The sequence below is a fragment of the Pelodiscus sinensis genome, chromosome 2 (genome assembly GCF_049634645.1).
Source record: "Pelodiscus sinensis isolate JC-2024 chromosome 2, ASM4963464v1, whole genome shotgun sequence".
Taxonomy (NCBI): Eukaryota; Metazoa; Chordata; order Testudines; family Trionychidae; genus Pelodiscus; species Pelodiscus sinensis.
The window spans coordinates 221,466,013-221,538,101 of NC_134712.1; positions in this window are offsets into that span (position 1 = coordinate 221,466,013).

Below are 72,089 nucleotides of genomic sequence, written 5' to 3' on the forward strand. Positions count from 1 at the left end.
CCAACCCTCACAGGGCTGTGTAAGGATGAGACTGTTAAATCCCCTGGGGACAAGGCTTACCCCTACCACCACCACCCCACACTGCCCTTTCCCTAGGGTCCCAATTTCCAGTACTTCCCCCCCCGCCCCGGGACTGCAGCCCAAGAGCACCATACCTTCATGATGAGGGCCCTAATGTTCAACTCCTCCACTCTGAACTGGTTTCCCACAGATCAGTAACTTCCCTGCGTGGAAAGCTTCCAGACAGCGATGCTGACCCTCTTCTCCAGGGGCACGGCGGGTCACATCTGGGTGACCTATCATCTGAAGGCAGGGATGAGCCACACACACAACTCCAAGAATGTCTCCTTCCTCAAGCAGAAGTTCTTGAGCCACTGCTGGCTGTCCCACCACTCCATCACTAGCCAGTCCCACCAGTCAGAACTGGTGCCCAGCCTCCAGAGCCTTCTCTCTACTGTGGGGTATGGATGTATGCAGAGGTTTTCAACGATTAGCTTGGGTTCAAACTCATTAGGAGCCATGAGGGCAGCCTGCAGAAACTGCAGCATGGCAGTCTGGGGGTGTCCTGTGCCCAGAAGCAGCTCCAGCTCCATAGTAGGGAATGCTGTGGTGTTCTGAAGCAGGGCAATCAAATCACACAGTGGAAATGCTTTGCTATTCCTCAGAGAGGTTGTCAAGCAAGCAGAAGAACCTGAGAAATGGCTGTCCAGGGGGGTCACTTTAAGCGCACATCTCAGAGACAGCTCCAGGAAGCAACTGCTGACCTGATGCCCTGCCTGAATTGGTTTCAGGTGGCCTTAAATGCAAGATAGTGTCCAATCAGTGTGGATGCTATCTTTTGAAATAACAAATTGCTATTTCGTTGCGCTTTTTGTGTGTGGACGCTCTATTTCAAAATAAGCTTTTCCGGACAATATCTTCCGGAAAAGCTTATTTTGAAAGAAGCTTGCAGTGTATACGTACCCTTAGTTTCTCTTCCCTAAAGCTGTATGGTAACTTGCAGTCTAGGATACTCCAGGAAGCAATGGAGGGAGTTTTTTTCCTATAGTGTAAATCACTAAGCTGGGATAGTAATAGAGAGGTAGCCGTGTTAGTCTGATCTTGGTAAAACAAAAGGAAAAAATATGTACTGTGAAGGGGTCTCACTCACCACCACAATGCCACCAGCCATCTGTCCTGGGAATTAGCTGCTTCTGGCTGGCTGGGTGCCTTCCCTCAGGTGGTGTCTCCCCTCTTCCTTCCAGGCCACTGCGTCCTCTTCAGGACACTGCCCTCCGGCAGTGCCCACATCAGTCTCTGAGCTCCCCTTCCGAGGGACGGGGTGGGGAGAGTTGTTGTTTCTTCAGCAGGTCTTGCTTCAGGCCTGGCAGTCTTGGGGCTTGCTTGGCCAGAGTTCCCCTGGCCCGGCCCCGGCTCTAGGGAGCCTCCTACTCCCCCAGCAGCCAGGCTTCCAGGGAATGTCTACACTTCCACCCTAGTTTGAACTAGGGTGGTAATGTAGGCAACCGGAGTTGCAAATGAAGCCCGGGATTTGAATTTCCCCTAGCGGACATTTAAAAATGGCGGCGCCCGGAAAGATGCAAATGAAGCCCGGGAAATTCAAATCCCGGGCTTCATTTGCAACTCCGGTTGCCTACATTACAACCCTAGTTCGAACTAGGGGGGTAGTGTAGACATACCCTCACTGCTCTTGCCCTCCGAGCAGCAGCCCATCCTCTTATATAGCTCCCAGCTGGGCCCTATTCGGCTAACTCGGCCTCAGCTGGGCTAAACTCCCAGGCCCTATTCGGCTGGGGTTTGCCTTTAAAGGGCTAGTGCAGGGCAAGCGCCCTGTCACAAGCACTTTAAAGACTAACAAGATCGTTTATTAGGCAATGAGCTTTCATGAGCCAGACCCACTTCTTCAGATCATATTCTGAATATGATCTGAAGAAGTGGGTCTGTCCCACAAAAGCTTATCGTCTAATAAACGATCTTGTTAGTCTTTAAAGTGCTACATATTTTTTCCTTTTGTTTTACTAAGCTGGGATACTCAGTCTAGCACTTTATACCAGTGCTGAAAGCGACATATATTTACCTTTCAAAAATGTTTTTTCAAAGAACAAAAATGAAACGGTAAAGGTAAAAAAGTAATCCACTCCACTGCACACAGCATCCCTCTATTTTCAATTAGGGCCAAGTATTTCTGTTTTCTGGTCCTTTGCCTATACAAGTTTTTAAACACCTGGGTCAACATAATAAGGTCACTGAAAGTCCCACTTCGACAGATGACAATGAGGTAACTTCCTCCCTCCTGAAAAAAAAAACCTACTAAAAGTTAAAAGGACCTAAAGGACCTGCTGCCTCTGGGAAAAGGTGGTATTGTGATGCATCAGGGGAAAAAGATGTTGCCTGTTCAATCACTTCAGTTATCTGGTTCAGTACAGTTTTGTGAATTTGTGACCTTTTCTATGCTTGAAGTCAGGCCATCTGCATTCTGCTTCTCTGCATCTGGAATCTGTCAGGCTGAGCTTTTTCACTGATCTGGAATCTGGCCTTGCTCATTTTCCTGCTGCTCAGATTTTGCATGCGCTTACCTGCATGAATTTATTGCATAAAGTTGGAACATCATTCATTTTATAGTAGCTTCAATTTACCTTTACTTTTGCTGGTATTTGCTTAATTCTGGGCATGTGCATTTATTTGCCTAGTGTCTTTTCTACCAATGTGCTTTCACATTAATTGTTCGTTGCTACCAGTATCTGCCTGTCCAAACTGCTCTTTGCTCATATTTATAATGTGAGCAAAACTGCATTGATGAACAAGGTATGGAGCACAAATATCTGTTTGATATAATGTAAGAAGTTGGTTCTTCAAGATGTAATGTGGCTACTAATCAAAACTGAATAATGCAACTTGGCGAACATAAAATACCTCTAAAATACCGGGGCAATGACGAGACTATTAGTTGAATAGCTATGAGGGAATCTGCAATGCAAAGCTAGAAAGAGTGAATTAGGGAAAAAAGAGCTACATTTTGTTGAGACTGGTCTCACTGCCAAGCCTTAGGCATGCATTCTCTAAGAATGTTAACCTATGTAAAAGCCATTGTGTATGTTTCCAGTCCATGGGATTTTGGTAAGATATTGTGTTAGGTTGTAACACTCAGGAATCACTGTGATTCATGGTTTTGATCATTGCTTATGAAAATTACAAATATCATGTTGCATTATTAGAGTTGTACTATCGAAGTGTAGTGCCATTGTGCATCGCAGGGTCAAGATCCTTTGCTCAATGCCTTTAATTTTAGTTGTTTGGCTGAAGTGACAGATGTTACAGCATTAGGTGAAGCTCTGTGACTCTATGCATGAAACTAAAGAGGACCTGAAGTAAATGACAGCAAAAATTCTCCTTAATTAGATATTACATAATTTTGCAAGCTCTTCTCCTCACGTAGGGATCGCAGAAGAATCACTGTTTATTTACTTTAAGAACAAATCGTCTTACAGAGCAATGTATTAATAGGATTACCATATTTCCCTATGCCGAATACAGGACACCAAGCGGGGGGGCTGCCCACACTTGGGGCTTTAGCCTTAAGGGGAGGGACTGCCGACACTCTATGTGTATCAGTCCCAAGTGGGGGGGCTGCTGGCGCTTGGAGCTTCAGCCCACAGCTGGGCGGGAGTAAGCTACTAGCACTCGGGGCTTCAGCTGCTGGAGCCCTGAGTTCCAGTGGCTCTTCTCTGCCTCCCTCCTCCCCCACAGGGAAAATATGGAATAATGTGCCCGTTAAAAAAAAAGTCGGGACACTGGGAGGAGGACTTGAATAAGAGACTGTAAAAACGGGATATATGGTCACCATATGGATTAACTATGGAGATTAACAGAAAGCTTCTCAAAGACACAAAGAGCAGTTAAAGGGAATAGGAGTTGGACTCCTAGCTTTCCCATATGCTTATGAAAAGATCTTCCCCTAATAAGATGCTTTGAGGGGCTCATTAAAATCAGGGATACTGTTATGGAAAATATCTTAACTGGCCTTAATTTCAACTTTGCTGCACAACTGAGGAAAGACTGGAGGGCTGTTTTTTCAATTTTGGATCACTTTAGATATCAAAACTGAAGATATATGAAATGTTTTACCTCTACTTCACCAACTGTCCTCCTATCACATACTAAATATCCCATTAGAGATGGCCACCCTCTTTTCCTATAGAAGCAACAGTGAGACCCATTTCGTTTTCCTCATCCAGTTGTTTCACTGCCTTGATTATTGACTTTGATGGAAAAATGTTATGACTTGCTCTGTCTCTGCAGCTTATAGTCACTACGATCCCTTCCTACTGACTATTCTTTAGCAATGGCACCTTCATAGAGCTAGTTGGGTTCTGCACCATCCCATTGTCTGTTTGTTTTTACCATTGGTGATAAGAGTAACATAACATTCCACAAAGAGTTGGCAGTGCCACCCTCTTTGTAGAGCTGGCTATGAAATTTCACGTTCACAGAGCTTTCCTGGAAGCCCCTGAATATGGCCATATGTCAGTGAGGCACAAAGGTGTGTTCAAGTAGAGCTTGCAGTTTGTAATGTTGTTACTGTTTAGGACACTACAAATGGAACAGAAACAAATGCTATGGAGGGAGATAATTTTATTGGCAGCTTCAGATTCTCCTGCTATGTTAGTTTCAGGAAAACGTGCCACAGCCTTTATCAGCTTCTCACTAGAAATGGAAACAGAATAGTGCAGAGCATTTAAAGGATCTCACTGTAATGACAAGCAGATTTGCTTCAGTGACTAGCACAGTTACAGTCTTCCTAGAGTCACCAAGAGGCTGGAGTTATGCATCCAAATCCATACAGTCCGCATTGACATACCACCACAAAGTAAGGGAAAACACAATGAGTGGGGAAAGATAGCATGTCAGTAATACAAGTATAGTCAGTAAGGAATTCTGAGTGTTCCACCCCTTTTAATCTCCGGTTCTCACTCAATCTCCTAAATTTCTCACAGACCATCTCCTATGTATTTGAGAGAATTTGTCTGTCTGTTCAAGAATTTATCCTAAACAATAAGAGCTAGGATCACCAAATTTAGCATACAGTTTCCTCTTATCATAACTTAAAGCTAGGTAAAGGTTTGTTGGTTTTGCCAGGAAAATAGGATGTGCCTGTAATGGAATTGCTTCTCATAAAACCATACAGAAAAGAGACAGAATCACCAGACAGGTGAAAGGGGCTGGCTGGAGACACTCCTTTGACCCCTGTTATCCGAGACTGCCCCAGCTCTGAGCCTCCCACCCTCCAGTCACCCTTTAAGGAGGGTGGGTGGGAGAGGCTGAAGTTCCCTTAATTCATACAAGATATTGCTGGATATTCCCCTTCAACAGGGAATAAGGGGAAAGTGCATAGTTTGCTGCACTCCTCACTCTGGCTGGGGAGAGCAGGGGGCAGATGAACCTACAACTGCCGAAGCTAGGGGACATGCTGTGCCCAATGCAGCTCTCCCAGCTCTCCCTCCCCCAGCTGTGCCCAATGCAGTTGCCGTGGTCATGGAGAGGTGCTTCTCACCTGGCCCCAAACTGCTGCAGTGAGAGAAAGCTAGGTAGTTCTTTCTCCCCAGACCAGCCTCCATACTGAACCCTCACCCCCAGCTCCACCCAGACCAATGATTTAAATGTGCATTTTCATTTTATTTTCAAAAAAATTGATTTAAGGACCTGAGCAACACCAGATAAATCTTCTAGTTTGAAGGAGAGGGTAGAGTGGTTCCATTTGCTGTCTGCTTCTGCAGATACTGCCCCTGCAGCTCCCATTGGCTGCAATTCCCAGCCAATGGCATTTGGGGTGGGGCTGGACAGGGAGACCTCCTGCCATCCCCAGGGGCTGCAGAGACATGCTGGCCACTTCCAAGAGTGACATGTAAACAGGACAGGCAGTGAAGTGAGCCTGTCTTAGCCAAGCTGCACCCACATTTTTAGCAACCTAACATCACTGTCTTCAATAGCCTCTGGGGGTACGTCTATACAGCAACATTATTTCAAAATAACTTAGTCCTACACAGCAGGCAGTTATCAAAATACTGTCAAGCTTGAGGACTTCTTACTCTGAGTCCTGTAACCCTCATTGTATGAGGAATAAGGGAAGTCAGAGGAAGAGTGCTCTATTTCAAAATAAGTGCTGTGTAGACACTCCCAATTTTGAAATAAGCTATTTCAAAATAAATCATGCCATTGACGTAACTCATTTGCATAGCTTATTTCTATTTAAGCCTTGCTGTGTAGACGCACTCTGGGAAATTGAACCCCATTCCAGGAGTGTCCTGGCAAAACTAGGAAGTTGGCAACCCTATGAACCACCAAAAAAGAAAATCAGCCTCTTGCTGGTGGCATCTGAGTCAGATGATTAAGAAGAACATGCATCAATCCACGCTGCTTTGGATTTTTATCAAGAAGAACCTATCATCTGCATGGACACATGTCCTCTGGAATGGTGGTTGACACATGAGGGAATATATGAATCGTTAGTGCATCTGGCATGTAAATATCTTGCAATGCCAGTTACAATTTTCCCATCTGAACATCTGCTCTCACTTTTGGATGACTTTGTACACAAGAAGTGGGCAGCGTTATCTCCTGACTCCTGAAAATGTAAACCAACTTGTTTAAGGAAGTGGCTGAACAAGAAGTAGGCATGAGTGGACAAATAGTCTCTAAAATTTTACATTGGTTTGGTTTTGAATGTAGTTTTTTTGTACATAATTATACATTTGCAAGTTCAACTTGCATGATAAAGAGATTTCACTTCAGTACTTGTGTTTGATGAACTGAAAATACTATTTATTTTTATAGTGCACATATTTGGAATAAGAATATAAAGTGAGCACTATGCACTTTGTGTTTTGTGTTGCAACTAAAATAATTATATTTGAAAATATAGAAAACATCTGAAATATTGAAATATTGTTTAATATGATTTTTAAATTACCTGACAGTCCTAATTAACACAGTTTATTCAGCTGATTTTTTCACTTTTTATTCATTTTATATTAAATTTTTAAACATTTTTTTAAGAAATAAATGTTTTCTTTTTCAAGGATGGTGAGGAACTACTTAGAGTGCTACTTCAGGAGACAACTAGAAATAATATACTGAAATTAAGGAAAGAGAAATGACTGAAGGCCAGAAAAATACATTTCTGGAAGTAAGATCTATGAGCCTGTGAAATAATCTCCAAGGGTATGTCTACACTACAGCAATAATTCGAACTAACTTAATTCAAATTAGTTAATTCGAACTAAGCTAATTCGAACTAGTGCATCTAGACCTAAAAAGTAGTTCGAATTAGTGTTTTGCTAATTCGAACTAGCATGTCCACATTGAGTGGACCCTGAACCGAAGTTAAGGCTGGCCGGAAGCAGTGCCGGCAGGGCATCAGGTTAGGACTTAGAGCGTAGAGCTGCTGTCTTAGGCTAGCCGAGGGCTGTGCTTAAAGGGACCCGACCCCCACCACGGACAGACAGTTCTCAGGGTTCCCAGCTCGCTTGTCTACCGCAATGAGAGACAGCAAAGCAGTCCTGTTTTGGAGTGCTCTGAGTGCCCACACTTTGCACATCACAGCACTCGGCCATCAGCCCAGCTGCACTTGCCGCAGGCTGCCATCCGAGGAGGTCAATCGGGGGGGCTGCAGGAGAGCTTCCACCCCGAGGAGCCCGCAGAGCCACCCCAGTCCTCCCCATCCGGGGCTCGTACCCCATTCCTCCCTCACCTCCTTCCACTTACCCCTCCCTAGCCCCCCTTCCTGATGTAAAAAATAAAGGACACGTGTGTTCAAAAATAGAAACTCTCTTTATTTAACAAAACTGGGGGGGGGGTTAACCTCTGGGGAGACTGGGAAAAGGAGGTGGGAAAGGGGAAGAGAGAGGGTGGGAGAGGGGAGGGGGAAACCTGGGAGGAGGGAGCTGGAAGGGGGAAGCCAGGGGAAGAAAGAGGAGGGGAAGTATAAAACTACGGTACGCCCACATCTTCAGTACTGTGTAAAGATGTGATCTCCTCACCCCAGAAAAGATATTTTAGCCTTGAAAAGGGTTCCAAAAAGGGCAACTAAGATGCTCAGGGGTTTGAAACAGGTCCCATATGAAGAGAGGCTAAAGAGACTGGGACTTTTCAGCTTAGAAAAGAGGAGACTGAGGGGGGATATGATAGAGGTCTATAAAAGCATGAGTGGTGTGGAGAGGGTGCATAAATAAAAGTTCTTCATTAGTTCCCATAATAGAAGGACTAGAGGACACCAACTGAAATAAATGGGTAGCAGGCTTCAAACTAAGAAAATAAAGTTATTCTTCACAAAGCAAATAGTCAACCTCTGGAACTCCTTGCCAAAGGAGGCTGTGAAGGCTAGAACTATAACAGAGTTTAAAGAGAAGTTAGATAAAGTCATGGAGGTTGGGTCCACAGAGTGCTATTAGCCAGGGGGTAGGAACGGTGTCCCTGGCCTCTGTTTGTGGAAGGCTGGAGATGGATGGCACGAGACAAATGGCTTGGTCATTGTCTTCGGTCCATCCCCTCCAGGGTACCTAGTGTGGGCCGCAGTCAGAAGACAGGCTACTGGGCTAGATGGACCTTTGGTCTGACCCAGTATAGCTGTTCTTATGTTCTAAGCTCAGGGTCGGGGGTCTCACTGGACCACCTTGATTTTTCATGCAAACCTGCTCCTGGGTTTGCATGTGGCCTTTGGTGGCCAGGCTGGCAGCTATCCTGCCCTAGACGGCCACTTTCCTGTGCCTAGTGTGGAGGTCGTGGACATAGGAGGCCTCCCCCCAAACCTGGATGAGGTCCACGATCTCCACACTAGACCAGGTGGGCGCCCGCCTCTTATGGCCCTGGGCAGGCTCCTGGGAGCCGCCAGCCTGGTCCCGGGAAGAGGCGGAGGGCTCAATGACAGCAGGTGGCTGGCTCGTGCCTTGCCAGGTGCAGGGTCTGTTGGCTGGGTGCTGGCAGGCTTGCACCTGGCACGGGCACCGTAGCTTCAGGGTCAGGGCAGAAGAGTTTCCCTGGCTTGGCCCAGAGTGGCCACCAGGGTAACCTGGGATGGGCTAGCCTCCCACTAGTTCGAATTAAGTGGCTACACAGCCATTAATTCGAACTACTTAATTCGAACTAGGCGTTAGTCCTCATAGAATAGCCGTTAGTTCGAATTAAGCGCTCCGCTAGTTTGAATTAAGTTCGAACTAGCGGTTTGCATGTGTAGCGCCTATTAAAGTTAATTCGAACTAACGGCTATTAGTTCGAATTAACTTTGTAGTGTAGACATACCCCAAGGGAAGTGGTGGAAGCTTGGCAACTTTTAAAATCAAACTAGATAAAAAACTTCCTAATGTGGGATACAAAGTCCTGCTTTGCCAAGGAGATGGACTGAATCATTTAATAGGTCTTCAGACTCTTTTCAATGATGCTCCTATGAAAGTAAAACTGAAACACAGAGAAACACAACAGTAAATATTAGTCTAAAAATAACAAATGAATATTACCAAACAAACTAGGTTTATGTAAGCAACGTGAAGGAATTTTAAAATTAGCCCAGTGTTAAAAATATAGTTAGAATCAGAACTGTGATTTTGAAACCATTGTCAGTGGATAATATTTACATCTCCTTTAAAAGCGGAGTGTTGAGTTCTGGTCAGTATAATAGTCACATAAAACAATTCTCTTTGCAAAAGTTCAAAAGAGAAGCAGGTCCTATTGATTCAAGGAGAAAAAGTAGTAGAAGCAGAGACTGTAAAATCTGAATTTATAGCCCATAAAGAGACAGTTCTGGGGTTTTCTAATTTAGGTACATAAAATCTTGAATAGTACAGTTAATGCCAAATGCACTTTTTTGGGGGAGACAGATAAGAGGACAAGGGACATAACTGCAAAGTAAAGACAAAGTTGAAACAGATGTCTTTTGTCCCATTTTCTTCACAAAGAATTATAAGTGTGTGTGTAATGGTTTACCGAGAAAAGATGCCGAAGCATAAACACTAGGGGGATCATTCAAGAATCAATTACCACAAATGGCATCCTACAGGGTTTAAAGTATTAAAAGAAAATGAACCTTAATAGGCTGAATAGACTTCACTTATTCCCTGGAATTTGTGATGGTCATAAACTTTAAAACAAATACAGTAGCTGAAAGATAAGCTATAAGCAGTCGACTTGATAATGTTTTCATAAATATATATAATTGTGGTCTTCACTTCTGCTGCACAATGGCAGCACAAATGAGCACATATAAACACATCAGGGACATTTCAGCAGTTTAGGAAAAATTAACAAAAGTAATCCCTAAAATTTGGTACAGCTGCTACTAATAGAAGAGCTACTTTCAGTCTGAAACATCTGGGGATTATGAGAAAAATAAACTTAAATCAGTAATACATGTTTGCACTCTGGATGAAAGACACATGTGGCTTGAGTAATAGGAATTCAAAATATGAAAACTTAGTCCCTCACCCAGTCCCCTGATGGTAGGTCATGGGGCTGGTAGGCAGCCCCTTTATGGGAACTAGTAGACACTATAGGCTGTAATATCATCCACTTTTCCTCTACACTCCTGCAGGGTTTCCATTCTAACAATCTGCTACAGCTCTTTCTGGATTCTGTGAGGCTATGTCTAGACTGCAGGCTTCTTTCGAAAGAGGCTCTTTCGAAAGCATCTTTCGAAAGAGCCTCTTTCGAAAGATCGCGTCTAGACTGCAGGCGGATCTTTCGAAAGAGAAATCCGCTTTTTCGAAAGAGAGCACCCAGCGAGTCTGGATGTTCTCTTTCGAAGACGGCCTCTTTACATTGAAGAACACCTTCTTTCGAAAGAGGAACTTTCGAAGGAAGGCGTTCTTCCTCGTGAAACGAGGTTTACCGCCATCGAAAGAAAAGCCGCGTTCTTTCGAAATAATTTCGAAAGAACGCGGCTTGAGTCTGGACGCAGGGGAAGTTTTTTCGGGAAAAGGCTACTTTTCCCGAAAAAACCCCTGAGTCTGGACACGGCCTGAGAGAACAGAGAGTACTTCCTCCCATTCCCAGATGCTGAAAGCAAGAAAGCAAGCAAGCAAGAAAAACAAACAAACAAACGGGTATTGCTCATATGGTCAATCTTGTATAATATCCTGTCTGAAAGCAGCCAGCAAACGATGAAAAAGGTGGAAAAATCCTTATAATTAGATAGATATATAGATATAGATATACACAGGTTGGACCTCCCTAGTTCAACATCCTCATCAGGGCTTCCAGCCCCAGCTGGGCTATCAGCCTTGCTACCAATGCAACAGGGCTCCTGGCTCCACCAGGACTCCCAGCCTCTTGCCCTCCTGTCACTGATCTCCCGACCACTGGAGCTCTCTGCTGTAGGATCATCCATGATCCTGCTGAACCTTGGATGTTGCCAGACCAAAGGTTATATGTCTACACTACCATGTTATTTTGAAATAAGTGATCTCAAAATAATAACTCTCAAAATAACTATGTTGAATTAAGCTTATTCCTCTTCACAAGCAGGAGTTGTTATTTCAAAACTAGCCAATTAGCCCATCATAAAACGGGATTTTCAGGTCTCTCCTCCATGTCTTATTCCCTTTCTATCTTGGTCTTCTCTCCTGAGCCTCCGGTCTCTTGCTCCGTCTCTTTCTCTCTCCCCCTCCTACTGCCTCCCCCACCCCACAGCTCTCCTCCGTCTCCTGCCTCTCTCTCTGTCTCTTCTCCTCCCCCTCCTGCCTCTCACTCTCTCTTTCTATTCTCCTCCTCCTCCTGCATGGGGAGCGTGGAGCCCAAACGGCAGTTTGCACCACTTGCGGCTGCCTATGAGCTCCAGCTGCCCCCCTGCACCGTTTCCCTTCACCCCAGCACTGATCCTAAAGCCTCCCAGTTGTCCGCCACCTTCCCCTCCCCCTCATTCCTCCGGCCTTCCCCCCTGCCGGGGTCTGTTCATGGCCAGTAGCGGGGCCTGGAAGCCACTGTCACGCCACACGTCACTGCCCTGCCCCCCCTTCGCCTCCCACTGTGGTGCTCAGCTGACTTCTGTGCCACACATCCAGGCCGCTGCTGGGGAGCAAGCGGAGCAAGCAGCCATTTGGGCTCCCCCGCAGCAGCCCGGGTGAGCGGCGCAGAAGTCAGCCAAGAGCCACGGTGGTAGATGAAGGGCGGCGGGGCCGTGACATTCACAGCCAGGGGGCAGGGCCTGGAGCCACTGTCATGCCGCACGCCACCAGCCCGCCCCCTTTTGCCTCCCGTCGTGGCACCCGGCTGACTTCTGCGCCATTCAGCCAGGCCCCCGCAGGGGAGGAAGTGGTGCAAGCAGCCATTTGGGTCCTGCGCTCCCCATGCAGCACAGGGGAGGCAACAGCACCACCCAGAGGGAACAGCCAGCGTTACAGAGTCACAGATATTGGGCTACTATATATATATGACAACAAGCCCATTATTTCGAAATAACAGGCTTAGTAGTGTGGACATTCACCTTGTTAATTTGAAATAAGAGGAGTTATTTAAAAATAACTCCCCATTGTAGACATGCCCAGAGAGTCCTGGTTTAGAGAGTTTCAACCTGTTATGATTTACATTTAGGAGAGATCCTTCCTAGCGCCAGGCTGATAGTGATTTACTGTCCCTCCCACTCCTCATGGATGCTGAGACAGAACAGTGGCAATGGACACTACTATTTTGTGATGTAGGGAACTGATGCGCTGGAACTGGAGTGTTAAAGAAGTTAAAACAAGTATATAGGGTTTGATGTTTAATATGTACTTTATTTCCTGCAAGTCTTCAAACTTACATTTTCTGTGAACAGCCATTAAAAATCAGAAAAGACAACATATGAGGAGTCTTATAATTTCATGATCTAGACACAGGATGATCTGGACACAATACAGCAACCATGGCTGAAATATTGGGGATGTTGGAGTTAGGTAAGGATATGTCTCCTCCTAGTTTCCCACATCTCTCCTTGACTTCACCATGGTCTCAGCCGCATTGCAGATCCTTCTTATCTGCCCTGGGTACTACACAGCAACACTTTAATATTTATATCAAGTATTTACACACTTAATATACAATGAAAATTTGTTGATGACATTTTCTATATAATTCAATTAGTATCAGTTCCCATATATACACTTATCGCACAGCTGTTAGAAAGGAAGTGTTCTCTTGATGCTATTGCCATAAGGCACATTAATATAGTGAGATAAACTAAAGAGCCTGCTAAATTTACACAGAATCCCAACTCTTCCAAGCCGCTGGCACTATATTATACTCAGAGGAAAATCTTTGTCAGCACTTTATTTTATGACAGTACATAGAGACTGAGTATCTTCTAATAAAGTAAGGTTATTATATGTCTCCTCTGCAAGAAGCACAGTTCTTTGTGTTACTGCTGAAAATTAAAATGTCAGTATTAATTTATATACTTCTCTTTCTATAACTCAGACTGGACCTAAATACCAACAGTCAGTCTTCTCAGTTTTCTTTCTTTAAACACAATTTATTAAAATCACAGTAAAACTGAGCATTTTTCATATCTTTACATCATTAATCATTTAAAGCTTGCTGGATTTGTTGTTCCTTCAGCATGACAGAAGAAAAGAGCCTCCCCATTTTGTTTTAATCTCTAGCAATTTACATTATGGTAGTATCCTTTGGGACTCCTCCAATTTGTATATGTCGGCAGTCTCTTTTACAAAACCCCATTTTGATTCCTCAAAATTGCATTCTGCAGTGGCCTGATGCTGCATTCAAGATTTCAGGCAGCAACTTGTTTCCCAAACTATCTTTGTGTCTGTCAGTTTGTAGTTTACAAGCAGGCAAAATAAATCATAGGGATTGCTTCTGGCCTTACACCAGTCTAATTTTCTAGTCCTGTATTGGTATTTGCTAGCTGATATTCCTGAACCTAAGAGAGTCCCTTTCAAATCAACAGAATTCTGCAGGTATTCAGAACAGGGTCATAGCCACATGTGGGCCTGAGCGGACGGGGGCCACCCACTTGGCTTCCAGGCCCACCCCTGCCAGGCCACCCAGTATTCCAGCTGGGGATTGGGATCAGGGTGCAGGGGCTTATCTTGCTCCACTCTGGTATTCCAGCTGGGGAGCGGAGCAGGGGCACCAGGGTTTACCCCGCTCCTCCCAAAGGTCCAGCCCAAGAATGGGAGTAGGGTACCAGGGCTTAACTCTCTCTGGCTGGTGCTGCAGCCAAGGAGTAGGGCTGGGGCATCAGGGCCAGGGCCTATCCTGGTCTGCCCTATCTGCAGCCAGGGAGCAGGGTTGGGGCACTGGGACTTAACCAGTGTCTGCCATTGTGAAAGAAGAATCAATCAGGCTCAGAAAAGCCAGCAATTTAATATAGTTCTTATATTTGTTAAACTTAATTTTTAAATCTTAAAATGTTCTTTTCTAAAAGTTGCAGAAGCTCATCCCCAAATCACTCTCCCTCCAAAACCTCTTTTGCTGCTGTGATGTTCTTGATGGGGTTCCCCCCCCCCCCCCCCCGCTCAAGTCTAGCCTACCAGGCATACAGAGTGCATGAAAGATTACTATGTGGAAAATAATCTGCATATATATACTACAAATGAAGTAAAACTTAAGTAGCAGTGACCATTGTTAGCTGCAGATTTACCTGGTCCATACATAAATGCAGCTATTACTGTATGGTGTTGTACTTCAACTGCAGCATATTGAGTATAAATATATGAGTCTTTCAAGGACTTTATTTTTCTGGCATACGGAGTAGCATACAGCGAGCTTAGGTTGCAGAACAAGCTGTAGGATATTATTCTGCATCATTTGAGGAATAATTTAAGACTATGTAGTTAAAGACCATATTGCCATACATTTGGTTTTCTGTGTGAGGCTAAGTAGTGCTGCTAGCATTGTTGTCCCTAAGCAGAGAATCAGCTAAGAGATACAGCAAGAAGCATGCACTGTACCCTGGTGTGACAATAGTCACTCTGGGGGAGCACCCTGAGAATGCTCATTTGGGGTAAACTGCAAAGAATGGGGCTGATGAGCCTCAAAATTGGTGGTTATTCTAATATTTAGATATACCAAGATGGCAATAAAGCAGCTTTTACAATAGCCTACTAGTTATCCAGAAACCAAAACCACAGTGCCCTTAAAGCAATCAAGCCTTGAGTTCCTGCCCAAAACAGACAAGTCAAATATGGTAAGGCTTACTCAAAATCTCATTCACCATATATACATTTCCATCAGTCCCAAGAGATTGACACATTACCCACCAGGTGAATGAATATTTTGGATGTTACCTGAATACACACTTCTCATCAATTCTTGTTAACTGAACAAAGATTTATTAACAAAAAGAGAGTTATTGTGGAAAAGATCATCATACATACAGGTATGAACAAAGTTCTTAGATCAGTTCCATAGCAGAGATGATGAGCCACTGAGGGTATGTCAACTTTGGGATACCAGAGGTATTTCGAAATAGCTACCCCACATCTACACAAGCTGCCTGTTACTTCAAAATATTTTTCAAAATAATGGGCATACTATTTCTCCATCGCAGTAAACCTCAGTTCACAAAGGAATAATGTATGGCTCGAAATAACATATTATTTTGAAATTTGGTGCTGTTTGGAAGTGCCAAATTTCAAAATAAGCTATTTTGAAATAGTTTTTAAATAAGACATGCAATTTGCATAGTGCAAATTGCGTATCTTATTTTGAGTTTAGGGTGCTGGGTAGATGCACCCTGAGTTGCAAAAAGTTATTTTAGAATCAGTTCCATAGGTTACAATCCAATAGGCCATCTGTGTGCTGAGTGTATATAAACTGTTTCCATGAGAAATAGCAGGATAATCTACACTAGCGCTGAAAACCTTAGTCTTGCTACTCAATTTTCCCTGACCATGTTTAAGCAGATCTGAGATAAAAGGATCAGGACCCTAGATTCTTTTATAGATCTCTGGTAAGCTCTTGAAATCCTCTTGACAGCTTGAAAACATAGCAGGCATTCCTTGAATGAAGAATAGGTAATGCACATCATTGCTCTGCAGTAAAAATCTCTATTTCTTATGTATGCACAGGTAAACTAGTAGTATTAATTAATATAAGGTGATTTTCAGAAGGCATTTGACAGTACAGATCAGAAAGTGACTTGGGTGGTACTGGAGTCATGCGGAGTGGATAGCAGACTGATACGGTTGTTGAAGGATATCAACAATAATGCGGAGGCAGTGGTGAGAACGTATGGAGAGTTGGGAAGTTGGTTTAGAACAAGGAGATCTGATATCGCCAAGTATATTCATCACGCATCTGGAGAGAGCGATGGACAAGATCAAGGAAGAGGTAGAAGGGATATCGGTGCACGGGATGAGAATTAACAACCTGAAGTTCATGGATGATATAGTTATCATTGAGGAAGATGAAGAGAAGCTAGCAAGAATGGTAAAGGTGCTAAATGAGGAAGGGAAGTAGTATGGACTGATTATGAATATTGATAAAATGAAGACAATGGTATTTGGAGATAAGGAAATAGGAAGGAAGATCAGTGTAAACGGGATCAAACTAGAGAACACAGAGAAGTTCACATATTTGGGGAGCAACATGATGTATGATTTAGACTATAAGAAGGAAATAGCAACTAGAATGGTGAAAGCAAGATTGAGTTTGAAGGCAATGAATAAGATCTGGAAAAGTAAAGTGATTAGCTTAGGATTAGCTTTAGCAGCATGTTGTATGGATGTGAGACATGGGTGATAACAAAAGATTTGAAGAGAAGGCTATTGGCTTTCGAGAAGAGTTGTTATAGAAAGATCCTGAGAATAGGATGGACGCAGAAAGTCACCAACAAGGCATTATATAGGAAGATACAGCTGAAAGAGAACTTACTGCAGAAGGTTATACAATGGAAGTTATAGCTATCTGGGCATATCTGCAGAATGTACGAGAAGCGAAAAGTTAAGACCCCGGTATTCAGCATAGTGGATAGTCTGAATAGGAGAAGCAGACCCACAGAGAATGGGTAAATGATATAGTAGTTTAGTGTGGAGCTAGTCTACAGAAACTAAGCCACTCCGCACTGAACAGGAAAAGATGGAAGGAAATAGTGAGGGAAGCATCAGACACCAATGGGCTTTGAGCCCATGGTGGTTGATGATGATCATGATTATCCATTCAAAATTTCAAGGCATTCCATTATGGTGCAAACAATTGAAACTGAAGGCAATGTAGATAATACTATTTTCTGCAATATCTTACATCTTTGATCTGAAGATTAACTAAATCATCAGGAATCATAATATAATGTAATTAAGACACGGAAGACAATTATATCTAACAAGATATAGGTAAACACATACAAATACAATTAGTATTTATCTCTAATTCTCTAACAATATAGATTTGCATTTCAAAGGTCGAGTCTATTTAGCATAACTTCGTTAGCTATTTATAAGAAATGCCCCTATTTACCATTTATATACTTTTCTGTCTTTAAAGGCTGAATTGTGTGATTTAGTCTGCTCATAGCTTAACAAATTCTGGCTCAGTGTCACACCTAATAAAGTGTCCAGAAGTCCCTATGTTTGCCCCAGTGCTTTCTGAAGCTTCTGGAGTCACTGAGGGAGGGGTACACTTTGTACTACCTGCTCTGTGGAGCTCTGCTTTAGGCCCCAAACTGAATACAGAATACAAACTCCTGTAACTGGGCTCAGTCTGAAAGGTATGGTGGACCCTCAATTTCCACTAGCATCTGAAATCAAGGACACCCTGTACCTTGTAGAATCAAGCCCTACATTCATAAAACCCAATTCATAGTACTACATACAATAGACACTAACAAAGTTAACTAACAGGAAAGAAATCTGCAAAATAATAAAATAATAAATTCCCTCTTTGCCATAATGAATAGCAGTTTCTTCCAAATGTCTAATCATAACTGCCAAGAACAATATGATGACATTCAACCATGTGCTGAATAAATAAATACAGTATCATGCACAATTTCCAGTTACAGATCAGATGAGAAACATCATTCACTGATTGTTCCCTCTGTCCTCAATTTCTCATTTCAAATCCACCAACATATTTGGGTTGTAAAATATTTTTTTCTTTTCTTTTTTTAAAGCAAACAAACTAATATGACCCAAGCTTTAAAAAAGCGGGAGGGGGGGGGGGGGATGAATTCAGCATGAATACATTTCAGACCAGGAAATGAATGTAAGTTTCTTTTCCTCTTGTGTATGGTATTTCAAAAATGGGAAAACTAAAGCTAACATCTTCCATGCAACAGTCTGTAAACTGTACTAATCTAATTAATGTTTATTGGAATTGCTTTTACTTCAAAGTTAAATAGGTGATAGGTGGCAGTGCAAAAATCTAAGACAGATACAGGGTATTTAATAAGCATCTTACAAGTCTTACAAGCAAGGTCCATAGAAGTATTGGACATGTATATGGATAAGAAAAATATCTCCAGTTATATTAATTCTAACAAAAATTGAAATTGATAGAAAATCTGAGGCGTCATGGTTTAAAACCATTCTCTAACTCTAAGGCTACTTCTAGACTGAGGTGCTATTTTGGGATACTACAAGTATCCCAAAATAGCTATTCCACGTCTTTTGAGCATGCCCATTATTTCAAAATAGATTTCAAAATAACAGGCGCACTATTCCAGCATTCCTGTAAAACTTGTTCCATGAGGATTAAGGGACATAACCTCTCAGATGCTATTATTTAGCAATAGCCAATAACAGCCTATTTTTATTAATAACACCAAATTTCAAAATTAACTCCAAATAAGCTACACAATTTGTGTAGCTCAAATTGAGTATCTTATTTCAAGCTAAGGGCCCTTAAGGCTCATCTAAACTATGCTAAAGTGTTGAAAGGGGATATGCAAATTCTGTAGGAATGCATATCTTCTTCTGATCTCACTTTCGAAAGCTCCGCTTTCAAAAGTGAAAGTAGTCAAGATGTATTTTTTGGCAAACCCCCCCTTTTTTTTGAAAAGCCGCATAAACCTCATTTTTTTGCTTTTGAAAGTGAGATCGGAAGAAAATATGCAAATTCCCATGTAATTTGCATATCCCCTTTCGATATATTAGTGTAGACTAGATGAGCCCTTAGGGATTAGGATGAGACCTTGGTGAGGGGAAAATTAAATAAACAGATGATGGAGGCAGGACATGAGACCTGCCTAAATTAAACAAAGAAGCAGCATGACCACTAAACTAGGGAAGAGATGAAGTTGCTTGACGGAAGGCTAGATGCTTGCAAAAGGGAATTCTTGTAAATTCTCAGCCTGGAGCTAACAGGCACTGACACATCACTATGAGCTCACTTTACATGCCAGCACCAGACTAAAGTGCACCAACTTTACCAAAGCATGTGACTCAGAGAACCAGGCAGAGGAAAAGATGGGTCAGTGAAGGAAAAATAGAGCTCAAGAACAGGTATGTGGAGCTGGAGAATGAAGAAGGGGTACAGCAGGTAGATAATGAAGATGGAAGGGTAAGGAAGAAGAGAAGAGTGGCTAGTCCCATAGATAAAGGGGAAGACTTAATGGAGACAACACCAATAATGAGCATTAGGAGGATACAGGATGGGTTAAAGAGGATTACAAGGGAAAATAGGAATGGCAAGGACTTGCAGCCAGAGGAAACTAGAGATAGACTAGACAATTTCACTGTCACTAGGAAAAGGCAGGTCTATGTGATTGGGGACTCCTTACTGAGAAGAATAGATAGGCCTGTAACCAGAGCTGATCCAGAGAATAGAAGGGTGTGCTGTCTGCCAGGTGCTAAGATACGAGATGTGGAACTGAGGTTGAAGAGGATTATTAAGGGAGCAGGAAGGAATCCATCATTCTTCATGTAGGAACAAATGATACGGCTAGATTCTCGCTGGAACGAATTAAGGGAGACTATGCTAGGCTGGGGAGGATGCTCAAGGAAATTGAGGCTCAGGTGATTTTTAGTGGGATTCTGCCTATTCCTAGAGAAGGGCAACTAAGATGTGACAGGATTATGATGATCAATAGATGGCTTAGGCAGTGGTGCTATAAGGAAGGCTTTGGGATGTATGGTCACTGGGAGGCATTTATGGACAGAGGACTGTTCTCTAGGGATGGACTTCACCTAAGTAGGGAGGGAAATAGACTTCTAGGATGGAGGCTGGCTCAATTGATTAAGAGAGCTTTAAACTAGGAATTTGGGGGAGATGGTTGGAAGATGCCCAGGTAATCTCTATGCCAGATTTTAACACTGAGAGGGAGGAAAACGAAGTAAGAAAGGATATAGCTGGGGGTAGGAGAATGAACATGAGGAAGGGTGGGGTGGATACTAGTCTAATAGGTCATATTGGAGGTATAACGTCCGTACCAAATTGGGTAAAGAATGTGAATGAGGCCAAAAAGCAAAAATTAAGATGTTTGTACATCAATGCGAGGAGCCTAGGTAACAAAAAGGAGGAACTAGAGCTATTGGTCCAGGAAGTGAAACCAGATATTATAGGAATAACAGAAACATGGTGGAATACTAGGCATGACTGGAGTACAGGTATTGAAGGGTATGTGCTGTTTAGGAAAGACAGAAATAAGGGTAAAGGTGATGGAGTCGCATTGTATATCAAAGATGAGGTAGATTGTAAAGAAATAAAAAGTGATAGAATGGAGAAGACAGAGTCTGTTTGGGCAAAAATCACTCTGGGAAAGAAAACTATCAGATCCTCCCCTGGGATAGTGCTTGGGGTGTGTTATAGACCACCAGGATCCAATTTGGATATGGATAGAGACCTCTTTAATGTTTTTAATGAAGTAAATACTCATGGAAACTGCGTAATCATGGGAGATTTCAACTTTCCAGATATAGACTGGAGAACAAGTGCTAGTAATAATAATAGGGCTCAGATTTTCCTAGATGTGATAGCTGATGAATTCCTTCATCAAGTAGTTGCTGAACCAACAAGGGGGGATGCTATTTTAGATTTGGTTCTGGTGAGTAGCGAGGACCTCATAGATGAAATGGTTGTAGGAGACAACCTTGGCTCGAGTGATCATGAGCTAATTCAGTTCAAATTAAATGGAAGGACAAACAAAAATAAATCTGAGACTAGGGTTTTTGATTTCAAAAGGACTAACTTTAATAAATTAAGGAAATTAGTTAGGGAAGTTGATTGGACTAAAGAAATTATGGACCTTAAAGTGGAGGAGGCCTGGAATTATTTTAAGTTAAAGTTGCAGAAGCTGTCAGAAGCCTGTATCCCTAGAAAAGGGAAAAAATTTATAGGCAGGTGTGTTAGACCAAGCTGGATGAGCAAGCATCTCAGGCTATGTCTAGACTGCAAGCCTCTTTCGAAAAAGAGCGTCTAGACTGCAAGCAGTACTTTCGAAAAAGCAAGCCGCTTTTTCGAAAGAAAGCAGCGAGTGAGTCTGGATGCTCTCTTTCTAAAAAGCCCTGTTGGCATTCAAGAACGCCTTTTTTTGAAAGAGCACTTTCAAAAAAAGACGTTCTTCCTTGTGAATGAGGTTTACCGCATCGAAAGAAAAGCCGCGTTCTTTCGATTTAATTTTGAAAGAACGCGGCTGCAGTCTAGACGCAGGTGAAGTTTTTTCGAAAAAAGGCTACTTTTTTCGAAAAACCCCCTGAGTCTGGACACAGCCTCAGAGAGGTGATTAAGAAAAAGTAGAAAGCATATAAGGAGTGGAAAATGGGAGGGATCAGTAAAGAAAGTTACCTTATTGAGGTTAGAGCATGTAGGGACAAAGTGAGAAAGGCTAAAAGTCAGGTAGAGTTGGATCTTGCAAAGGGAATTAAAACCAATAGTAAAAGGTTTTATAGCCATATAAATAGGAAAAAAACAAAAAAAGAAGAAGTAGGACCGCTAATTACTAAGGATGGAGTGGAGGTTAAGGATAATCTAGGAATGTCCCAATATTTGAACAAATACTTTGCTTCAGTCTTTAATAAGGCTAATGAAGAGCTTAGGGATAATGGTAACTTAACAAATGAGACTAACGATATGGAGGTAGATATTACCATATCCGAGGTAAAAGCCAAACTTGAACAGCTTAATGGGAGTAAATTGGGGGGCCCAGATAATCTTCATCCAAGAATATTAAAGGAACTGGCACATGAACTTGCAAGTCCATTAGCAAAAATTTTTAATAAATCTTTAAACTCAGGGGTTGTACCATTTGACTAGAGAATTGCTAATATAGTTCCGATTTTTAAGAAAGGGAAAAAAAGCAACCCGGGTAACTATAGGCCTGTTAGTTTGACATCTGTAGTATGTAAGATCCTGGAAAAAATGTTGAAGGAGAAAGTAGTTAGAGACATTGAGGCTAATGGCAATTGGGACAAATTACAACATGGTTTTACAAAAGGTAGATCGTGCCAAACCAACCTGATCTCCTTTTTTGAGAAAGTAACAGATTTTTTAGATAAAGGAAATGCAATGGATCTAATCTACCTCGACTTTAGTAAAGCATTTGATACAGTACCACAGGGGGAATTATTGGTCAAATTGGAAATGATTGGGATTAATATGAAAGTTGAAAAGTGGATAAGCAACTGGTTAGAGGGGAGACTACAGCGGGTCATACTGAAAGGTAAACTGTCAGGTTGGAGGAAGGTTACTAGCAGAGTTCCTCAGGGATCAGTTTTGGGGCCAATTTTATTTAATCTTTTTATTGCTGATCTTGGCGCCAAAAGTGGAAGTGTCCTAATAAAATTTGCGGATGACACAAAGTTGGGAGCTATTGCAAATTCAGAAAAGGATCGGGATATCATACAGGAAGATCTGGATGATCTTGTAAATTGGAGTGATAGCAATAGGATGAAATTTAATAGTGAGAAGTGTAAAGTTATGCATTTAGGGATTAATAACAAGAATTTAAGTTATAAGCTGGGGACACATCAGTTGGCAGTAACGGAGGAGGAGAAGGACCTCGGAGTCCTGGTTGATTATAGAATGACTATGAGCCGCCATTGTGACATGGCCGTGAAAAAGGCTAATATGATCTTGGGATGTATTAGGAGAGGTATTTCCAGTAGGGATAAGGAGGTATTAGTGCCATTATACAAGGCATTGGTGAGACCCCATTTGGAATACTGTGTGCAGTTCTGGTCTCCCATGTTTAAGAAGGATGAATTCAAACTGGAACAGATACAAAGAAGAGCCACTAGGATGATCCGAGGAATGGAAAACCTGTCTTATGAAAGGAGACTCAAGGAGCTTGGCTTGTTTACCTTAACCAAAAGAAGGCTGAGGGGGGACATGATTGCACTTTTTAAATATATTAGATGGATAAATACCAGGGAGGGAGAGGAATTATTTAAGCTTAATACCAATGTGGACACAAGAACAAATGGATATAAGCTGGCTAGTAGGAAGTTTAGACTTGAGATTAGACGAAGGTTTCTAGCCATTAGAGGAGTGAGGTTCTGGAACGGCCTTCCAAGGGAAGTAGTGGGGGCAAAAGATCTATCTGGCTTCAAGATTGAACTAGATGGGTTTATGAAGTGGATGGTTTGATGAGATAACATGATCTTGGTAACTAATTGACCATTCATTATCAGTGGGAAATAGGTCAATGGAGGGATGATAGGAATTACTAGAGAACTTTCTGGGTGTCTGGCTGATGAGTCTTGCCCACATGCTCAGGGTTTAGCTGATCACCATATTTGGGTTCGGGAAGGAATTTTCCTCCAGGGTAGATTGGCAGAGACCCTGGAGGTTTTTCGCCCTCCTCTGTAGCATGGGGTACAGATCACAGCTAGAGGATTCTCTGCATCTTCGGGTCTTCAAAGTATTTGAAGGCTTCAATATCTGAGATATAGGTGAGAGGATTATTCTGGGAGGGGTGGGTGAGATTCTGTGGCCTGCACTGTGCAGGGGGTCAGACTAGATGATCATAATGGTCCCTTCTGACCTTAAAGTCTATGAGTCTATGAGTCTAATTGATTGGCCTGACCCAAAGTGGGGAGGGGGTTGCATTTGTATGGGATAGAGAATCTAAATGTGTGTAGTCAGATGTGGGAGGGGGGAGAGGAAGGAGAGTTATTTTGCTGTATGCTGTGTCAGGGCAGGGAGTCTGTGTATCCCCCACTAAAGAGCCTAACCTGCGTCTGTTCTTGGCTTTGCTTGTCTGCATCAGGCTAAAAAAAAAACGGTTCTAACATTAAGTGTGATTCTTGTTCCAGGCATTTTCTCTCCGCCTCTCCCCACGACCCTTAGGAGAAAGGGTTGCTATTTGCATAGAAGCAGGCCTACCAATAGAGGCAGGCCCACCAACAGAGGGGGTTTGGAGGAGGTCAAAGAGGACATTTGCCACAGGGCCTGGCGATCCAAAAAGGCACAGAGCTCCTGGGCCACTGGCTGCCACTATCACAGGAGCAGTAGTAGCTGGAGCCCCAGGCCCTTTAAATTGCTCCCTAAGCACCGCACCACACTGCATGCTCTAGGCAACTCTGAGGGTTGGCAGAGAGGGGGGCCATGTGCATCGTGCTCTGGGAAGTGCAAAGGCTTGCTGCCCCTGCCCCTTCTGGGAGTATGGAACCAGCCCTTCCCCAACCTTGCCCAGGGTCCTGGTAAGTCTGTGGGATCCCCTGCACAGAGGTGAGTGGATAGAACCTGAAACTGCTGCCTGACAGATGTTGCTTCTTCAGGAGAGGCTGGTAGAAGAGTACTTCCTTGCACCCACAAAGGCAGAATGCTTGCACTCTCTCTGCTTGAGCAGACTTTCCAGCATGTAACGTGTGGCATGCCCCAGATGAAACAGTGGATAGAATGGCAGAAGGAGCGACTCCTGCAGCTAAGTGTGCCGCACATTTCACAAGATCAGCTGAAGTGGCAGCAGTTATTAATAGTGATCAACAGCAGTGCCTGCACGTGGGTTTCCCCTCCAGAATCCCATGCTAAGGAACATGCACTGCATTATACTCTGCGTTCGTGATGTTTACTCCATTGTTGTCACAAACCCACGAGTGAGGGGGCTTAGGCACTCTTCTGTGATGTCACCAAATTGGTCCAAAATGTTCTCAGGGAGGTGTGCCATATGTTGTCATGTGGGAGGTTTTATATGTTGCCAGTGCTGCTGCTAGTCTTTATGCAGTTGTTCACCTTGTGTGAAGAGGTCCCACTTACTGCAGATGTGGCTGCATGTGGGAATTAGCTATGGCCATCTGGCACTTTTTATTTCAGTATTTCATGCTGAGACCCCTCCCTTTGTCTCTCTTCCCATGCTCCTTCTTCATGACTCAGCCCTTGGGCCAAGTCACTGTATAGTACTTCCCTTCCAGGTTAATAATGTCCCATAGGACTAGCTGTCTGGATGCTACCTCAAACAGTCCTCTGTTTCAGATCTCCAGGTATTGTGCCACTTTCCCAGTGGCTGGCAGGGAGACACAGGGCTGTAGCCATGGAATATAATATTCTTGCGTGTACCCACAACTTGACAATACGCTAGTCAGCCATTTTGTGTGTTTCACCACCATCAGCTAAAACCCAATCATCATACAGTAAGGAATAGTTTTAGGACTCTGAAAGGCAAGGCTATGCAACAGCACATTAGCAATTTTTCTATCAAAATAAAAAGATTAAAGCTAAAAATTAAATTAAAATGTAATCCACCCATCTTGGCTTTACATAGTCTAATACATAAGTATTATGTTAAAAGTACTTTATTAATAAAAATAGGCTGTTATTGGCTATTGCTAAATAATAGCCCGAGAGGTTTATGTACTTTATTTTTTAAATTATAGAAAGTATAATTAAAATCTAATATATAAAGGAGAATGTTTGTGCTCTAATAACTTGGACGCTATAAGAGCTACCCCAACCAAACTTTGCATGGGATAACCTTTCCTCCAGGAGAAGGTTTTAAGATACTTTTAGACCTGATTGCGCCCAAGCTCAAGCTGTAAAAATAAAAAAGTAACACGTCACACTGCACTGCAGGGGCCACCCCACCCACCTTAGGTCCTGTGCCCACTTCCTGCAGCCCCCAGCGCCATCCGGGACTCACCCTCTCTCACCCATGAGGTTACATAAGCGACCCTCTTTTCACCCCTCCTCCCCCCACGCCAGCATGCAGTGCCACAACCCCCATGTGCACAATGGCTCAGGCACCTGCCCTGCCCCCCACGGCACCTGCAGCCCCAGGGGCGAGCTGGGGCCCCCCTCCCGCATGTAACCTCCCCTCCACCCAGGGTCACACCCCCACCCCAGGAATGATGCGGACCTATATTTTAATCCCTATAGAAATCAGTGCAACTTTTTAAACATTCAAAAAAATATAATGGACTACTTTTTTTCTACATTTTGTTCCTCCGGTTTCCTGAGCAACACTAGGTAACTCCAGCTAGTAGGCTTTAAAGTATTCTAAAGGAAGATTTTTTGGGGGGGAAATCTAATACCTAATTTCCCTAGCAACTAAACAAAAAAAAGGGGGAGAGGGATAGAAGCTCTCTCATTAATTCCTCAAAACTTTGATAAATATAAAAATTTAAAATACTCTAAATCTATTGCTATCACATATGTACATAAATATGGATTCTTAAAATTTAATGAAGTAGTGTTAGGTTTAAACTCTTGTTTATAGCAATATTTATCAGGCAAAGGAGCTGGGCTTCCATTAATTTATTCCTAACACTGCTTTTTTAAAAAAAAATCCACTATTTTAGGTTCTGAAAAGCCTGGGTAACAGTTTTGATGAGCAAGTCCTGAGTTGTAGTGTGAAGGAGACAATTGGTATAGATATTGTGCTCTGCTCTTTAAGGCTACGTCTACACTACATTGCTCTTCCAGAAAGAGCTATGCAAATTGCAAACCACAAGTTGCGTAGCTTTCTCTACTTCTTTTTTCAGAAGAGGCTTTTCCAACATTTGGCCCTTCTACACTGAGCCAAATGTCGGGAGGAAAAACCCCTTTCAGAACATCCCTTCTTCCTCATAAAACGAGGTTTACAGGGATGCTGAAAATTTTGGAAGAGAAGACGTAGCTACTGGATGTGGCAGAGTTTTGTAGTGTAGACATAGCCTAAGAAGGGAGGGCAGAGCAGAGTAGCAACCTGGAATTTTCCTATGTCATTGTCTGCAAGTCAAGTTATGGATATATTTCATGACTAGGTCTCAGGTCCAGCCTAATGGCCTGGTCAAGGAATTATGTCAGAAGAAAACAGCACATCTGAAAAAGAGTAGTTGGAAATAACAAACAGTTTGAGTGATTTCATACAAGAGCATGGTACTAGTGTCTGGAAGCTTTAACAGCCCAGGAATATTCCTGAAAAATTATAAGCAAACAGTAACAATAAAATTAAATGAAAAATAAATTTAAAGACAAAATTTTAGGAACCCTAAAACTCTAAAAATTTTAAAATTTAAATTTAAAATGGTTACCCTAATGTTTAAATCAAACACCCTCATGGCTCAAAATGTGACAATGTAAAAGCAAAAAATGTCACTAATTAAAACAACAGCTAATAAAGAGTTGTATTCAGGCAGCTGTCCCACTTTGGTCAGAAGGGGTTAAAGCCTACGCAAAGTCCTAGCCAATCAGAGGGACTTATAGGGAGCCAATCAGATGACAGCTTTCTGGAGTGGACCTGTTAATAGGAGCTGCTCAGCATAGCAGAGAAATGTTGGATCCTCACCTGTACTACAGGTTGAACCTCTCTAATCCAGAACTCTCTGGTCCAGAAACATCTGTGATCCAGCATGATTTTAGTTAGCCAGATGTCCACTTTTCAAGGGTATGGCCGGTTTCCCATGGGCCCATGAAGTTTGTTGACAGCCACCAGTCCTAGCTCAGTGTTCTGTGCTGTTATTTAGCTCTAATTTATCCCCTAAATGCTCTCCAACAGCCCAGTAAATAGTGTTTGTAGAAGTCCTGTAGCCCGGAAAATCTCTGGTTCGGAACTGGTCAGGTCCCAAGGGTACTGGACTAGAGAGGTTCAACCTGCACTGGTTCCTGGAGAAAAACCATGCTGGATAAATCAGTGCTGGGCAGGCTCAGGGGAGATACAGAGAGAGGCTCTGACCTAACATCTTCTAGGCGGTAGGCCTTGATACAGGGCCTAAAGAGGTGCAAAGGGGTCACAAGGAAGTGGCACAGGGAAAAAGACAGTAGATGGGAGTGAAGGAGGACATGACAAGGCTGCCTCCAGAGTAGTGGACAGGCCTGGGTCCCCCTCCCCTCCTTTCTCCTTTGCATTGCATGAATCCACCATTGGAGCATGGCCTATACATATGCAGCTTGCCCCTGAGGTGAGGGGCTAGATATTGGCTTCAGCTGGCCACAGTGGCCAGTGCAAGACTGAGGTCTACTGAAACCCCTGGAAGGGAGTGAGAAATCTGAGTAGTGGGCAGTATCCTCCTAGCAGGTAGTATCCTGAAAAGGATGCTGCTGTCCTTGGAGTAACATGGGTTTAGAGCTAGAGCACGGAGAGAACACAGAGCAACAATGGGTGAGTCACCGACCACAAGGGGACACTCTACTGAGGATTTAGCTAATTCCCAGAGTGATTAGCAGGAGGTGCTGCAGTGCAGACTCCCAACCCCATTACACAAGTGAAGCAGCTATAAAGCTTTACTAAAAAATCCCAGAATAAGACCCACGCAAATCCCAGGCAATGTAAGAGAGAACGTGATGCTCTCAAAGCCATGTTGAAAGACCAGAAGGAAATTCTGGCTACTAGTTGAGGTAGTCAGTCTGGGAAGAGGGGTGGGTTGATTTGAATCCTTCTTCTTTTTACAAGTAAGAAGAATAATCCTCATGAACCTTCCTTTCCTTTGGGCTCTTCTGGGCAGTCTCTGTATATTCCCTTGCTTAAAAACACTAGAAGAGTTGTGGATGCCCCCTGGCCATAGCCCCTATGGTGAAAAAGATTGGTCCCCAACACAATAACCAAGAAGGGGAAGAATGGTTAGAGGTCAGACCCCTCACCCTGACCAGGCTAGAGCCAAGGGGAAATCAGTTGGCCCATTAAACTGAAGCCCAGCTTTGGGATGGCTGACAACAATAGATGGTACCCCTGCCTCTCCAGTCTCACCCTCACTATCCTTTCAGGGTCAGGATAGTGGCTAAGGTAAAAGATCTCCCAATTTTATAGGGAGAATCCCAATATTAGGGGCTTTTTCTTATAGAAGCACCTTTTACCCTCCACCCCATCCTGATTTTTACACCTGCTATCTGGTCATCCTAATAATGGCTAGGGCAAGGAGTCACACAGAGCCCACAGCACCCCACTTCTAGATTTGTGGTTGCAATCTGTCCTTTTTTCTTGGCTTAGATTTTCCTTTCTTTGTAGATCATTCTTTATACAAACACACTCTCTCTGCCTTCCACCTTTTTCTTCCCTCTGCACCTCATTTTCCTCCTGCTTATTCTTTCTTCTCACAAAGCCCCTCATCTCTGCTTTATTCTTTTGTCTGTTTTTGTTTTGAAAATTGTGTTAATGCCACAGCTACAAGTATTTTACCATCCTTAAAAATATGGTTGCCAAGCAACAAGGAATGTTAACTTTGCTGCTGATTTAATTACTGCTTTGAAGCATTTTTTTCAAAAAGCAGTAAATTAATGAAAAAGAATCAGAAAATATTGTGGTTTATGTTCATAAAAGAATATGTGTCTTTGCATAAAGCGATCTTGTTTAAACCAATAGCTCTCCCAAATAAAATTAAAAAACAAAGGCTTTTGCTATAAACAAAAACAAGTGCAACAAAAGTCATCTCATAAGGTAGAAGCCAAAATAAATGACTTATCCCCACCCCCCCCCCGCACTGAAATTTGTGTTAAGGCTGACAAGGCACAAAAAGCATCAAGTGAACTTCCCATTGTCTCCCTGAAGGGAGGCTGGGCATCCCGGACACCCACTCTTCACCCCTGATAGTGACACAGTTAAATACAAATGAGTGGGGAAGGACTATTCACGGTTAATGTAAAAGTTTAAAAGAGGAGCATTCAATCTATATAGCCTTCCCTTTCAGGGTAGGAAAGTCTTACTGGAAAAGCTATCAGAATGTCACCTCATACTGTCTGTTCCAGGTCTCTGGGTCCTGTGCCACTTTCCCAGTGGCTGGTAGGGGAACACAGGGTCACCCACTGCTCTGAGTCCCAGCCAAGGGACCCTATGACTAGCAATCCAAGTCTGCAGTCTCAGTTCCCAATTATCTCAGTCCTTAATTATCTCAGGGTTTATCCCCACAGAGTTTCCTCCACTCAGTATGGCTCTTCACCTGCTTAGGCATCCTGTAAGACTCCCTGTTTTATGCAAGACAACAGGATTTATACTCCTCCTGGATTTCCTCCTTGTTCCTGGCTAATTCCTTTTAGGGAGTCACTGCAGATTTCCTTCCTGTGGACTCTTCCTGCACTCAACTTCTGGGCTTTATACAAGCCCAATTGCTCCTGTTCAGCTAAGTTTCATGATTATTTAAGTCTTGCTCTCTTCCCTGCTGCATCCAGTTACCATAATTGGCTTCTCAAGCCTACATTAACCCCTGTGTGGGGCACATGCTCTGTGTGGACATAATCGATATGTAGACACCTGTTTGACCACTAGTCCGCATCAGTGGTCATAAGTATCCACACACCTTTGTGATTACACAGGCCATTCTATGAGCAGCACAGTGCAGCAATGCATAGGTCTGGCACTGCCTTTTTTGCAAAAATAGGAGTGACTGGATATCTACTACCTGTAGGAGAAAGAAAGAGCCTGTAGCATAGGCCTGGTGCTTGAACCAAAGTAAGCAAGTGTTATACTATGAGTAACAGACAGGCCGTGTCCAGACTCAGGGGTTCTTTCGAAAAAAGTAGCCTTTTTTCGAAAGAACTTCCCCTGCGTCCAGACTCAAGCCGCGTTCTTTCGAAATTATTTCGAAAGAACGCTCCTTTTCTTTCGATGGTGGTAAACCTCGTTTCACGAGGAAGAACGCCTTCCTTCGAAAGTTCCTCTTTCGAAGGAAGGCGTTCTTCAATGTAAAGAGGCCGTCTTCGAAAGAGAGCATCCAGACTCGCTGGGTGCTCTCTTTCGAAAAAGCGGATTTCCTCTATCGAAAGATCTGCCTGCTGTCTAGACGCGATCTTTCGAAAGAGGCTCTTTCGAAAGAAGCCTGCAGTCTAGACATAGCCACAGACTGTGTCAAAAGCAGACATTTGCCTGTAAGTCAGTGTGTCTCAGCACTAGAACTGCTAGCACTGATAAAAGCACATGAAGTATGTAAATACATTCCATCAGGACAGTACAGAAACACTCAGCTGAGTACACGATACAATACTTTGAAATAACAAGAGTGAAAGCATAACAACGGATAGCGAATGGAGGAAAAGTACAAGGGGAAGTACCACACGTGTCATTAATGCATAAGATTATACATACGGGCTATGTCTACACTGGCATGATTTTCCGGAAATGCTTTTAACGGAAAAGTTTTCTGTTAAAAGCATTTTCGGAAAACCACGTCTAGATTGGCAGGATGCTTTTCCGCAAAAGCACTTTTTGTGGAAAAGCGTCCGTGGCCAAACTAGACGCGCTTTTCCGCAAAAAAGCCCTGATCGCCATTTTCGTGATCGGGGCTTTTTTGCAGAAAACAGTACTGTGCTGTTTACACTGGCCCTCTTGCGCAAATCATTTGCGCAAGAGGGCTTTTGCCTGAACAGGAGCAGCACAGTATTTCTGCAAGAACACTGACAATCTTACATGAGATCGTCAGTGTTCTTGCGGAAATTCAAACGGCCAGTGTAGACAGCTGGCAAGTTTTTCCACAAAAACATCTGATTTTGCGGAAAAACTTGCCAGTCTAGACACAGACACGGTGTGTATCATAGATTGTTCATTTCTGTCTATGAAGTTTGGGTACTTCATGTAACTCTCTGGCTGGCCTAGGGTGTGATACTGTTAATTGCGCCAAGTCCTTTGTCCCAAGTACAAATATGTAGAGGCTAGGAGTCCATCTGGCTACTAACACCTATTAATGTAATTTGTTCAACAATAAACCTGACTCATGTGCCTTTGTATCTTATATGAGTCTGTGGTTTTTGGGAGCTCTCATGAAGTCTATTATGCTAGCTACCTGTGCAGAACTGGCATGATATACTGAGGGAGATACAGAAATGCACACAGCTGAACATTTAGCTTCACTGACAGAGCAGGAGACCTGTCAGGATGCCACCCCAGTGAACCCTGAATTTACTGAATCACAGTCCTGAAATACTATACTACCCAAGAGCAAGTGCAGCTATAAAATATTTGAAGCCCACACCCTGAATCAGAATGAAAGAAAGCATGTCTACAGCCAGCATCCCTGTATGTTCTGCGGTTAGGGTGACTGCTGGTAGCAGACAGTAATGCAATCTTGATCCCAAAGAATGAGTCCGGTTACTAACAATGGACTATTTCATGTGGGGAATTTGAGCCAATTTAAAAAAATGTGTATCCATCAAATGCAAGTGGATACAGGGCAACATGCAATAAAACTATCCTGCTGCAATGAAATAGAACTTTTCCACATTAACTCAGAATGAGAAACAAAAAGAAAATGGACATGAAAACATTCCATTATGAATATGCCAAACATTTTAAGTGCAATTTTTGTATTAAATTGACATTCCTGCAAAACAGTGTTATTTTGATTAAAACAAAATTTAATCTGACAAAAAATGTTTTTTTTTACTAGCTCTGTTTCTAAGTAACAATAAATTAGCCCTTGTCTATTCTTAGAGCATTATTTCAAAATATCCCCTTTTGGCCAAATTTATAAGTGCAGTATCCACACTACCAAGCCCATTATTTCAAAATACAGGCAGTCCCCGTGTTACGCGGATCCGACTTATGTCGGATCCGCAGTTACGAACGGGGCCCTTCCTCTCCCTGGTCTCCAGCAGACCAGGGAGAGGAAGCAAAGCTGCGGAACACGTGGGCAGCGGACAGGGCTGTCCGCTGCCCACGCGCTCCGCGGCTTGGCTCTGCTTTGCTCCCCCCCCCCCCCATCCCCCTGGTCTGCAGACCAGGACGCGTCTGGGTTGTCAGCTGGCCGGGCGCTCCGCGGCTTGACTCTGCTTTGCCCCCGCCCCCCGTCCCCCTGGTCTGCAGACCAGGGCGACGAGGGGGGGCAAAGCAGAGCCAAGCCACGGAGCCCGAGGGCAGCAGGACAGCCACGGCGCATCTGGGCTGTCCCGCTGCCCCTGTGCTCCACGGCTTTGCTCCGGACACCTGTGGTACAGCAGCTGGGGCGCTGCCAGTTGGTCCCGTAGCGCCGCTCTGGGCGCTACTGGACCAACCGGGCAGCACCCCAGCTGCTTTGCCCCAGGCGTCCTGATTCAGCCACTGCTGGTCAGTTTCAGCAGCGGCTGAATCAGGACGCCTGGGGCAGAGCAGCTTGGGTGCTGCTGGGTTGGTCCAGTAGTGCCGAGGCGCGGCGGCGCTACTGGACCAACCCAGCAGCACCCCAGCTGCTCTGCCCCAGGCATCCCCAAGTCAGCCGCTGCTGAAACTGACCAGTGGCTGACTACAGGAAGCCCCTGCCCCGGGCTTCCTGGAATCAGCCGCTGATCAGTTTCAGCAGCAGCTGACTTGGGGATGCCTGGGGTTCTTAAGTTGAATCTGTATGTAAGTCAGAACTGGCATCCAGATTCAGCCGCTGTTGAAACTGATCAGTTTCAGCAGCGGCTGAATCTGGACGCCAGTTCCGACTTACATACAGATTCAACTTAAGAACAAACCTACAGTCCCTATCTTGTACGTAACCCGGGGACTGCCTGTAATAGGCCACTTACTAAGAAATCTGTATTCCTGCTTTCCTCAGGGAATAATGCTAATTTCAAACTTGTTATTTTGAAATAGCAGTAGTGTGAACACACCAGTGCTCCAATTTCGAAATAACTACTGCAATGAGGTTTACCAGCTAATTCGATTTAGGGGCTTTAAATCAGAATCTCGTTTCACTGCTGCATATAGATGAGGGCAGTTACTTTGTCTAGTCAATTTCTAAAATGGCAACTGGCTGGGAACATGCAAATCAAGCGCAGGATATTTAAATCCTGGGCTTGATTTTCAATTTTAGTCGCTCTCATGAGCCTCCCTAGATCGTTCTAGGGGGCTAATGTAGACATACCCCAGAGTAATTAGAATGAATTACTCCACAATGTTTCCTGGGGCACTAAGTCGAGGAAGCGCATCCACATTAATGGAGCCTGCCTCGGACTAATTTTGAGGCTTCTCCATAGTGGGGACAAACTATTTCGATTTTGTATAATCAGGAGTTATTAAATCAAATTTAGTTACTTTGAAATAATTTCCTAGTGTAGACATGTCTTTAGTGCCTCACTAAGGCTACTTGAATCATCCAAGTTACTAGATATATTCGCTTTTGTGCTAATTCTAGGTATGCCTACTCCATCCCAAGCCAGGTATTCTCAATTCTACTATTATAAAGAAGATAGCAGGTGATTTCTCTATCTGCTGTTTAGCACTTACTACCTTAAATTGTTATAAATAGGGTTGCAGCCTTGGAGAAAACAAAATTCAGTATTCTGAGGTCAGAAGACCTTCCACAGGAAGGACCAAAATGCAATTTTAAATACCTTCATCCCAGCTAATAACACTACCAAACAAAATTAATAATATTGAATCTACTACTGACCTGTAGATAGCAAGGAATGAGTCTGATCACTTGTTGGCACTGCAGTCTCCCCATCATTTAAACTGGGATGATGATACATACCTCTTAGCCATTGATCTAAAAGTATTTTGTAATGAATATAGGGATTAAAATGATTTTATAAGCTAGGTATTACTATTCACAGACTTTTACCACAGGACAAATACCTACTATTCAGTGAGAAAGAGTTTAGGAAAAAATTCCTTCCTCATACAGGAGTCTGAAATTTCCTTCAGACTGAAGCACCAGTAAGTTTTAGAGAAGGCTTAAATCTCTCTGGCAATAGTAGCAGCATCTGGCCAGGTCTTGGGGAAACAGGGGAGCCTTCTAGCATCAACTACTCTGAGTGTTTTGCAACTGAAAGAGTTAATAAAAAAATCAATAGGGAGAAGAGCAGATTATGAAGTTTTGGGGAGACTGTCATTTTCCCACTGACATCCTTTCTGGAGAGGAGATTAATCTCATGGGTTAATGATGGCTCTTGGCAGCTGATCCTATTTTTTTTCTTATTTTTAAAAGAAACAATGAAATTTAAAGAAGAAAAGTAGCTAAATGAAGCTGTTGACTATTAAAGACAAACAACATTTGTGTCCTCTGAAGGGATACACCTCTATACTCAGACCCTACATATTATTGTCATAATCTTGTACAAGTAAAGTATCATTTGAAAATTCATAATTTGCTGGTCAGTATTCTCCTGATAAAATGTGTGGCAACATTGTGGAGTTACAAGCTTTCCCTTGTTAACATTCTTCAAACCCTACAAACCTGCCCAGGCAGAAGTCTACAAATGAGTCTGTCCTAAACAAAGACAAGTGCGCTTGCCTTAATTCAAATGTAAGCAGTAAACAGAGTAACCAAACTAGAAGCGGACACAAAAGAAGCTCAAAAATAGTGAAAAAAATCATCAGGGAACATCATAAGACCGGCCATGCTGGGTCAGATCAAGGCCCAATATCCTATATGCTGGCAATGATCAATGCCATCTGCCACAGAGGGAATGAACAGAACAGTCAATTATCAAATGCTGTCTCTCATTGTCCAATCCCAGCTTCTGATAAACAGAGGCTAGAGACACTGTCCTTGTCCATCCTGGCTAACAGCCATTGATGGATCTATGCATTTATCTAGTTATTTTTTCCACATAGGCACTGTCTCCTGGTTCTCCTCTGGAAATGTTTCTCAAGGAAGGGAGAAAAACTCTTTCCCCCGCCTATTGCATTCTCAGAATAAAGGAAAGGGTGGGGGGGAGGAAACAGCTGTTGGACTTGTGGGGGAAGAGATTCTTATATGAAGGGATTGGTCAACAATCTTGCTGAAAACACATGGTAAGAAATTTTGCTTAAATCTCATATAGTTTGTTAAATTGGACACTAGAAAGCATTTTATCTTTATTTTTCTTGTAACCATTATTTACTTTTATGCATCATTACTTGTACTCACTAATATATCTTTGTAGCTAATAAACTTATTGTATTTTATGTAATCCAGTGTATTGAATTGAAGTGTCCAGGTAATTGAACTTAAGGTATAAGCTGATATATTTTCTTATAAGAATAACAGACAACATATTTGGACTGTGTAAGAGAAAACTAAGCAGTATAAAACACATATTTCTGGGAGAAATCCAGCACTGGTAGTGCCAGGGGCGGATATAGGGCAGGACGAGTGGGGCGGCCGCCCCGGGCCCCACGCTTCAAGAAGCTCTGCGCATGCGCCATGGCGCCACTGCGCATGCACCGGGGCAAAGAGGGGCCCCGCGAAATTGGGCTGCCCTGGGCTCTGCAAAATGGTCATCTGCCCCTGGGTAGTGCATTGGGTTCATCATGCAGTGTAGCCAAAGCTGGTGAAAGCAAGGATGTGGCTGGTAGGTTGCAGTTATACAAACACTTCTGGAAGTGGCCTGCACACTGGTGGCTAGTTGTGAGCAGTCCAGGTTGAAGAGTAAAACAACAAAGCATTGCAAGGAACCCTAGGTTACAGGGCAGAGGTGACAGACCCCCACTAGTCTGGATTATACCTTTGTACATCACACATCCTACAAGATTTTTCTATATTTCACTGCCATAGAGCCTGCCAGCAACAACCTTTTTAATTTAAGAGAGAAGTTTCCTTCCAATTATCTTCATACATGAAGAAAAGTTTATAACTCAGCTAGACTGAACTTGTCATACCAATTTTTAGGTCCAGACCTAAATCAGGGCAATTTTTCTCAGGCTATTTTATTGTTCATAGTGTCTGGTTTGAGAATACAAAATACAAATTAGATGCATAATTGCAGGGCAGGGACCACTCTCTCTTATGTCTGGAAATGCCTGCCACTCTGGGACTGATGTAGCAAATAATTAGAAAAAACAATGATAAAATAATTAGGGTTCACAGAATGCCTGAAAATAAGGTTGGCTGCATGTATTTCCATTCCCAAAGAATTGGACCTTTAGGGCTTGTCTATATGGAGAAACTAAAGAGCAGCAGTAGAGTAAAAATTCCACTCGAGCTAGTCCCATTGGGAAACTATTCCTGAATGAAAATAACTTTATTCCATGATCTCAATGTATATATCCACACAGTAGCATCCAGAATCTAGCCCTTGGGTACAATGTTTTAAAAAATATCTTAAGTGCTCAGAAACTTGAATTTGAACGTCAATAGGTCTTAAGCACCCCAGTGCGTGGGCTATGCTAGAAAGTTTTGCTGTGTTAACTATGTGGGTTTGGCTAAAGCCACAACATTTCCCACTTGTGAAATACAGTTTCCCAATATACAAGTGTTTGTACTGGTATAGCTAACTTACAGCTTTGATAGTAAAATAAGATGTACTACTATAAGCACCTTAACTGTGTTTACAACGGCTTATCTACTAAATATTTGAAAGAGTTTGTGTATCTGTCTGTCTGTCCACCCATGAGACTAAGAACTCCTCCTAAATGGTAAGAGCTAGGATCACCAAATTTCATATGCAGCTTCCTCTTATCATAACTTAAAGCAAGGTCATGGTTTGGTGCATAGAGTGTAATTGTTTCTCATCGAACGGAAAGGGAAGGCTGTGATATCAGGGTAAGTTAAACTCCAGAATGACCACAGGCGGGCAGCAAGCAAGTGCACCCCTGCCATCCTGACAGCTGTGAGCCAACCACAGGAAGTAACACTGCCAGCAGGTTGGGCAGTGCTAACCTGGATCCCTTCTTATGACCCAGAGGTAATTAGCTCTTTTGCTAGAAAGTCAGTGTGTTTTTCTTCTGCAAGGTGTTGGGGTAAACTTCAGATGAAATTAATAATTCTACTGTAGCCAATGACAGCATTTCCAAGCATCATAGAATCATACAATCCTAAGACCGAAAGAGACGTCAGGAGGTCATTGAAACTAGCCCCCTGTCCAAAGCAGGACCAACTCTAACTAAATCATCCCAGCCAGGGCTTTGTCAAACCAGGACTTCAAAACTTCTAGGGATAGAGACTCCACCACCTCCATTGGTAACCCATTCCAGTACTTCTTCACCCTCCTTGTGAAATAGTTTTTCCAAATGTCTAACCTAGACCATTCCCACTCTAACTTGAGACCATTGCTCCTTGTTCTGCCATCCGTCATGACTGATCCATCAGTGTTAACATCACTGTTAAGCAAAAGCAAGAAGATGCCACTCATGTCAAGAAGTGACACTGTTCATTGCCCAAAAAGTTTCACCAAGTTTTATATGCTGAACATAAAGAACAAACTCTTTAAACAATTCGTTGTCATATATTTTGGGTAAATGCATTGTTTTCTGAATGAAGTAAGAATTTTGTGGACTAAATCCTGAATCTCTAGCCTCTGCAGGCCGGGGCAAACCACTATTAATGCAAAATAATTGGAGCAGAGAGAATGAAAAAGACTTCTAGGCAGCTCCTTTTTAATTCAGACTGGAGAGGTGCTTATAGCAGTACAGCTTATTTTGCTATCCAAACTGTAAATTAACTATACCAGTATGAATACTTGTATATTAGGAAACTTCATTCACAAGTAGAAAGTGTGGCTTGAACTATATTGGCATGGTCAAAGCAGCAAAACTTTCTAGCATAGACCATGCACTTGGGGTCCTAAGACTAGAGCCGTGTTTCCTAAATGTTGAGTCCCAACTCATCAATGGGTCATAGGAAAGTTCTAAAGTTGCTACATCCAGAGCCAGATTAACCATCTCTGGACCCTTGCCTACTCAAACACACATTTCTCCTGGCATGTTATGGAGCTCCTGGAGAACAAGATGGGAGTCCTGTTCCAGGACTCTCACTCCAGGCCTTGTAAGCCTGCACATGGGGTGGCAATGCCACTCACATTTGGACTAGCCACCCTTCCATCATATTTTTTTGTTATTCCCTCTGTCATTATACATGGAAGGCCACGATGTCAGAGGGAACAGGAGCTACCCACTGCATGAAGGCATAGCCCTCAACCCCCAGGGTCACCCTTCCACACTAGGCCAGGATTGTGGTTGCTATATTGGGACAGAAGGTGCACATATGTAATGGTGGGTCAAAAAAGAGAGGCAAAATGCATTTGGTGAGATACCTTAGAAAAAAAATGGAAACCACTGAGTTAAGGGAAAAACTCTAGGTTCATTCAACATACCTAAAAGCCCTGCTGCCTGGATTATTTGCACAATTGTTATTCTACATTTAGTAATGATGAACATAACTAAAGCCAACTGTGGTCTGAGGTGGGGTTTGGATAGCTACACAAAAATCTGTTTGCTTGTCCACCTGTTATTATCCTTCACATTATATTGCAGTTCTGCTTATTGCCTTCAGTTAAATCAAAGACCTATTGTTCTTGAGTTTAATTTTGGCTGCCTATCTTTTGGGAACATATTCTGGTATTTCATGATTCCAATTGGTCTGCTGCCCCCCCCCCAAAAAAAAAGCAAACATATGGAATGAGACAAAATACAGGACTATGTAGCACTTTAAAGACTAACAAGATGGTTTATTAGATGATGAGCTTTCATGGGCCAGACCCACTTCCTCAGATCAAATAGTGGAAGAAAATAGTCACAACCATATATACCAAAGGATACAATTAAAAAAATGAACACATATGAAAAGGACAAATCACATTTCAGAACAGAGGGGGAATGTGGGGGGGGGGGAAGGAAGGTGAATGTCTGTGAGTTAATGATATTAGAGGTGGGGAAAGATAGATGTCTATGAGCTAATGGTATTAGAGGTGATAATTGGGGAAGCTATCTTTGTAATGGGTAAGGTAGTTGGAGTCTTTGTTCAACCCCCCGTGGAGAGTGTCGAATTTTAGCATGAATGCCAGTTCAGAGGATTCCCTTTCAAGTGCAGATTTGAAAGTCTTCTTGAGTAGGATGCAGGTGGTTAAGTCATTAAGACAGTGTCCTTTCTGGCTGAAATGGCAAGAAACTGTTTTTTCTTTGTGATCCTGTCTAATGTCTGTTTTGTGGGCATTGATTCTTTGGCGAAGTGTCTGAGATGTTTGTCCAATGTACATAGCAGACGGACACTTTCAGCACATGATAGCATAAATTATATTTTTGGATGTGCAGGAATATGTATTCTTGATCTTATAACTCACTTGGTTAGGCCCAATAATGGCGTCAGCAGAGTGAATATGTGGACAAAGCTGGCAACGGGGTTTGTTGCAAGGGAAAGTACCAGGGTTGGTATTAGTGTGGTATGTCCTGTGGCTGTTGGTAAGAATCAAAGCGCTACATAGTCCTGTATTTTGTTTCAGCTACACCAGACTAACACGGCTGCATTTCTATCAATATGGAATGAGGAATGAGTCAACCAAACTTTTTCAAGTGACAAAAGAAATTCAAAATACAGGACTTTGTAGCACTTTAAAGACTAACAAGATGGTTTATTAGATGATGAACTTTCATGGGCCAGACCCACTTCCTCAGATCAAATAGTGGAAGAAAATAGTCACAGCCATATATACCAAAGGATACAATTAAAAAAAATGAACACACATGAAAAGGACAAATCAAATTTCAGAACAGAAGGAGGATGCGGGGGCGGGGGAAAGGTAAATGTCTGTGAGCTAATGGTATTAGAGGTGATAATCGGGGAGGCTATCTTTGTAATGGGCAAGATAGCCAGAGTCTTTGTTGAGACCCATGTGTAGAGTGTCGAATTTTAGCATGAAATTTGATTTGTCCTTTTCATATGTGTTCATTTTTTTTAATTGTATCCTTTGGTATATATGGTTGTGATTATTTTCTTCCACTATTTGATCTGAGGAAGTGGGTCTGGCCCACGAAAGCTCAGCATCTAATAAACCATCTTGTTAGTCTTTAAAGTGCTACATAGTCCTGTATTTTGTTTCAGCTACACCAGACTTACACGGCTACATTTCTATCAAAAGAAATTCAGTATGAGTTTTGGGTGGGAAAACAACATGATTTCTCTGTTGGGAAATGTTTTGAGAGTCAGATAAGTGAATCTCAACACACCTAATTATTTCATTAGTACATCCTCAAAACACAGTTGCACAGATCATTGTTATGATCGTTTGGATTGTACCATGGAATCTTACAATTCTTAACCTCAATATAGTCAATGGGAGTTTGGGTTATGCTAAGAATGCCAGATCTGCCTCTAGCTAAGTATACTTTGTGTGGTTCTTATACTGTAGGTTATCTCTAAAAAAAAAATCTAATAAAATGATCATCATAAAATTGAAAAATAAGAGTTCAAAAATGCTTCTGGAGCTATTAAATTATAATTATCTTTTGACCTTCCTATGACACCACAATGAATTTATAATTTGTAGAAAGTTTCTCTTTCTTCCCCCTGGCACTCGTATACTGGGCCATGTTTGCCAAGTTTCTGTCCAAGTGAGTCTTCATGACCAAGTTAAGTACTCCTGGAAATAAATATTGATTCAACTACAAAATATTAAGCATCACAAATAGAAGTAAGCCGCTTAATGACATTACCTAATCTGTGATAAATTATGGTAATTAATATTCCAACATACTGAAACACTGGAGTAAAAGCAATCAACAAGTCTAGTTTTTCTTAATTTAAATGGGAATAATTATGATCTCCCGTGGTATCCTAAACAAAAAACTGGATCCTAACAATCAATCTCTCTTTCTCTCTTTCTCTCTTTCTGAGGACTGTAGGGTTGTATATCACTTTTCTTTATTGATTTGCTACCTTTTCTTTGGTGCTTATTTCCATAATATCTGACTTCTTCTGAAATAAGTGAGAATGGGCAGGCTCTCTTTTTTCCATTAATGACAACAATATTTACATGGCACCTTCCATCCAGAAGAATCTCAAACCATGTAAAAATTATGAGAATCACCTCACCCTTCATTAAAGTGAAGCTATATCGATAGAGAGAAACCTCATCGTTAAGTAATTAATTATGCTGAAAAGGAAATACACACTGCTTACACTGCAGGAAAAACAACTCAAAGTGCAAAGATACTGATGATCCTACAAATGATCCTCTTAATTATTTTATGCTGAAATGCAGAAGGGAACAGACCTCATGCTAATGACATTATCTGAAGAAGCACATCTTCTTGCATTAACCAAGGGCCATATCTTGAGGCCCTTCCTCAGTTTTTCCTCTTCACATTGATTAAAATCTGAGTAAGATTTGAACCAAGAATAAAATAAAATGGGCTGCATATCAAACTGGTGTAGACGGGTGCAGACTCAGTGTCTTTGACACATCTATGCCAAATGACACCAACCCCATCCGGCCTGATGACAGAGCGGTAGGAGGGGGGGAGAGAAGGGAACAGTTACCCTGGGGTCCAGCAATTCAAAGGGGCCCGGAGCTCCTAGCCACCACCTTTGCACTTGCACTCTGTGTAACTCTTAAGGCTGAGGGGGGGGGGGTGCGCTGTGTGCCAGGTGGCATGGAAGGCTGCGCTGTGTGCCAGGTGGCATGGAAACCTGCCCCCTTCCACCTGAGGTCTCACCCCTTTGGGAGCACAGAGCTAGCCTCCCACACCTTACCCAAGGGTACACGGAGGCTTTCAGCTCCCCTGTACCCAGTGTAGGTAGTGCATCCTCAATTCCCGTCAAGGCATTGTCAGAAATCTTTGCGTGACATTCCAAAGTACTTTTTCAGGTAAAATTCCTGTTAATTTAAAGTACATTAATGTTAAGAACTGAGTAAAGAATTCCAGGACTGGCCCACTGAAAATTTATTGCAAGATCTGAATCAGTAAGTAGAATTCTGAAGAATAGTTGCAAACCAAAAATATCACAGGCTAGAAATGGGTGACAGGGGTAGGATCACTTGATGATTCCCTGTTCTGTTCATTCACTCTGGGGCACCTGGCATTGGCCACTGTCAGAAGACAAGATATTGGGCTAGATGGACCTTTGGTCTGACCCTAGTATGGCCGTTCTTATGTAATGTTTATTAATATAACCATTGTTTATGAACTTTTGTCATGTTACTATTTATCTGGGATATAAACTAACACCCCCAGCAGATACCATCATCAAAGGGAAGCCAGGAGAACTCGGTACAGATTGCTGAAAATACACGGTATTTGATGCAGTATGCTGCACAGCAAAGCAAAAATATCTCTAGGGAGCTGCTTAGCAGTATTTAGAGATGTTGTAAACTTTGTCAGACAGGTAAACAAATCCCTATGGCATCCCTTGATGACTGAGGCACCTTACCACTACTCTTTCTAGGAAAATGGAATCATTTCTTGCATACATTACCGTACAAGAGCAGTGATGGGCTACTACAAAAAATGAACATCTGTGTGAAGATTATATATATAAATATCATTGGGAAAAGGGCCATATTCCAGCATCCCAGCACATTATGCAGTCTCCAACAGCAATTGAGAATAAACATTAATAACTCCAGCTATTCCAAATTAAGTTGCTTTCTAGTACATGGTGTTCTTATCATTTGTGGTTCAATGTTCACTCACTCCCACAATCTTCTTTATAAACATTTAGAATGAAACTTTAAATTAAAATATTTTAAAAGCACAGAAAAACACCAAACTGCATGACAGGCTTGAACAGCTGTATGTGCCATCTGCATACTACCATATGTTGGATGCTTGATTTAGGAGGAGTAAGGCACAGAGCTGAACCCAACAGCATATCCACAACATGATTGAGAAGCTGTGCTTCTTTTCTCACTTTCTTATTTTTAATTTTTTTACATTTTTTTTCCAGTGGGTGTTTTAAATCATTTCATTCTCTATCTGCAGAGATGTGTCCTCATGAGTCAAACCTCATGCAGTTCCCAGACTGGTATATTTTAAGTATCACTTGTGGAAAGGAGTCCCATATTTCATAATACAGGTTGAACCGCTGACATCTGGGACTCTTTGGTCTAGCAACTTTCATGGTCCAGCACAGATGTTGTTGGACCAAAGAATCCTAGCATCCGGGCAGCTGCAGTTGAGCTAGTGACAGCTGGGGCTTCCCAGCCTACGGGATCCCAGCCAAGCCAGCAGGATCCTGAGCATGGCAGCAAGAGCCAGAATCTGGCAGCAGCGGGACCAGAGCCAGAGCTTGAACCCAGCAGCAGCGAGGATGGAGCCTAAGCCTGGTAGTGGGGGGTGAGGCAGAGCTTGAACCTTGCAGCAGAAACCAATCCCAACAGCAGAGGGAACCAGACCTACAGCCTGAGCCTGGAAGCAGCAGTCAGAAGTGGAGCTGGCAGCAGCAACAGACAGCAGGTTGGGGACTTTCCCTGATCCAACAAATTCCCTTGTTTGGAATTGGTCAGGGACCAAAGGTGCCAAACCAGAGAGGTCCACCCTGTAGTTAACTTTGATTATTACAGCAATATTCTGTACAGAACTTCTTTAATGAAAGCTGGTGACACTTACTTGATCCCCCCTCCTGCAAAGATTTATGCATCTGCTTAACTCTCCAGGCTTTAAGTATCTCTAATCTAGTTTTTGCTTGACTGGGCTTTGCTATCAGTTTTCAGTACAATCCGCAATCGTAGGCTAGATTCACCACAAGGTTTGCAATCTTATGTCAATCTTGGCACATGTTTGACTTGAATATGAATCAAAGTTTCAGTGAACCCAAGACAGATTTTTTTTTAAATGATGGTTTCAAAAAAATTATCAGTTTGAGTTTGGGCAGGGATATCTTCAAATCCCAAACTCACTTTGAAACTTGAGGAGTTGAATGTGAATTGAAGCCAATAATCTTCCTGTGAATTTTAGATTTCTGTACCAAATATCATTTGTCTTTTCTCCTCCAACAGCAAAAGCTAAAGTTTGCTAGCAACATCTTGAACCCTAAATGGTTTGCAAGCATTTGTGCCTGATATAGCTAGAGTTCTCATTCTGCTTGCAACTCATTAGCATACCATATAGGCCTACAGAAATAATTATTTATTAATACATATGAGCCAGCTACAGTACATATCAATAATCTGGAGAACTCATAGAAAGTACATAAGATAATTTACAGTTTTGCACATTGTAATTCTATCTAGCTGCCTACCATGAATTCTAGGCAATTAAATTTAGTACAATGAAGGCTATACTAGACTAGACGGAATAAATAGTGTTTACTAACCATATATTTTCAAGATGCTGTTAACAAGCTACAGCTGTGACTGTTGAAGGAGAAATAGTTTGAAGATTTGGGAAATAAATATATTTGATGCGCAACATAGAGATTAAAATAATGTGCAAATGGGAATTAAGAGGTACAATATTTTAGAAAGTTTTAAAATATAAATATTTGAAATCTATTTTGCAAAGTGTTTTATAATGGTTACAGATCAGCTGAGCAGGTACTGTTCTGGATTTTGTTAAGAGTAGGATTTGAGAATTTGGTTTAAGAATGAATCAACATTAGAGAGAGGTTTCCAAAATGAAATAGAAAATAAGACTTTTCTGGGTTTGATCAGACACAGAACCAAAAATGCAGAAGTGGGGTTGTAGCTGGGTTTTTTCCCCCATTCTCCTTCTATCCTACAAAATTTCAGAGGGGGTTAGATACAGTGTTCCAGTTAATTGCATATCTAATAATGACATTTGTACTACACAGACAGAACATGTGATTCAATTGCTCTTGTTCATTAATAAAAAATGAGTTGCTACACACGGGTGTGAATTTAAAAAATGCAAAACTATGAAAGATTTCCTATAAATTCTAAAGCATATCTCAGGGGTGGGGGAAGGGAAATGCAGGAACTAGATATCTGATGTAGTTATTTTTCTATAGTTTCATCCTAACAGACCATATGATAGATTAAAGCAAAAGTTTCAAGATGATTTCTCTATTTCTTTTAGTTCCTATACAAACCAATGCTGCAAATCATGGATCAGGATAGTAGATATATCAATCTGAATAGGTCACTTTATTTTGCATGTCACAGGAAGACACTGTTCTCAGACTTTTAATATTATGTCCTTTCATCAAAGGAAAATTCCTCAGTCATTGAAGATCACAGCTCAGTAATACATGCTGGATTAGGCACAGTTTGTGGCCTAGTAGGGATAAGAGAATATTTCTCATTATTTTCCATGACCACATCTGGAGCATGAAACTTGTACATTTAATCCAATTTTACCAGTCACACAGAATGCAAGACATTCCTCATTACCTTTTTCTGATTTTTACACACAATCCTGCTGAATGTCCAGAGAAGTATTCAGCACTAGCTGGAAACAACAAGTTGACAAACAACTGCAGGTGGTAATTGCTATGGATTTGAATTGTTTCACAGCTTTGCTTCTGGCACTGTCTATCCTGCATCTGCTTTAAACACGTGGTAACAGCTGAGTGCCGTGTTGATGAGGCTGAGTTTGGGTGTTTTGGTTTGTATTTGGATTTTGGCCAAGATTTTCAGAAGTAGAATGCTAACAAATTAGGCTCCTAAAGCCACATGTCAGCAGCTAAACAAGTAGCGTGCTTTTCAAAAGTGCTGAGTACCCAGCAGCTTCCTTTGAGCTTGACATTTCTAAAATATTAGGCCACTACCTGCATATCTCATTACATGTGGAAAGGTCAATCCCCACCGCCGACTGACCCATCATGTCAGCCTCCACTTTTCAATCAAGCACTTTTGTGCTTTCTTTCATGCTGCTCCTCATACCTGGGAGAAGCTCCCTGTGAATATTCAAGAAATAATTTATTATCCACTTTAAAACTCTCATAGGCCATAAAGCCTATGAAAATCTTGCCAATGGTCAGGCTACTGGTGTTGTGATACCACTGTCTATCATGGTGACTGGTACAATCTCATTTGTTTCCTTGCTCTTCCCAACTAGTCTGTCAGAATCCACCTACTTTTTCTTGTCTCATACTTAAATTGAAAGCTCTTTAGGTGCTGTTTTTGCTCTGTGTTTGTACGGCACCTAGCACAATCGGGTCATGGTCCTTTACCCAGGCTCCTATGTGCTATTGTAATAAAAATTACTAATAAAATAAAGTTAAAAATAAAACTTAAAAAACAATGAATAGTCTAGCAGCACCTTAAAGACTAACAAAATATGTAGATGGTATCATGAGCTTTCGAGGGTACCACCCACTTCTTCAAATGACTAGACTATTAAAAGTCCAGATTCAAGAATAAATAACGGAAGGTGGGGGGAGGACAGAGGAGAAAGAGGAGGAAAGAAAAAGTAATAAAATAAAGATACAAAGTTTAGGATCATATTTTTTTAAAAATCTCAATCAAATTTTGTCTGGTGTTAACTTTGTGCCTAAGAAAGATTCTATCTATAGCAGTGGGAAATTCTTGATCAGCCAATTATACTAGCTGACTGTCAACTTTACAAAGCCAAAGAAATATAAACAGGTTATAAAAAAAAGCAAGCATCTTACTCTTCATATCTAAATGCTGGAATCAAAATACCAAATATAATTTGTATATAAATGCTGAAATGAAAATCACTACAATTCTCAAGTTACATTTGGGCATTTTATAGCTAAATCCTAGAATAACAATCTTATAATAGGCCCACTTTTATGTGATTGTCCATATTTATTTTTTGCTATCTGATTTTTGTTTCATTCATCAGTGTCAAATTCTTCTCATAATTAAATCTTTGTGTACGTCTACACAGCAGGGCAAAAATCTAATTAAGATTCACAACTTCAGCTACATCAATTGCATAGCTGAAGTCGAAGTAGTTTAATTCAGCTTTTGGCACTGTCTATGCAGCAGGAAGTCGAAGGAAGAAGAACATTCTTCCTTCAGCTTTCCTTACTCCTCATAAAATGAGGGTTTCAGGAGTCGGAGTAAGAAGTCCTCCATCTCAACATTTCGAAATAATGGCTTGCTGCGTAGATGCGCGTTTTGTTATTTCAAAATAATATCAGTTATTCTGAATAATACCCTTTGTGGCTCCACTGAAGTCAGATGGGATGTAAATGAGAGGAGGAATTAGCACACAATATCTATTGCAATATTCTAAAATGAAATTATTTTTTCCCCTTGATGAAAGAAAATCATAATTGAAAGGCAGTATAAAAACAGAGGCTTGGGTTTAAACATTTCAGTAAACCATTGCTGAAAGTATGTGTGGCAATTCCTATTTTGTCAGCCCTGCTTGTTGTTCGAGTGGTAATTGCTTACGAGTAATTTTTCTGGTAGCTTCTAGATTTGACTTTTAATCAAGTAAATGACTAGTCCTGTGAAATCTATACATTTATCTTAAAGTTATTGGAGCATGATATGTTATCTGAGCTGCATCTAGATTAATGAAATCATTTGAAATAACTTAAAATTAAACTGGAGTTCACTTCATCCACAGGATTATAAACAAGAAATGTGTTGACTGCATAATGTTATAAAGCTGTAGCTCAGCCATTGATTTGCTTGTTTTTCATTTCATCTGCAGTATTCTTTAGATTGTCCAGTATATTTTATGTCATTTTGTTTTCCAATCATCTTTTTTCCCAGTTTATTTGCATTTGTTCCTTATTTTCTCTACCAAATTGTTTTTAGGCAGACTAATATTTTGTAATACTTTTTACTTTCCTACTTCTATATTCTACAAATATGTCATCTGTTTTATGTATCAAGCACTTCCCTGCAGTTTCCTCTTTTAGCAGTTCTGCTGCTTCACCATAGAGTGAAAAATAAACAGCCAGCTCTCTAATTAGTCAGTTATAACTGTATCCTGTCATTTTACTGGAGAACGCAAGGATTACGTTATTCAGCTATCTGGCTCCTGCAAATGGGGAGCTAGTCAAGATAAAGATTCATACTAATATAGACTCTTCTATCCAATGATCACAAACCATATGACAAATATTAATTAATCATTTTTTTAGAGAAATCATGTCAAGTTATTATTATTGCATCTTCAAAACTGAGGTATATAGAAGTTAAGGGGAAGCTTTTCAAAAGCATGCAAGGAGGTTAGAAACAAATATCACATTAACTATTAATTGAACTTGTTTGTCTACATCCCTTAGGTGCTCCTGAAAACAGCAATCTAATGGTGTGTCTAGACTACCTAGTTTTGTCGACAAAAGTGGACTTTTGTCGACAAAACAATACCAGCGTCTACACTACCGCGGAGTTCTGTCGACATAACGTCGACAGAACTCCGCGGTTTTGTCGACGCTGGTATAGCTCATTTTACGAGGCATAACACTTTCTGTCGACAGAACTCTGTCGACAGAAGGTGTTATTGCCTGTAACACTGCGTCCAGACTACGGAGTTCTGTCGACAAAGCGGCTTGCTTTGTCGACAGAACTCCATGTGTCTGGACGCAAATTGTCGACGGAAGTTTTGTCGACAGTATCTGTCGACAAAACTTCCGTCGACAAAACGCGGTAGTCTAGACGTACCCGAAGTGACTTGCCAAAGCTGAGAAGAAATCAGTAGCAGATCCAATGATAGAACCCATATTGTGTGTGGCAGTCCTGTGAAGCAGAGAAGAGCTGTAAAAGATCAGGAGACTGCACCATCTGACACTATCACCATGGAAGAGCAGGAACCTGAGCCTGTCAGGAGTAGGGAGAGAAAGGAATGACATTACTATTGGTTTAATATTGAGAGCTGGGAGCTTGATAGGGTTTTTAAAAGGGCTGAGGGTTTCACATACTGATGAAGGAGAGGAAAGGTGTTCCTGTTGAAATAGTTGCGTTACTTTGATGAGCCTTTATTGTATTGCTACTGATATTAGGGCACCTAGAGCCTTGGATGGGAGTCTATTATTTAAAATATTAGACCACAAATATGCAATTATTAATATTACCTGAATGTTATGAGCTACAAGTATTCTATTAACCCATTACATATTTTAAAACACTGAAAGTACATGGCACTGTGGGTTGGAATATAATTTTACTGTTATATATTTGGGATGATCGTACCAGGTAGACTGCTGATGGGCAGAGCTCACAGTGAATCATTGTTATGGCTATAATTTATTCACAGATATATTTAGTAAAAGGCAAAGACAGAACATGTTCAATATAAAAAAATCATGGCCTGTGACCTGTCAGTGTCTCTTCCGTGGGCCGTCAAGCAGCAGCTGTTCTATTATTGCTTGGGCAGTCCCCAGGGCCAACCATGTTGGCCATTGCTAGGCACTCCCCCACGCCGGCCCGTGCAGAAGTCACAGAGCGTCATGGAATCCGTAACTTCTGTGACCTCCATGACAAAGACAGAGCCATACTCATTGTTTATTGGTACTCTCCCTTCTGGTGTGCAGAGTTTACTGTCTATCCTCGTAACCACATTCACTCAGACTCCTGCTTCTGTCCACCTCCATCTCTTGTATTTTGTTTTGCACTCTGATTGTAAGCACTTGGGAGCAGAGCCATCTTTTTTGTAATGGTTGTACAGTGCCTTGCTCAATGGGATCCTGGTCCATGACTGGGGTTCCTAGGCACTTAAATAATAAATAATGATAATCAATAATGGCAAAATTCATGATGGGGTACTGCATGTTGTCCCAGACACATGACCAAATCATTTAGTGCAAGGTGGGCAAAATACAGCCTGTGGGCTGGTTGCTGCCCACCAAGCCACCGGATCTGGCCTGCAGGAGCCTCTGCCAGACCCTTCCCCGCTCCTGTATCCCAGTTCCCTGTCTCAAGTCACAACCATCCACTTCAACCAAACTCCCTCCCAGATTCCACATCTCCTCTGGCATCCCAGTCTCTTAGCTTCAGTTACCTTCTGCACTCAACCTCCATCCCAGACCCCACACCTCCTCCATTAATATCATGGAAGAGTATAGCTCTTTACCACTTACCATATTCTTGGAGTGCCCTCCGCATCAAAAATTATTGCCCACCCTGCTCTAGTGACATCATACAGTGTATTTATGTCAACTGTTTTAGAAAGAAGGAATTGTGTAAAAGTTTGAGTGTTGTAAAAAAAAAGTTGTATTGGTGCTATTTTTAATTCTCCTTCCATAGGCCTACAAGTGGCAGAACAATTGGGAATAATAATGCTTCTTCAACATTTCTGTGAATTGGGGGTACATCTCGAGATCTTTCCTGCTTATTATTTGTATTGCAGTAACACCTAGAAACCACTGTGCTAAGTACTGTCCAAACATATCACAAACAAACAGCACTTACTCTGAAAGACTTGCAGTTTAGTCTTTTATTTGGGTGGCATCTGGAAAATTGCAAGTGTTCAGAGCATTAAGTTAGCAAGAATAATCTGGCACTTCCCAAAAGAAGTCACAGTTTAATGAGTATTTGTATCAGGTAACTCATGACAGAGCAGGGATCTAACTATATATTTTCATGTGTGTAAAGTTTTAGTAGTCAGTTTTGTGACTTATTTTCATTTTCTTTTTAGTTCAGCACATCACTGTAAAAAAAGTACACTTCATAGTACATGAATCATGTTTCAAAAACCAGATGAACACCTGCCTAAAATAAGAATTATGCTTTCAGATTTACATAGTGTATCAGCGGATGATCACCTAACAAATAATGCAATTCACTTTCAGGCCCATCTTAAATGAAGCTAAGTTTTGCTTTATTCACATTTACCAGTGCCTTGACACCAGTCTTTGATATTCTGCTTATCGGCGCTCATTTCTACTATGCTGACTCAGAGATTGTATATTGCAATTAATTTATGTGGACTTCATTAGAAATTATCTGATAGTAGGCACCAATTAAATGCAGATGGGCTCATTAAATGATTATAGTTGACAATATCTAGGTTTAATTAAAAGAACATAAGTATCATGTGTGAAATAATAAAAGAGATTTATTTTTCCATTGCAATTCTGCATAGATTTTTCTAAACAGGGGCACCTCTGATTAGCTACAGTTTGAAAACTATAGTTATGGTATCACAGCCCAAGGGATGGTTGGTTTTTTTAATGTGTGCTACCTTGAACATTGGTGCAATGAAAAATTCTCATATATCTTATATGAAATCAATATTCATTACCATAGTTTCTAATGGGAACACTTACAGTAGCTTGTAAACTCTAGAAGGGTGCATCAGCTCAGACTCCTGACATCCTAATGAGCACAGCAGGGCCAGTAGATCACTAGATGGATTGCCCCACTTGATTGTCTAAGAAAGCCAGCAGGCTGGCTCTTAAGCCCAGAAGCAGCACAGTTCACTGGCTGGGCAAAGTATTTGTCCATAGCGGCAATTGCTTCTGCACTTGTTTGTCTCCAGCCTTGTTTCAGCAGCACCTCTCCTTCCTTGTCTTGCTCAAAGTAACTTGGCTATGACTCCTGACTTCAGCTCTGACATCTACCCTCTGACTCCAGTTCTGACATTCAGCTCTACACTGTGACCTCTGACCCTTGGCTCTGGCATCCGACCTCTGCCTCCTGCTCTGATTCTGAGCTCCTACTCCTAGCTACAAATTCCTGCTCTAACCATGAGTCCTGAAAACCCACAAATGTGTGACAATTTGAGCAGCCCAAAAAAGGGAGCCTGTCAGGGAAAAGGGGCCTGGTTCCTGGCTGAAATAGATCTCTCCCATACCAGAGATTGTGGGTGCCGTCCAAGCCCTACAAGCATAGAATGAGGTGCTGCAAGTACAGACAGCACCTTTTTTATGGCAACCTCCTGCAAACCAAAGATGCCCCTGCCTGACACATTTAATGGCCATTGTGACAAACTTTGAGAGTTTTTAAATCTGTGATGGCTCCTACTTCTGCCACTCCTCCTGCATTCCCCTCTAACCAATCCAATTTGAAAGTGGAAGGCAACTTGGGTGAAAGTGATCATGATAAAGGTCTTGATTCTAAGTTATGGTTGGAGGGAGAAAAGCAAAATAAAGACAATGAATTTCAAGAAGGAAGACTGGCAAACATAGGGAGTTGGAGGTAAGACACCTTGGGAAGCAAGAGTAAGAGGAAAAACAACTGAAGACAGTTGGCATTTTTTCAGAGAGACATTATTAAGGGTGTAAGAACAAACTATTCCACTGTTAGGAAAGATAGAAAGTAATGGCAAGAGACTACTCTGGATTAACCAGGAAATCTTGAATGATCTCAACCTAGCTAGAGACATAAAGAGTAACAAGAAAACATTCTATAAATATATTAGAAGCAAGAGGAAGACCAAGGACAGTATATAAATATTACTCAGTGAAGAGGGAAAAATAATAATAGTAAATATGTAAATGGCAGAGGGGCTTAATTGCTTCAGTTTTTACCAAGAAGGCTGGTGATGCCTTCTTAGTGAATTTTGGAGAAAAGAAGGCAAGTTCAGAAGCTAAAATAGGAAAAGAACAACTTAAAAATTACTTAGACAAGTTAGAGGTCTTCAGGTCACCAGGGCCTGATGAAATGCATCTTAGAATACTAAAGGAGATGATTAAGGAGCTAGATGAGCCATTAGATATCATCTTTGAAAAGTCATGGAAGACACGAGAGAATCTAGAAGATGGGAAAGTACAAATATAGTGCTCATCTATAAAAGAAGGGAAAAAACCCAAGAAACTACAGTCCAGTCATCTTAACTTCTGTACCTGGAAAAATGATGGAGCAAATAATTAAGGAATCTATTTTCAAACATCTGGAAGATAATAAGGTGATAAGAAATAGTCAGCATGGAATTGTCAGGAACAAATCATGTCAAACTAACCTAATAGCTTTCTTCGATAGGCTAACAATCCTTGTAGATAAGGGGGAAGTGGTAGATTGGTATCCCTAGATGTTAGTAAAGCATTTGATACAGTTTCATATGACCTCATTAATAAACTAGGGAAATACAACCTAGACAGAGCTACAATAAGGTAGGTGCAAAACTGGTTGAATAACCATTCCCGGAGAGTAGTTATCAATGGTTTATAGTCGTGCTGTAAGGGCCTAAAAAGTTCGGTTCTTCAGGGGTCAGTTTTGGGATCAGTTCTGTAATAGACGCTTATAAAGTTTGCAGATGATACCAAGCTAGGAGGGGATGCAAATACTTTGGAGGCTACGATTAAAATTTGAAAAGATCTGAATAAACTAGAGAAATGGTCTGAGGTAAATGGGATGAAATTCAATAAGGACAAATTCAAAGTACTCCACTTAGAAAGCAACAATCAGTATCACACATTTAAAATGGGAAATGACTGTCTAGAAAAGAGTACTGTAGAAAGAGATCTAGGGGTCACAGTGGACCACAACCTAAATGTGAATTATCTGTGTGACATTGTTGCAAAAAAAGCAGACATGATTCTGGGATGCATTAACAGGAGCGTTGTGAGCAAGCCACAAGAAGAAATTCTTCCCGCTCTACTCTGTGCTGATTAGGCCAGGACTGGCTGCAACTGGGGAGGGGGATGGAGGGCTGACAGGCGTGGGGGAGTATGAGAGGAAGCTAGGAGAACTGGGAGGGATGCCAGGGCTGGCTGCCACTGGGGATGCAATGGGGGGGGGGGTACAAGAGGCCAGGGTAAGAATGGAGGGGCCAAGAGACTGGGGAGGGGGATAGGATGTGGGAGTAGGGTGGGGCTGGATGTGGCCGGAGAGGTATGAGAGGTGCTGAGAGGATGGGGAGGGGACTAGCGGAGCAGGGGGGAAGCCAGGGCTGGCTGCGGCTGGCGGGAGGCTATATATAAATAAAATGTGTTGCACATAAGACATTTCAAGCGGCCCAATAGAAAAATTAACCCACCCAAGGATAGAAAATGTTAGAGAGAACACTATTCATAACCTAAGGTTCTTTCCAGTTCTAGTATTCTATTATTCTATACATCTGTCCTGCTTGTAGCCTAAATAACTGATCACAACCCCACAGAAATTTCTTCTCCCAATCCATGTTGTAAAATAGGGTTGAGCAATAACTGGCCCACAATATGGATGCGGTTCTCCAGGGTTAGCCCTAGTGGGCCATCAGACACTGTATTTACCTGTATGTCCAAAGGTATGGCTACTTGAAACTCCTGTTGGCTATGGCTTGTCAACCAGCCAGTCAGATTGTGGGAATCAGCCAGTGGGAAGTGGCATGGTCTGGGCTATGGCTTCCTTTAGTCCCCATTGGCCAAGAACAATGAACCATAGCCATTGGAAACTGTGAGTATCTGTACCAGCATACACGCAGGTAAATAAAGCATCTGGTGGCCTAGTAAGCCACATTCAGCCCGAGGGTCAGTTACTGGCAGACACAGTTGTAAAATAATTTCTAATGTGATGGCAGCTATTCTTCTGACAAAAGAAACCCCACAGATGGTCTGGTAGCACTTTATAGATGAACAAAACATGTAGATGGTATCCTGAGCTTTCGTGGGTACAGCCCACTTCTTCAGATGACCAGAAGTGGGCTGTGTCCACGAAAGCTCATGATACCATCTACATGTTTTATTAGTCTATAAAGTGCTACCAGACCATTTGTTGGTTTTTCCTGTACAGACTAACCCCTGAAGATTCTTCTGACAGAATGACTGTGTGTGAAGTCGAAAGGTGAAGGGTGTAAACCCTTACACTGGAGTTTCTGACTTTTGACCCCTCTCAGGTAATAGTTTGTATTCCCTTTTAACTCTGACCTATACTTGTTGTCTAAAGTCAGGAAAAAATAATCTCTCAGTAGCACTCTGCCTGTCACACCTTTATACCATGATGGCTGAAGAAAACTGAAAACTGAAACCCAGAACTTTGTAAACAAATAAGAAGCATACAATCCAAATCGGGAGGGAGATGCTTAAAGCCATCTTTTGCACTCAGATGGTCTCAGGCCATCTGCGAACCAGGCTGTCCCCTCACAAAAATTGTCGCACTTTGATGATTTGCTGCAAGGGATTTAATATATTTTCATACCTTGTCAGAAGCTTTTATTAGCAGGACAGAGATTTGTCCTTCATCTTCCACTGCTTCTCTGTCTCTGAGACTTTCCTCTTTGTGAAGAGAGACCAAAAAAAATGGAGTAGAGAACATTCTTTATATTGAGAAGTTGTCCCAAAGAACTACATTGCCAGGAGAGATTCTCCGAAGTTTCCATCTTGGCACTTTATATTACCACTAAACAACACAGTACACGAGCATCTTCCACAAAATATCTAGGTCCATAGGGCACTTCCTGGAGTGTCTGGAACTTCCTTCTCTCTCCCCTCCTCTCCCATCCCACCCCACCCATTTTGTTGTTGTTGTTGTTGTTAGGAGGTACAGAGAATAAAAACTTTGCATGGTGTATTTTTTACTTTTTTGCTTTTGGTAGGCTGGTGATTTGTCTGTTGTAATTGTTTAATTTGTTCTTTTTAATCATTAGGGTGGAGTGTTTGGGTAGAGAGAGTGTCAGTGAAACTGTTGTTATTGGAGAGACAACGTATATAAGGTAATATCTCCTATTAGACCAACTTCTGCTGATGGAAGGAAAAAGCTTTCAAGCTTCACAGAGCTCTTCCCTCATACCTGAAGAAGGTAACCAGAGTGCCTAAGCTAAATACAAAGTGAGACAGATTGTTAAAGAGAAGAGGTTCACTCACACAGAAGACACTGTTTCTCAAAGACTGGTCAATGGATCAGTATAGGTCCCTGAGATCCCCCTCACAAAATTTAGGAAGGCAGCAAACAGGTCTCTGGACTTAAAAAAAAGCTGAGGAAAACATGCTGTAGGAGACTATTTTAAATGAAGTGAGTAACTGACCATTAGCAAACAAATTTTATAATGAGCCATAAAACCAGATTTTTCATCAGAGGTATGAATTTAAGTTACCAGTCTCATCTTTTGAGGGTGTTGTGCAGAGTTCCTTTGAGGACATGAACTGAGAGGTCTGATACAGGCAGTCCCCGGGTTACATGGATCCGACTTACATCGGATCCCTACTTACAAAAGGGGTGAGGCAACCCCACACTAGCTGCTTCCCCCCAGCAGATTAGGGAGATGCGAAGCTAGCGCCCCCCCCCCCCCCCCCAGCAGACCAGGGAGACACGGAACGGCTTTTCTCAGCATACACTTCAACTTGAGAATAAAGGACTGAGGGAAGTGAGGTGTGGGAGAATAAAACTGAGCTCTGGAGAAATGTTTGGCTAGAGTTTCCCCTACAATATGTACCAGTTCTGATTTACATACAAATTCAACTTAAGAACAAACCTACAGTCCCCTATCTTGTACGTAACCCGGGGACTGCCTGTATTAAGAGATAACTTTTTGAAAAGTTTTCACCCAGGGCTAAGGGTGTGTGTATGGCTTTTTTGTTTGTTTTTTGCCTTTTACCTTTTTTCTGTGGGAGTTACTATTAATTAAGTTTTATTATGGTAGGGCCTATCGATTAACCAAGAATGTGGGCCAGTTTGTCAGACTCTGCAAACACAAAGTAGCAGATGGTCCCCACTGAAAAGAGCAAAAATAGATAAGACGTACATAGTGTGGGAGAAATGGTAGACTATACAAGCAGAGTGAACAATACAGTGACATAAAGCCTCATATTAATACCATGCTTTATTTTATTTTATTTTATTTTATTTTATTTTATTTTATTTTATGACATGGTGCATCGTTAGGAGGGGATCTACTCAATGGGAAGAAAAGAGAAAATGGGTGATAACAGCAGGGCTGAAGAGAACAGGGTAAGAGAGCCAAGTATGGAGTGAAGTTGAGGTGAAGAGAGTAAAGGTAGAGGATGGAGTAAACCAGCAGAGGGCAGAGAAAATCTAGTTACAATTGTGGAACAGTCTCTCAGTTTCTAGAAGCAAAATGCAGGACATTGTCCTGCATTTTGCTTCAACTACCCCAGACTAACACGGCTACATTTCTATCAGTTTCTAGAGGTCTCTGCTTGTATAGAATCATAGGACTGTACGGGCCTTCAAGAGCCCTTCTATTTCAGTCTCCTGCACTCAAGACAGGACTAAGTATTATCTAGACCAAGGATGGGGAACCTATAGCCCACTGACTGGATCTGGCCCCAGATTCCCTTGATCCAGCCCACAAGGCTCAGGGCTCTCCTTCTCCCCATAGCGGGAGAAAGCAACAGGAAGCCAGTGCTAAAGCCCCTGCGAGGCCAGCTTTGCCTGGGGAGGGGGGAGAAGCAACTCTGCATGCTGTAGCTCCTTCCCCCCAGGGAATGGCAGTTCAGAGAAGCACTTGACTGCAAGCTTTTCCCCTGCCACTCCCATTGACTGGGAATCTTCAGTTGAGGCCATATCGGTTGTGTCTTGCTTACAACACTCCTGTTAATACACCGTGGAATGATATTTACTTTTTTTACAACAGTGTTACCCTATTGACTCATTTTTACTTTCCGCAGTACTCCTTCCTAGACAGTCATTTCACATTTTATACATGTAAAATTGGTGGACTTCACATCTTCACAACAGACTTTCATCTTATTTACCTCAGACCATTTCTTCAGATCATTTTGAATTATAATCCTATTCTGCAACACACTTGCAACCCCTCCCAGCTTGGTATCACCCACAAACTTTATAAGTATACTCTCTATGCCATCATCTAAAGCCATTGATAAAGATACTAAACAGAACTGAACTGAGGGATCCCACTTGTTATGCTCTTCTAACATGACTGTGAATTACTAATAATTCCTCTCTGAGAATGGTTATCCAGCCAGTTATACACCCACCATCTAGGCTGTATTTCCTTAGTTTGTTTATGAGAAAGTCTTGTGAGGCAGTATCAAAAGCCTTAGTAAAGTCAAGATATACCACATATACCACTTCCCCATTATCCACAAGCCTATCAAAGAAGGCTCTTAGGTCAGTTTGACACAATTTTTCCTTGACAAATCCATGCTGACTGTTACTTAATATCTTGTCTTCTTGATGTTTGCAAATTGAATGCTTAATTATTTGTTCTATTATTTGAAGTTGAGCTGACTGGTCTGTAATTCCCCAGGTTGTCTTTATTCCTTTTTCATAGATTTGGACTCTATTTGCCCTTTACCAGTCCTCTGCAATCCCTCCCATCTTCCATGACTTTCCAAAGATAATCACGAATAGCTGGGGGTATGTCTACACTGCAGAGTTTTTAAAACTACACTTACATCCACACAGCAATTGTGTTCTTTTGACAGAAAGTTGAAAGAATGCAGGGTTTTTTCTGACAGTGATAAACCTCTATCTACAAAGAAGAAGCCTTTTTCTGAAAGAGTTCTTTTGGAAAAAGGCGTTTGTGGATGGGGAAGAGGGTTTTTTTTCTGAAAGAAGAGGCCTCCAGGAAAAAGCACAGGTGCCCTTGTGGCTACTTCATCTGTAGTAATCACAACTTAAATATAAGTTAGTGTCCAATCAATGTGCACTCTAAAAATCAAAAAAGGAGAACACTTTTTCGATGCGCTTTTGCTCTCTTTCTAAAGAAGTTTTTCCAGAAGATCTCTTCCAGAAAAACTTCTTCTGAAAGAAGCCTGCAGTCTAAACATAGCCTCAGATACAACCCCAATCATCTCCTTGAGCATTTCAGCATGCATTTCATCAGGCTGTGGTGACTTGAAGACATCTAATTTGTCAAAGTAATTTTTAACTTGTTATTTCCCTATTTTAGCTTTGACTGCCTCTTCTCCTACCAGCCAGAGTCTCTCACAGATTATTTTCTGTCCCAAATTTTACCCCAAGGACACAAGGTGGTAGTGGGAGGTAAAGGAGGCAAGACCTAAATTCTAATCTCCCAGGGTACGTCTACACTACAGCGCTAGTTCGAACTAACTTAGTTCGAATTAGTTAATTCGAACTAAGCTAGTTCGAACTAACGCATCTAGAACTAAAAACTAGTTCGAACTAGCGTTTTGCTAGTTCGAACTAGTAAGTCCACATTGAGTGGACTCTGAACAGGGCTTAATGATGGCCGGAAGCAGTGCCGGCAGGGCATAAAAGGAGGACTTAGAGCATGGAGATACTGTCTCAGGCTAGCCGAGGGCTGTGCTTAAAGGGTCCCGACCCCCACCCCGGACACACAGTTCTAAGGGGTGCCCCGCTTGCAAAGAAGTTCTGGCTTGGAGTGCCCTGAGTGCCCACACTGGGCACATCACACCACTCGGCCATCAGCCCGGCTGCACTTGCCGCAGGCTGCCATCTGGGGAGAGGGAGTAATTGGGGGGCTGCAGGAGAGCTTCCACCCCCAGAAGCCCGCAGAGCCAGCCCAGTCCTCCCCATCGGGGGCTCGTACCCCATTCCTCCCTCACCTCCTTCCACTTGCCCTTCCCTAGCCCCCCTTCTTATTGATGTACAAAATAAAGATAACGTTTCTTCCAACATTGACTCTGTCTTTATTGAAAAAAACTGGGGGAGACTGGGAAAAGGAGGTGGGAGAGGGGAAGAGAAAGGCTGGGAGAGGGGAGGGCAACTAACATGATCAGGGGTTGGGAACAGGTCCCAGATGAAGAGAGGCTACAGAGACTGGGACTGTTCAGCTTAGAAAAGAGGAGACGGAGGGGGGACAGGATAGAGGTCTCTAAAAGCAGGGGTTGGGTGGAGAGGGTGCATTCAGAAAAGTTCTTCATGAGTTCCCATAAAGAAGGACTAGAGGACACCAAAGGAAAGGAATGGGTAGCAGGCTTCAAACTAGTAAGAGAAAGTTGTTCTTGACAAGGCAAATAGTTAACCTGTGGAACTCCTTGCTGCAGGAGGTTGTGAAGGCTAGAACTAGAACAGAGTTTAAAGGGAAGTGAGATCAAGTGATGGAGGTTGGGTCCATGGAGTCCTATTAGCCAGAGGGTAGGAGTGGTGTCCCTGCCCAAAGTTTGTGGAAGGCTGGAGAGGGATGGCACGAGACAAATGGCTTGGTCATTGTCTTCGGTCCATCCCCTCCAGGGTCCCTAGGGTTGGCCGCTGTTGGCAGACAGGCTACTGGGCTAGATGGACCTTTGGTCTGACCCAGGACGGCCATTGTAAGCTCAGGGCTCAGGGTCGGGGGTCTCAGTGGACCCCCTTGATTTTCATGCACACCTGGTCCTGGGTGGCCAGGCTGGCAGCTCTCCTGCCCTAGACGGCCACTTTCCTGTGCCTAGTGCGGAGATCGTGGACGAGGTCCACGATGTCCGCACTAGCCCAGGAAGGTGCCCGCCTCTTGCGGTCCAGGGCAAGCTCCTGGGAGCCGCCAGCCTGGTCCCGGCAAGAGGGGGTGGGCTGGGGGACATCGGGTGGGTGGCTCTGTGCCGTGCCAGGTGCAGGGTCTGCTAGCTGGGTGCTGGCAGGCTTGCACCTGGCACGGGCACCGTAGCCAGCCCGTGCCCCTTTAAGGGGTCCGGGGCCGGGAGGGGGGCATAGAGTTTCCCTGGTGTTGGCCAGAGTGGCCACCAGGGAAACCTGGGGAGGGCTAGCCTCCCACTAGTTCGAACTAAAGGGCTACACAGCCCTTAGTTCGAACTAGCTAGTTCGAACTAGGCGTTAGTCCTCGTAAAATGAGGTTTACCTAGTTCGAACTAAGCGCTCCGCTAGTTCGATTCAAATTTGAACTAGCGGAGCGCTAGTGTAGCGCATAGGAAAGTTAGTTCGAACTAACGTCCGTTAGTTCGAACTAACTTTCTAGTGTAGACATACCCCCAGAGTGAAGAAGGTTTCCTTTGCACCATTTCAGTTCCAGGAAGAGCTGCGGGAAAGGGTAACTTAGGCTGGATGCCATTTTACCCGCCCCCCCTTCCACATCCTGCCCAAGTGAGAAGGCCCTGTTTTGGCCACTTCTGCTCCTATCAACTGGAGGTTGGGAGGTCCATTTTATTAAAAATCCAGTTGTAGGTTATATGGATGCAACCCACTAGGGAAGAAGTAGATGCTAACATAATTTCTTTAATTATCAACCCTTTCAAGCTACTCCCTGGAGAGGTTTGAATATACCAGTTCTAAACTGAATACTGCAGGGACCAAAAGACAAAAAGCCTTATTTTGCAGTATCTGGACCTTCTTTCTGATCCAGAAAAGAGGCAGAATTCCTGGTCTATGGAAGATTACAATCCTTAGGGTAGGATTGAAAGGACTGGGCCTTCTGAGGGCCTATATGACTAGGTGCTTGTTTTGAGCTAAAGCTGTGTTGAACTCTGACCCCTTAAACACATTTTGAAGGACAGCTCCTGACAAAGCCCATAGTAGGGTTGGGATGAACTTTGGTAAGCTTATTAGCATGCATGTAGGTTCCTTTGTTGTTTGTAATAAGTTTTCTCTATAGCGCATTTGCCTTAAGAATAAAATAGGTATTGTAAGGCAGAAATGGTTATGCCTATGTAATATGCAAATAATTAATTGCAAATGCAAAATGTTTGATGTAAACCCAATGTGTGTCACCTTGTACAGTGTTATAGGACTGATGTTATTGATAGACATATATAGACCAATCCACTCATTTGTAAGGTTTGTAACCTTGAAAATATGTAAAGTTTTACAATGTCCCAAAATGGAGTCTGAAACTGCATTTTGAGTTTAGAACTTTTCTGGTAGCATCCATTTGAGTAATGCATGCTGTCACGTCCACAGGTAGCAGTTAGAGTTTAAAACCAGCAACTCACCTGCCTGTTAGAATTAGAATAACTTATGAATAATCATTAGCATCTTCCATCAACCAATCAATTTGAACCACGCTATGATGCATTTCTATCGACCAATCATTTTAAAAGTAGAACAGTCATGAATATTCATGAGCCCTGAGTATAAAAGCTTCTGCTACGCAGCAGTTACCTGTTGCGTCGGGGCACCTGTCTGCGTCGGGTTTAGGTGTAGGTTAGGAGAGAGAGAGAGAGTGCAAGGTTCTAGATACCCTTGTCCTAGGTTTTAGAATGAGTGAGGTCTTGTAAAGTATTCTTTTAGAGAAGCTGACGGAAGGTTATGCATTCTCAATTTATTCTATTTTAGTCTTTTACTGAGATAGGTTGACGGAAGGTCAGACCTTCTCTATATTAGGTAGTTTAGGTAGTATAGTATCTAGATAGGTTAGTTTCCGTTGTCGAGTCTGTACGTCAGGTCGCGTCGGTCAACGCATGTCGGCCGTCATCGAGTCTGTACGTCAGGCACATCGGGTTTAGATAAGGTTTTCATTTTAGATTAGGATTAGGGTAGCTAAGGTAAAGAGTCTAGCATCCATCGCCTGATCCTGCCGCACCAAAGCGCGGAGAAGGGATCACAGGGACCAGGAGATTTCATGGAAGACAAATCTACCGTCATCGCTCTCTACTCACGCTTTGAGGGATCACTTTGGTTGCTCCTCCCTGACGGCTTCCAACTAGCCTGAAGGTTGTAGGTCGCCAAGCGTCGGGATCAGCCAGCGAGGGACACCCGGTTGTTCCTCCCCAAAGGCTTTCCAATTAGCCCGAGGGTTGAAGGTCACCGGCTACTCATCAATCGTCTCCATCGCCGCAGACTCTGTAGTAGGTATAGGGACTTTGAGGGACTTCCCCTCTTGGTCCATGTAGTGTAAAGGGGACTGCCCCCCCTTGTATGTTGATTTGAGGTATTGTTTGATAAATTTATTCTCCTTTTTAATAATATAATCTTGTGGTTGTCAATATAATTCAAGCCTCCAGTTTTTATTTACGCGCCTTATTAATCTAAGCGCTGACACTCTGCTGGTGATTAGATACGGAAAGGGGGGGTCCCAATCTGAAATACCATTCTCTTGCAGATTGGTCGGGTTATTAAACTAACTCTTTGGGAAGTGTCTTTAAACACCTTTGACCTTCCTTGTTCTGTTCGATAGACAGGTAACAGCATGCATTGGAAGCCTGAGAGTGGATGCCTTTGCTGAATCACCAAAAGGGACTAAGGTGCAGTTGGCCTAACCTGTAACTGTTTATTTCATAGATTCCAATGCCAGAAAAGGCCCATGGTGATCATCTAGTCTGGCCTCCTATATAATACCGCCATGGAAGTTCCTCAAAATATTTTTCCCCACAGCTGGATTCCATCAACAGAGAATGCTTTGGCTCCAGCTTTTATGAGCTTCATCCTATGCTTCATGGCTTGCATTGATCCAGAGCTGCTGTCATGTTGAATAGATCAAAATTCAGTCTCTAATGTATCTGGAGTTTGTCCCATGGACTGCTTTGAAGATCAGGATAAAGGCCTTAGACAGTCATCGGACACTGTCTGAGAACCAGTGCAGGGACCTGAGCATAGGCCTGATGTGCCCATGTTGACCTAAATAATGATGGAGAGGGGCAGCAACATTCTGTACCATCTTCACATTCAGCTTCTGATACTGTCAACCAGGCTGGAGGTGGGAAATGAATGTGGCCACATCCTCATCTGGAAGGAAGAGGCAAAGTTTACTAGCAAACTGGAGATAAAAGATGGCATTTTTAGATATTAACACCTGGTCATCCAAGCTTAATGAGGAGTAAAGAAGGATCCCAAGTGCTTTGTACCATTTTGACTAATGAGACTTGGCAATGTCCCATCTAGTTTTACAGTATTTGTTCCTTCCAATCTTCTTCAGCTGTGCTTGGAGTAGTCATCCAAATGTTGATAGCTTTTAGGCATTCTGACATAAATAGTGGTAGCAGCTACATCAGTGGTGAATGAGCTGTATAGTTGAGCACAATCTGTATATTGTGGGCAGCTGAGCTTCTGGCATTTCACAAACACTCCCTGTGGTCTCAGATAGATTTTGAAGAGGAAAAGATCCCTTCAATACTACACAGGTTAGGGCCTTTAAAGAGCAGGAATGGTATTTCTTGTGCTTGTGAATCTAGACTAATATGTTTAGTAGTCTCCTGATATTGCTGGCAGCTCTCCTAGAGAGGAACAATTAGAGCTGCCCTAATGCTGGGTCATCTCCTCCAGCTATGATAAGTTAACAAAAGGTTTGTAGAATTCCAGCAGTATGAAAATGGTATCTGGCCTGTGCCTGTAGCCATAAGGAAATTGCTTTCACTGTTCTCAGTCACAAGCCCAAATCAGGCATTTTTGTAAGAAAAAAGATGAAGAAAAAATATTTTTTCTCCTCTGTGAAGGAGCTACCTGAGATGACTTACTGCTCCCATGATAAGTATGTGTGGCCTCCTGCTCCATCTCTCTAACCCACTCACAATTTCAGAGTGCCTGCAATCTCTGGTGACTGCATGGGGCCATAGGAGGACGGAGAGATGTGTTCAACACTGGTGCAGTGCCAAGTCAGTTTCATACCCTAGAATGCTCAATGCAATGGTAAATTGCCTGGTTCATCCAAAGGGGAGGAAGTTCAAATGGGTGGTTGAATTCAAAACTGGAATAGTGGGGGGAGTTGCTGAGTGTTGCTCCTATCTGGAAGCCCAACAATGCCACCCCGGTAAGGCTGATAATGGATGGGCACAAGAAAGCTGACCTGGGGGAAAAACAGCTATAAACTGGAACAAGTGTGGACATGGGAGATTGTCTGGGCCTTTCTGGGGGCTTCAGTCAACTGTTGCACAATCAACCCAGTCAAAAGAGAGTCTTAGGGCAACAGAGGCTGGCAAGAGCTCTGTACAGAAAGGAAAGCCATGTCCAAGAAAGGGGAGGAAATCACCATGAGAAGTTACAGTACGTGACTTTCTTAGTGCTACAGCAATACAATTCTGTTTTAGTCCCACAGTGAATGTTTCTGTACCTCTGTTTTTATTCCTTCCAATCCTCCTTTCACTTCCATGTGCAAGTAATGCACAAAACAGCCCATGAGGATTATTAGCCATCAACTTGGAGAATAAAACTTAGAAACATTTTGTGCCAGCAGTCTAACATCAATATTACCTAATATAATTCATACAGTTCACTCTGGGTTCATTCACAACAGTCATGCTGCTGCCAGAAACATCAGGAGACTACTAAATATATTAGGCCAGATTCACAAGTGTACTCTAGCTGTTCTGTACCACTCCGGTGACAGGCCAGTTAAATTAGTTTACTGTATTGCTGCTTTGTGTTGCTAGAAAAGTGAAAAGAAACTAGAGTGTTCCCGGGAATTTGGCCCTATAGATTTTGCAATGAAACAATGAGGAGACACTAAACCTCAATTTCGATTCTGTGAAAGCATTTATTAGAATCTACTGTGATGGCCTCTCACACACGTTGGACCTTTTAAATTATGGTCCACTGTTCATTTCCTGGATACAGGAATAGGATATACCTATAACTCAGAGACATCCTTTAATCTCAGATAAGATACTGGACAGGGTTACCTGATGTTTCTTTTCCAGTGCTCAATGGAGCACTTCTCCAGTGCTCAAGTGCTCATGTTATTGAGCCTTTGGCAACAATAACATGCACAGACTTCAACATTTTAGGATTTAAAATCAGTTCTTATCAACATAATGTTTATGATGATGACTTAAAAAGCACAAAGCTACCCTGCACACCATTTCCACAACTCACGATCTAGTCAAGCAGTATTGCAATATCTCTGGACTCAAAATAAATTTACATAATTCAGAAGCAAGTCTTGTTGACCAAGGTTTTTTGTTGTTGTTTTTAAAGAAGCATTCTACTCAAGAATTTCACCTACACTGGATACACAGTGGATTTAGATACTTAGGCATAGAAATGCCTATTCATTATAATCCTATAGTATCCTCCAAAATCACAACCTCTGTATTACAAAAAATACAGGGAGACTTCACTAGAAGACAAGAGCTCCTCCTTTCATTGCAGAGATATAGGCACATAATTAAAATAAGCATTTTCCTCTACCTCTTTCAAGTTGTATCTACTTATTTCTCAGTCTGCCATAGAGCTATTAGATAAAGCCAAAAAGCAATTTCTGTGGAAGAATTAGTGGCCTAGAATACACCTGTTAAACATGCCATTATCAAAGGAAAAAAGAAGGTTGAATCTGAAATTCTACAATTTTGCAATGTCTCTCTGAACAGTAATGGCAACAGTATTCCATAACGTCTTAGCCTGCCAATCCACTGAAGATTGTATCATATCTCTTTATAAATTATTCACACCCTCTAGGTGCATAACATTAGAATTAATATTACTAGTTCAAATAAATCACTAGGAACTTGACATAAGATTATTGGCATGGTTGTCATATATTGCCTTTCCTACTCAAAGACTGAAGTAGTAAAATTCTTACCAACTACTGAGTGACTGGATATCTAAAGGCCTCAATACTATCTCTGGGTATGTCTACACTACCCCACTAGTTCGAACTAGCGGGGTAATGTATGCATACCGAACGTGCAAATGAAGCCTGGGATTTGAATTTCCCGGGCTTCATTTGCATAAGCCGGCCGGCGCCATTTTTAAATGCCGGCTTGTTCGAACCCCGTGCCGCACGGCTACACGCTACACGTGGAACGAGGCGTACAGATAGTTCGGAATGGCTTGCTAGTTTGAACTATCTAGCCCGTGCCGCGTGTAGCCTCGCGGCACAGGGTTCGAACAAGCCGGCATTTAAAAATGGCGCCGGCCGGCTTATGCAAATGAAGCCCGGGAAATTCAAATCCCGGGCTTCATTTGCACGTTCGGTATGCATACATTACCCCGCTAGTTCTAACTAGCAGGGTAGTGTAGACATACCCTCAGAGTGGTTTTCAAAATAGCTACTTAACTATTTCAACAAAATTAAACAAATTTCACTTGGACAAACAATTTTTCATTGATTATCACCTGGAGCATCTTTTCATAAGACTATGTACCCTCCTGTGTTACTCTGGCAACAAGCAGTCAGTAAGAAAACTGAAGATTCCCCAAGCAATTCACCTCTATATTGTATTTGATCTTCTCAGCTACAAAAAGCACATCACTATGTCCTATTCAGAGCATGCACCAATTGGTCCTCTTACTCAAAATTGAGAAGACACAACTGAGACAAAAAGATGGAGATTCTACATCACATTTCTGTATGACCAAAAAAAAAACCCAATTCAAGCAATCCAAGAAGATTTAAGCAATACTGAACAGATTTAAAGAAATCACTGCTGAACAGATTTTTTTTAACTACTCTATTGGATACTTTCCAACCAATGATTAGGTAATAAGTTAATTAACAAAGAATCTTATAACAAATGGTCTGGTAGCACTTTATAGACTAACAAAACATGTAGATGGTGTCATGATACCATTTACATGTTCTGTTAGTCTATAAAGTGTTACCAGGCCATTTGTTGTTTTTTTCTGTAATAGACTAACTTGGCTATCCCCTGAAGCTAAAGAATCTTATGTTACAAAAGAGGAAATGCAAACATGATTTAACAAGGTTGAAAAGTCATCTGCAGAAAAATACATCTCACAATAGGAAACAGAGAAACCAAAGTCAAACTGTTCTGCACTGATTCATGAGTACCAACCCCACGGCAGACTGTTTGAAAGCAAGACAGACCTCAGATTGGTTGTGAGATCTATATTTACATTTCAGCAACCAATTATCAAGTGTACATTTCCCAAGCTTTGTAAGATTCTTAACACGTAATCACGTACAGTCCCCTGGGGTACTCCAGTCTGTTTCACTCTTGGATATGCCTATGTTTGTGATAAATGCACAAAGATGCAGAATTCAGGTTACTCCCAGTCCCAAAGGATCAGTCATTTACCCTAGATCAATTGCACCTAATATCTCACACCAAAGATAATGTTTATAGGCAATCCTATACTAAATCATCTAAAGATTTATTAAATAGAAAAAAAACAAAATTATTTATAGGGTTAACAGATAAATGCTTATACACAAATGAGTTAATATCTTAAGTTCCAAAAGATAACAGAAGCATCTGTAATAAGAATGCTCTGTGTGTCCTTTAAGTATAATCGATTCAGCTGGGAATCTGTTGCTTATTGTTAGAAAACCTTGCCCCCTAGAGCCCAAGCAGCATACAGGTACAGTTCTTTCTTATTATGGGGTGTTTATTCCCTTCCCCTTTGTGTGCTCTGACCTGTTCACTCAGCTGATGGGAGAAATCCACTTGCACAATTTATCTTTGTGGTTGGGTGGGGAGGGCAGAGCAGAGCAACAAAATCTTTTGTTCTCTTACTGTTCCACAACTGTCCATTGGGTACCAATGGATCTTCCTTTTTTAGCCTCATCTTAACATCTTTTGGAGACCAGCACTTTAAACTAGTTAATGACTCTCTACTATCTGGTGATTTACATAGTCACAGAGCCTTACAGTACACAACCTTAAATATTACTTTAGATTCTATAAATGAGACTAATGCATGCTGCAACTCACAAGTATTCAATGAAGTTTAAATATATTCTTATGTAATCCTAATACCTATCTTGACAACACTAACATACAGATGAACCAGACTGACTACAGCCATATATTTGTCAGTGTTTATTTGACACTTGGGGACCCTGGCATCAGCTAACATGTTGACTGCCTGTGTCACAGGCAAATTTGCCATTTATACAGATGATGTCATGATATTTTTACAAATCCAGCCCACAAAGTACTAGAATTGCAAGTGGAAAGTTTTAGCAAAGTGTTCTGATTTGAAATAAAACTATTAACATGAAGAACTTGGGGATGTTTTGTGTGGACTCCAATGCACAGAAAATTAGAAAAGAGAAATACAAAATACAAAGAGGCAATTACTCCAATAAGATACATTGGAATACACATTTCTGTATGATAGAAAGATTGATGTAATATTAATTATACTCCTTTGATTAAGCAAACCAAAACATATTTGGAAAATGGGTCCCAAAATATGACATTTCATGCTTAGACAAATTTGTGACTGATAAAATTAATCTTATCCTAAATTAATCGTTCTGCAAAAAACTCCAAGTTTTAGACCCAGGAAGTCTTGCAGATCAATGGCAATATAAAATAAACAAATTCAGTTGGGAATATAAGAAAACTGAATATAAGAAATCTAATTTTCAAATGCTATGGCAGGATGGAGGAACAGCTTTATCAGCATTAAGCACTATTATCGAGCTAGCCAGATCACAGACTTAATGTAGTGGTGTAATGCCATCCTTGGCGGAAAGGGTGACTAAATGGCCAGCACCCATCCCGTAGCAGGAAGCAGTGGTAAAAGGACCGGGACCTGCTCATTTCACCGGTTTCTGACCCCAGGCTTTAGAAGGGTCAACACTGTTTGGTCTCTACAGGGGCCCTCTGAATTACCATACCTAAGTCACTTCCTACTGCTGTTTTCCCTCTCAGCTTCTGGTCCAAAATGAGGCAAAAAGAAACTAAAATTTCAGACCCAACCAGGCCCAGCATGTAGTCCTATTTCCATAGGAAGTCTTCTCTCTGGTGCCATTGTCACATGTCTTCCAGGCAGGTTTGTTTTCATCCTCTGTCTTCCCTTTTCTGAGCTTGGATGCTTTCTTTCAACCCTGTCTCCAGTTGGAGCATGCTCTGCAGAGCGGGAAGGGCAGAGCTACCTGGGCCCACTGTTGTCCTGTAACACCTGCCAGACCAGTGTGGGATTTGAGTACCCCATAACAACTGGATAACACCCACTCTGATAAGCACTGTGTAGAAACAGAATAAGATTACTGTTTTACAATCAAACTCCTCATGATCCTTTACATAAAGAAATCCTAATGGCCAAAAAATTGATATTTATGAAAGCAACAATAGCAATTTGGGATAATTTAGTTAGAAAATTAAGGCTACACCCATTTCCTCTAACTCCCAAAGTAGATAATATAGAATTTAACTCCATTAAAAGCCTGGGACATTTCGACATTTGGGAATTTATAAGTATATCAAAATTTGGCTAACTGTTTAGAGACAATACATACGCATGACTTGTTGAAATACATCTGCTCACACGAGACACAAGACATTAATTCCTACATACATTCCAAGACATTTTTCAATCCATTCCACAAAAAGCAAAACTAAGAAGAAAACTTATAGAATTGGAAAAACTACTCACTTCATCCATGAAACACAAATGTGTACTCTCCATTCTAAACAAAATAATCTCTAGCTGCTATTAGTGGAAATAACTATATTAATGAGAAAATAGAAAGCTGATGTAGACAAACTGCAGTATTGAGGAATGGGAGAACATATGGAGCAATGGTCCCATCAAACACGTTAATACAGGAAAAATGTTGTTAAAATTCTTTATCAATGATACTCCTTAGCACTAAATAAACATATGGTATAGGGATAGGCAAATGATGGAGAGAATAATATAATGGAAAGATTTATCCATATACAGTGGATGTGCCCAAAAATTAAGACATTTTAGAAAGCCTATGAAGCTTACATAAAGAAAATAATAGAATATCGTCTGTCAGGTAACTCTTTGTTATTTGTATTGAATTATCCTGAAAACTCTGCATCTTATAAAAGCCATAAAGAATTGATTGCTCACCTCGTTGTTACTAAAATTATTATAGCAAGTCAATGGAAAAGGTATCAAAGGGGTGGGAAATTCTGGTGCTAGAAAAATTAACTCATTAATTCAGTTTTACAGGGAAGAAAGAAAAATATTACTTAGAAATCTGGTAAAATTTCTTGGAGTTTCCTGGAAGACAGTCATTGCCTGCCACCAAAAACTCATATTATTCAAAGAACATATTCAAATTAAGGAATGGAGAAACACCTTCATCAAAAATCAAAATGAAAATCAAAATTAGGGAAAAGAGCAAAGCTTAATCATAGAATCATAGAACTGGAAGGGCCCTTGAGTGCAGTCTTCTAACCCAGCCCTTTGGACTCAAGGCAGGACTAAGCATTATCTAGACCATCACTGACAGATGTTTGTCTAATCCAGGCCTGGGCAAAATATGGCCTTTGGGCTGAATTCAGCCTGCCAAGCCACTGGATCTGCCCCAGGCATGCTCCCCTCTTGCCTCACGCTACCCATATGCCGCTCAGAAATGTGGCTGCAGAGCAGTTTCATTTTAAAAATTGAGCCCAGAGGAGAAGGGGGAAAGCTTGAGGAGCTGCTCCTGCTCCCTGCACAACCTCATTGGTCGGCTCCTGGCCAGAAACTGCCAATGGGAACTGCCTGCTTCAATAACAAGCAGCCATGAAGCACAAGGGGCTTGTAGTTATTGACATAGCCCAGGGCTGCAGACTGTGTGTGCGGAGGCAGAGCAGGTAGGGAGACTGATTCAGGAACAGGCTGCTGGCTGTTAAGTCTCCTGGTCAGAGACTTCATCTGGCAGCCCCTGGCTGCCACGGCTCGAGTTGGTGGCAGGCAGGGGCTGGTCTGGCAGCAGCCCCTGTCTGGGCTAGTCCCAGCTGCTGCAGGCAGGGACTGCTGGACCCAGCACAAGCCAGGACCAAGCA